Source organism: Pseudorasbora parva, chromosome 15, assembly GCF_024679245.1.
Source record: "Pseudorasbora parva isolate DD20220531a chromosome 15, ASM2467924v1, whole genome shotgun sequence".
In the NCBI taxonomy this organism is placed as follows: domain Eukaryota; kingdom Metazoa; phylum Chordata; class Actinopteri; order Cypriniformes; family Gobionidae; genus Pseudorasbora; species Pseudorasbora parva.
The window spans coordinates 41,897,715-41,958,662 of record NC_090186.1 but is presented as its reverse complement, the minus strand read 5'-3'; the positions used below and the strand labels follow the sequence as shown (position 1 = coordinate 41,958,662).

The following is a 60,948-nucleotide window of genomic DNA, read 5'->3' as shown; positions in this document are numbered from 1 at the left end:
TAAAACAGAATTATAACCGACCCTTCTCACATTTCCAGGTTTCTCAGAAGTGGAAGTCGTCATAGTTGGGTAAACTTCTTTGGCGGTGACTACTTTAAATATATTTTTCATGTTCCCATTTGCCCAAATAACAAAAGAAAACTCCACAATCATTTTTCATGACTTTCAAAAGAGGAAAAACATTTGATAGATTGATAACGGCAGTGAAAAGAGAGAAATGTCAATTGTATCACTCACGGCTGCTGTATTAGAAACACTCACAGCAGTGTTAACTGTTTTTTGTCATTTTCAAAGGTAATACAATACAAAGTATAGTGTTATAAATGTACATACAGTATGCCTACATTTTTATAAAAATAAAAAAAAGGGAAAATATTAAAAACTTGCTGGATGTTTTAATTTTTTATTGCAGAACTTGTACATACAAGATCAGAAAAATGAAGTGAGGCTGTAACTCTTACAATGAACAAAAATAAGAAACAAACAACAACAAAAAAATAATAATAATGTTCTGGATTTGCAAACATCAATAGACAGAGAAAGAAAAGCATAATATAAAGTTAAGACATATATTTGAAAAACGGTAAATCTTCATGCATCAAATAAAATGTCACTTTTTTTGTTATTTATGAGTTTAAGGGTTGAAATAATAGAGTTAAATTCAGCAAGAAAGAGAGGAAAGCGTAAAGGAGATTTAAGCCATCTTTGCTTGTGGATGAAGAATTTAGCATACAAAATAGCAGAAATTAAGGATATATTCAAGGGACAGCAATTATGGGGTTTCCTAATAAAAGATAATCTCTTTGTGGATTAAGTTGAGTCATATTTTTGGGGCTAAAATGAAAGTACTTAATTCAGTCCAAACATGATTGGTTATAATACAATCACAAAATAAATGGGCTGTAGTTTCTTCAACAAAACCACAAAAAGAGCATGTTTCATCAATATCAGAGTGGGTCTATTTAGAAATAAAAGAGTAAACAGGATAGATCTTATGAAGGATTTTATAATGAATTTCCTTGACTTTGTTAGATATACAAAATTGACTTGGTGAAAGCCAGGCTTTTCTACATATGTTACTATATGTTTGTTATTGCACCTCCGATCTAAAGCATTAGCCGGATAAATGCTGTTACATTTTCTGAACTTAAGGTGATTTTTAATTAATTGGATTAAACCCGCTGGGATTTCTTTTATCAGGTGTCGCATTCCTTTAATGGAACTGGGAAGTTATTGAGGTTTAAAAATGGCTTATAATTCAGAATATTACCAAAATCCTCAAAAATAGATACAATGCAATAAAAGTTATTATTAAACAGTCTAGGGAAATGGGGACTTATTTCTAACAGTTATAATAGCGTTGTTCCAAAAAAAAAACTTACCATTTACTATGTTGATGACGGTTAAAACGCGTCATCTAAGACAGGCCCCGCCCATTTCTTCACCCGTTTGACTGACGGTGCCGCTCTACCTGCTCGTTCGGTTTACGGTCCGCCGTCAGTCCCGTATGTGCGTGATTCACCTGCTCAAACGCTCCCGAAGATCCGCTGAAGTTTTACACGGTAAGATGGCCGAGATTTCAGGAAATGAAACAGTTGGATTTATCGCTGCTTCACTTGAATAAACTCAAGGATTGATGTTTGTCCCGTAGGTGTGTCTGGAAGTGTTGTATTATTCCTGTCTGGTTGAGTAACGTTAAGTGTGTTTGTTCTGGTCCTTTAACGTTAATCTTTAACGATTCCACATGATCTCTGCTGGAATGACACACACGGCTACATAACATAACGAGCACTCACACTCTCCGTGAACAGGTACAACTATGTTTTACTGTAATGTAACGACTTTTAAATATGTGACAACTTCTTGGAGTGCATTCATAAATTTGTTATTTCGGACTTTTAATTGTAAAAATAAAAAAACTCAAACAATTAAAAGACTGTTACAAAGTTCAATTTGTAATGTTCAGAGCTGTATGACAAATAAATGAAGGTTATAATTTGTAATATTGAGTTTGAATAATTGGTTGACACTTAAAGCTGCATGTTTGTTCCATAGAGTTACTGCTCATAATTGAATGAAATATTAACACAGGAACTCTTGTGACAGGTGCAGAAGATCTTCATGATGGAGGACGGTGTTGTGAATGAGTCTAATGTGAAAGTGGCTGTCCGGGTGCGTCCCATGAACAGGAGAGGTGAGTGTGAACCGTCACACCATGTGTGTGTTTAATGTTTAGAGAATTTGTTTATTTCTGATCATCATCTGCAACCCTTATTTTGTTTATGATCCTCATTTATGTAAGCAAACCTTCTTATGTGGGTGAGTGACGAATGAGTTTGTGCAGATGATGAACATTTACATTGTATTGAATTTACACTTCGAGCAGAGAGAACCATTATGCTCACTGAAGACCTGTGGGCGGTTGCATAAACTGCTTAGACTAGTCTTAAAAGTTAGTCATCAATTTTTTTATTCTTCAAGAATGGTATAACTCAGGCGCATTAAATCGGCATAAATTGAATTGGAAAGTTGGTCAAACTAGTTTTTAAGACAGCCTTAAAGGAACTGTATGTATTAGAATTTCAATTAAATCATAAAATGGCCCTGATTTGTCACTATACATACATTAGGAAATCATGTTCATTTCGAATACTTCTATCACTGACAACAGTAGTCCGGCCAGGATATTGTCATTTAAAAGTTGTTGTTCAGCCCTAAACTGATGTTGATGTTGACATGTTGTGTTTTGGCCTGAAGCTCCGCCCTCCACCAATCGACCAATCACAAAGTCAGTAGTGTTTCGGAATCCGGGTTGCCAGATCTGCTCTAGTTACCACAGCTGCTGCTCAAGCCTGCAGCACTATGGAGAGAAAACAGTATCAAAACCTTCCACAAATGTACGTGAGAGATCCACATTCGCGTGTTCCAATCCACAAATGCACGCGAGAGATCCACATGCGCACGCTCCAATTCACAAATGCACGCGAGAGATCCACACACACAAAGCAATCCACAAATGCACGCGAGAGATCCACACACACAAAGCAATCCACAAATGCACGCGAGAGATCCACACACACAAAGCAATCCACAAATGCACGCGAGAGATCCACACACACATTTAATTATGTGTAAATTACACACCTGTAATTTAATGCACAGTAAATCACAAGTCTTTTGCATTGGTGTTCTTCTTAGAATGCCCCTGAATATGCGCTTTTGTACCTGTGGAATGTTTTGAGACTGTCGTTCCGTGGCCTTGATTCACAAATGCACAGAAGCCTATCCGTATCTGTCCCAAAGATGCGATACAGTGTTCTTCCTCCAGAGGGCGCTTACCGGCCTTCGAACTGAATTTTCCAAAGGGCTAAATTCATTTTGTTTTCTGACTTGGTGAGACAACTGAAGTCTAAACATTTTTCACTAAATATCTTATACATAAATACAAATATAGAAAACAAACCTTTTTTTATTCTTCAACATGAGATCAGAAAATATATAGCCTATTAAAAAAAAAACATTCGGATAACAGGAAAAGCTAAAACGCTTAACGTGAAAAACGCTTAACGTGAAAAACGCTTAGCGTGGCTTAATGCACTAAGACTGTTAAAAACACACCAAACTCAGGAAATATCATAGCCCAGAATATGAACGCAACGCGTTTTATTACACGTTAAACGTTTTTCTCCCATAGAAAACCATTATAAGAAAATGCTTAACGTGGCTTAATGCACTAAGACAGTGTTAAAAACACACCAAACACCAAAAGGAAATATCATATTAATACTGTCTTAGTGCATTAAGCCACGTAAGCGTTTCCATGGTTTTCTATGGGAGAAAAACGCTTAACGTGGCTTAATGCACTAAGACAGTGTTAAAAACACACCAAACACCAAAAGGAAATATCATATTAATACTGTCTTAGTGCATTAAGCCACGTAAGCGTTTCCATGGTTTTCTATGGGAGAAAAACGCTTAACGTGTAATAAATCGCGTTGCGTTCATATTCTGGGCTCACCTGATTTTTTGTGCATAGTATACTTCATTAATATGATATTTCCTGAGTTTGGTGTGTTTTTAACAATGCACGTAGTGCATTAAGCCACGTTAAGCATTTTCTTATAATGGTTTTCTATGGGAGAAAAACGTTTAACGTGTAATAAAACGCGTTGCGTTCATATTCTGGGCTATGATATTTCCTGAGTTTGGTGTGTTTTTAACAGTCTTAGTGCATTAAGCCACGTTAAGCGTTTTTCACGATAAGCGTTTTAGCTGTGGAAAATCAGCCGGTAAATCGCATGCAACCCATAGCAACGCGCTATGGCAACACTTACACCGACTGATAAGAAAAAATAAACAGACATTTTTCGACTTTTGAGCCATTCATTAATATTGTACACATTGTCATGTTATTATAAGTCAAATTTATTTTGTTTTATTGACCAAAAATATTATCATTGATATTTGTCTGAGAGGGGCACTTTTGATTTATTTTGAAAAAGGGCTAGGGCTCGAACACCCAAAGCTCCCCCCTCTGCACGTGCCTGCCCTGTTCAGTCTCACACTTGGCACAGCACTTGCGATAGTACTTAGCCTAGTAATGACCAACAGTTACAGAAATCATTTTAAAGACTTAAAAGCTTTCCTGTTATCCGAATGTTTTTTTTTTAATAGGCTATATATTTTCTGATCTCATGTTGAAGTATAAAAAAAGGTTTGTTTTCTATATTTGTATTTATGTATAAGATATTTAGTGAAAAATGTTTAGACTTCAGTTGTCTCACCAAGTCAGAAAACAAAATGAATTTAGCCCTTTGGAAGATTCAGTTCGAAGGCCGGTAAGCGCCCTCTGGAGGAAGAACACTGTATCGCATCTTTGGGACAGATACGGATAGGCTTCTGTGCATTTGTGAATCAAGGCCACGGAACGACAGTCTCAAAACATTCCACAGGTACAAAAGCGCATATTCAGGGGCATTCTAAGAAGAACACCAATGCAATAGACTTGTGATTTACTGTGCATTAAATTACAGGTGTGTAATTTACACATAATTAAATGTGTGTGTGGATCTCTCGCGTGCATTTGTGGATTGCTTTGTGTGTGTGGATCTCTCGCGTGCATTTGTGGATCGGTGCGCGCGCATGTGGATCTCTCGCGTGCATTTGTGGATTGCTTTGTGTGTGAGGATCTCTCGCATGCATTTGTGGATTGCTTTGTGTGTGTGGATCTCTCGCGTGCATTTGTGGATTGGTACACGCGAAGGTGGATCTCTCACGTACATTTGTGGAAGGTTTAGATACTGTTTTCTCTCCATACAGCACCCCTCTCAGAATCTGAAGCTTTCGCGGCTCGATTCGCGCCTCGATCGATAAAATTACACTTCAAATACCCCCCCCCCCCAAAAAAAAAGTTAGTTTATGTCACTGAAGGCAGTTATCATCACAATGATTTAATTTCAAGTGTTTGTTTTTAAAATAAGTTTAGTTTTACTTAGTTATGTGATGTTATAAAAACGGGGGGTGTGACGTCATGATTGACAGCTGAGATCGACGTCTTCTCTAAGTGAAGTTGTCACTGAGTCACTAACTGACTTTTTTCAGGATTTTTGGGAGCAGATTGGAGCTTTAGCTTTAATTTCTACATTTCCATAACTGTTTATTTCACACCAACATAATTAATTGTTCTGCATCTGTGAGAGTGTGGGCGGGCTTTTGATATCGCAGCTGTACTTCCTGCTCTACTTTCTGCTCTCAACTGCACAACTCCGGTCCCGAAATCACCACTGCGCAGACTCGGTCCCAAGATGTCAGCGCCGTGCAGGCCGTCTGAAAGCTTCAACTCTGGCAAGCGGAAACGGATGATGTGGAGTCGTCCATATTTTTTTACGGTCTATGCTGCAGCTACAAACGTTCCTGCTGATCCTGTAGCCAATCTGGCAACCTCGAGTTAGGGGGCAGGGGGAGAGGGGGTACGCCGCTCTACAGTAATTTGAAAGTGATTGCAGTACCAGTTTTAGTGACAATCTTACATACACTGCCTTTAAATGGATATTTCACCGCACCCCCCTCCAAGAAAAAACGTGTCATGAAAATTGTCATCACTCACCGGTCATTCGGTCAAAATGAAGATCACAAATGAAGATTATTGATGAAATCTGAGATCTTTCTGTCCATCCATCGACTGCATTACTCAACTACTACTTCATAAAGTTCATAAAGAGATTGTAAATCAAATGAGGTTCATGCTCGTGTTATGCAGCACGTTTGAGCTTCAGCGAGAACCAATGGGGTTCATTCTCGTGTTACGCAAAATGCTGGAGCTTCAGCGAGAACCAATGAGGTTTGTTCTTTCTTTTTTGCCTACTTGCATAGTAGGAAAGAATGTGATTTCGGATGCATCTAGGGTTGTGACGGTGGCAGTTTTTTACCACGGCGTTGGTAATGGACCAACTTTCAGCGGTGGTTGGGGGAGGGCGGGTACGCACATACGTTAATTTTATGTTTTCATGGCTGTGAGGTAACATTTAATTGCGAACCTATTATTTGTTTTGTAAATAAAGCATTGTGCTTCACTCCTGTCATAATATTCACGTAAAACAGCATTCACGTACAAAAAAAAAAATTGTTTGGCTGACCACCATCACAGCCATAGATGCAGCCATTTGACACACTTTTTTGGATATTCATAAGAGAGTCTGTTTAGGGTCACAGTTGAGTCATAAATTCTGTGCCGCTGTTGAATTCTCCTGGGAACTATTCCTTTGGCATGATCACATGCATCTCGTAATAATAAACGACCCCATGCAAACACAATTGGATAAAACACAGGCAACATCTCTTTAAAGGCTGAGTTTTTGTCAGGACTTCACTGAAAAACAACATGAAACCACATCCACACATAATTCTCACAATTATTTTTACCAGTTTCTGATTGATTGTTTTTAATGTGCATTTTACAGAACGAGACTTAAAGACAAAATGTGTTGTGGACATGGAAGGAAACCAGACCGTCCTTCACCCATCCAGTGGAAACCTGGGAAAGGGCGACAGCAGGTAAACGTGTGTGTGTTTGTGTGTGTGTGTGTGTGTGTGTGTGTGTTTGGTGAACACACAGTATGATAACATTTGTAGATTTTTTCACTTTTGCTGCTCTTGTTAGATGACTAAATCTAAATCTAGTCTTGACAAGCATCAAACTATTTGACAGTATTAACTAGATCTGAACATGTGAGTGCTGTTTGCCTGTGTAAAACTGTCCGTCACAGTGCTGGGGTGTTCTGGGTCATTTTTAGGTCATGCTGGGTGGTTGCTTTTTTTGCTCACCAGGTGAAATCATGAGTCACAGAATCTTTATAGCAGATCAGACTTTCTGTTTCAGCCGGATTCTGCCTCTCTCTCATTGACATTTTCTTTCTTTCTCTACATTCCTCCTCTCCTCTGACCTTCAGTGTCCATAGAAACTAGTGAAGGTTCATTGCCAGGTCAAGGGTAACCCTGGATACTCACCAAAAACCCAAGAAGCTGAATTACTCATGTCTCATTGGGTCTTTCAGGCAACTTAAAACAATGCTACACAATGTGTGATGCCCGCTTCATGTGTGTTGCATTTGGCCAGCACCACACAGCTAGATAAATAATATTTTAGTAACTTCCTATGAACACAACTAGGCGTTTTAGAAAAGGAAACTTTTAATCTTAGCTTGTCTAAGTCTTAACTCAGGGTTTACAACAAAAAAGTCTTAAGTTGTGTGTTCCTCCTTCCTTCCTCAGGATGAGTTGCTAAAGTTTTCTGAGTGCTTGCTGATACACTGTAAAAATTTATTTAGAAAAAAAGTTACCTGGTTGCCTTAATTTTGAGTTCATTGAAATTAAAATTTTTAGTTAATACAATTAAAAAAAATTGAGATTCGACAACCTTTATTAAAATATTATAAAAATATTTTGTAAGCATATTGGGTAATTGTGTGTGTTTTATTTCTGATGACGCAGTGAAACATGCCAAATCATGCTATTTTCATGATTTATCAAATTTTTTATGTGGTTCAGATAAAATAATATTTTGAGTTTCTATTTATTAAACAAATTTCCTTCATTGTATCAACTAAAAAAATTTATTTCAATAAACTCAACATTTTAAGGCAACCAGGTTACTTACTTTTTTAAGATAAACCAACAAAAACACAGTTTTTTACAGTGTATGGTTTCTACTGTGTTGCTTTGTTTTTAAGCTGTTCTGGGGTTTGCCAGGCGGTTACTAGTGTGTTATGGTATTGGTAAATGTTAAGATGTCATGGGTGGATTTTAGGGCATAATGTGGTTGTCAAGTCGTTCTGGGTGGTTGCTATGGTGTTGCTAAGATTTCCTGAGTGGTTTCTATGGTGTTGTGGTTCTTAAGGTGTGTGTCCAAAATCACATACTGTTTAGTAGGTACTACATTTACTTTAAAATTTACTTTGCGATCACAAAAAAACTGTCATGTGACCTAAGGCATCAGTTGTGTCTCTTGACTGTCATTTACAAATACTTTCCTGTGGCCTCATGGGGTAGTAAAGTGTCCATCGGATGCGCACTAGGTCATCCAGGTACTTTTCACTTACTGTTTTATGAATACTATGAATTTGTACACTCTACTCAACTCTATATAGTATGTAAGTTCTACCAAAGTAGGTATATTGGACTCGGACTAGGTGTTCTGGGCAGTTGTTAAGGTGTTGATATGTATAGTTGTATGGTTTGTACAGAAGGTGTTCTAGTTGTTTTTTCTTACAAAGGTGTACTCAGTGGTTTCTAGGTCTTTTAAGTGATTGTTCTTATGTTCTGGGTGGTTGCTAGGGTGTTTCTAAGCAGTTGCTAAGGTATTCTGGGTAGTTTGTTGGGAATTACATGATTATTAGGGTGTTCTAGTTGGTTGTTGCAAAGATGCTCTCTGATTTCTAGGTCATTAGTGGTTGTCATTGTGTTCTGGTGGTTGGTAGGGTGTTTCCAAGCAGTTGTTAAGGTATTCAAGGTGTTTTTTAAGGGGATTACATGATTATTAGGGTGTTCTAGATCAGTGGTTCCCAAACCTGTCCTGGAGGACCACCAGCCCTGCACATTTTGCATGTTTCCCTCATCACACACACCTGATCCAACTCTTCAGCTCATTAGTAGAGATGGCAAGACCTAAGGTGGGTGTGTCTGATGAGGGAGACATACAAAATGTGCAAGGCTGGTGGTTTGGGAACCGCTGTTCTAGATGGTTGTTTGGCAGTTTTTAAGGTGTTCTAGGTGGTTTGTAGCTCATTAAGTGGTTATAAATGTGTTCTGGGTGTTTGCTAGGGTATTGCTAAGGTAATCTGTGTTTTCTCTTGGGAATTATGCTATCGAATTTTGCCTATTGTTATTCTCAGAGGTTGTTAGGTAGCCGCTAAGGTTTTTTTTTTGGGGGGGGGGGGGGGTACTAGAGTGTTTCTCTAAAGTTTTCTTTTCTTTTTTTTTTTTTATACTGACGTTTTGGTCCATGCATATGTTGCATGCATCAGTTTTTGACAGTGTCAGGTATCTTTGCTCCATTATCACAAAGAGGAGTTTGTTGGTTTTGGAGCAGAACATTCATCAGTCACCAGTGTTTCATTTCACAGTCACTGATCCAGCGGTTTATCTGTCCTTCAACTGAAATCAGCTCTCGGTTTTGTGTTTGTCATCTGTCAGCATGCATCAAGCTATTATATTAAAGACCAGACAGTTGTCAGCTTTTCTCTTTCCTTCTGTCCTTCTCCATGTCTCCTCTCTCCCACTCCTTCTCCTGGTCTCTTGACACAAAGGGTGTGTTTGTAATCCACGAGCCTTTCCCAGAGATCTGGCCGTCTTCCAGGTTACCTGAGTCTCCTCAGTCCTGTCCTGCCTTTCTCAGTTTCTGAGCGGGGATCTAGTCTTGTTTGAGACTGCTGAACCGTCTCTGCCGTGACTTGCAGTGTTGGCGTGCAAACAGGTTTTACAGGCTTGTGCAAGAAAGTTTGCTCTAATTCCATAATGATCCCTGACAGCAAATTTGTATTTTCATGAAGTACAAGTAGAGACAGCACACTTATGCAGATACTGTTTGTCATGTAAATTATATCAGGGTGGTTTTAATTAAAGTAAAACTTGAGATGAAGGAGATTCAAAGAGTTAAATATTCATTGTGTAATTCTCACACACTGTTCAGCTTGTCCTCGCATATTGCACATAATCAGAGTGTGAATTACACAATGGCCTTCAGGGGGTTCAGAGAGTCGGGATGGGGGTATGTACGTACACACACAAACACACACACACACACACACACACACACACACACACACACACACACACACACACACACACACACACACACACACACTTAGACACATGCGCACATACTCGCTCACACAAATACTCAGATGCACCACGCACGCACACCCTCACTCATTCTCACACACACACACACACACACACAATCTTACATAAACACACAAATGCACACTCAGACATACATTTGCTCACACTCACACGCACACTCTCACACAAACACACAGATATGTGCGCACACAAACACACACACATCTGACACACACAATCTTACATAAACACACACACAGATTCACACACAAATAAATTCTCACATGAATGCACTCTGTCATACAAATACACACACACACATACACACACTCACTTTTTATCACACTCACTCACGTTTTATATTGTAAAGATGTGTAAAATGTTTTTGAAAGAAGTCTCTTTTGCTCTTAAGGCTGCATTTATTTGATGCAAATACTGATTATAAAAAATATTTCACAATATTAGTTTTTGCATCAAATAAATTAGTAAAATATAATGTATTCCTGTGATCAAAGCTGAATTTTCAGCACCATTACTTCATTCTTCAGTGTCACATGATCCTTCACTAATCATTCTAATATGATGATTTAATGCTTAAGAAACATTTCTTATTATTATCAATGTTGAAGCTTTTTGCAACACTAGAAACAATTTGGTGTAGGATTTACTTTGAAATGATTTAGACTGAAATTGCTAGTCAATTTTGCAAATAATTATTAAGAAACGGTGAGTAACACATTGATTTAAATGTGAAATATTGATGTAGAAAGGCTGCATTTTTTTGTATTTTCTTCTAAAATGGGACTCCAGTAATGTTTGTTTTATTTACAACTTAAAATATTTTATTATTACTATTTAGATTTTACTCATCAATTCTTTATTTGTATTTTCTGTGTGTTGGGTGAGTGTGTGCATATCTAATATTAATGTTTTGTTTGTTTTTCTTCTGTCTTTTTGTGAATACAGAAACAAACCAAAGGTGAGTCATTTCTGCATTAATGCTTTTGGTCATTTTATCATGAGAAAAGTGTTTAACTTAACAACGTTCGACTGGATTTGGAAAGTCATTACTCGTGATGAACATTTAGACGGCTCATTTCAAGATTGTGATTTTTAGACATTCGTGACGTCTCGTTTCAGGTTTTCGCATACGATTATTGCTTCTGGTCTATGGATGAGGCTGAAGCGACCAAGTTTGCAGGTCTGTTGACATTAAAAATAATTCATTTCACTATGATGACCATTCCCACTATGGAAACTTCACTATATGTTTATAGTGCAGTGATATGAGCCATCAGCCATCATTTATGATGACAATAGAAACAAGACATCAATATTCCCTGCATGTGTTTCCTTGTGAACTGTTCTGAAGAAAAGACAAACCTGTAAAACTACTTTATCAAATCTGCTGTTCAGCTGCGGTTTATCAGCGCTAAAATTTGTTCAGGGTTCAAGACAAGTTAAGCACTAAAAGAAGTTGCTGCATTTAGCTTTGTAACAGGCGCAATAAACCTTTGAAGGTCTATTGAAGGTTTCTGCAGTATCTTCAGTTGATTAAGTGATGTATGATGCCAATTTTTCTCAATATTTTGTAATTTCTAAAGGTCAGGATGTGGTGTTTCAGTGTCTTGGAGAGAGTCTTCTGGACAGCGCTTTTCTTGGATACAACGCCTGTATATTTGCATATGGGCAAACAGGTACAGTTAGGAAAGCTATCTATGCAAAAAAGTATTTTCAGTCTCCATGAAAGGTTTAAGCTGGCCTGTGCATCAAACAAAACAATACAACTAATTTAACCCTGTAAAGCCTGACATATAATTAATAGTTTTATAATTTATTGTACTTTTAGACTGTTTAAAAACATCTAAATGTTTTACATGTATGTTTTATGTTGTGTATCAAATTTGATACATTGGGCTTTTAAAGCTCTTATAATATGTATAATATGGAGCTCATACTGGAGAAGCCCAAATTGAGCAAAAACATGCAATTTAATGCAGATTTTGATATAGTCAAAAAGATGATTCTGATAGCTTGTCTTTATAACAGTATAACAGACTACTTGCATAAAGTCTTATAAACATCAGCTCTCTATCTGCCAATAATATGTCTTACCAAGATGATATTTAAATGCTTACTTTTATGATTAAAGCGATTAAAACATAATGCAATGCCATGCAATGATGATTGAGAGATGACCAAATAAACCTTCCTCGAAAGCCTGATAGATCATAATTTATCCATTTTAACATAAATGGAAAATGATATATGGATAATTAAGTAAACATAAACAAGTAAACAGACGTTGCTTCAGTCCAGTAAGTGTTCATCTAGAAATATTTCTGACAATATAAAAATAATTCTTAATTTTACCTTATGAAAATCAGTGAAGATTTCATAGCAAAACGACATATGAACCACAACCTGAAGGGGGACATTTTTACAGTTATAGCCTACTAAAAGCTTTTTACTTAAGAAAAAACAGATAACCTGTAGTAAAGTGTACAACAAGTTTGTCTGCAAAGTTTTCATCATGTTGATCATTTAGAGGTCTTAGGAATGTATTTATCAAATGTGATGCAGTTTGCTTTTTAGGGTTCAACAAAAACCTGGCGTGCTTCTCAATATCCCTCCACGTTTCCTCGCTCCTCCGTCCTCCATCCTATGACCAGGAAACCGATGAAGCTCAGCCATCTTGTAGGAGATCTCTATTCTCTAATCGCACCACGAGGATGGAGGAGTGAGGAGGCTTCCTGAGGAGTCGTGAGTAAGGACACACAGGTCTATCCTTTGCGGAAGTGTTTTATCAACTAAACGTGACATGCATTAATTCTCCTCCCCCTTCACATATTGCCACAGTTTATTCATTATTATTGTTAACATGTTCGAGACATAAATATTTCTCAAATAAAAACACCTGACAGTTGCAGAATTATATCAAAGCACAAGAAAACGAAAAAAAAAAAAATCGAAACCAATACTGTACAATGAATAAAAAGCAGTTAATAACTGGAATCCGTTGTTAGTAATAACTGGTAATATTAATTAAAATCTGGACAAATGTGGTATTTTGTGGAAGTTGAAGCTTACAATATAAATAATTATCTCTAATGTTCAAGAATCCCGACTAAATCCAGCAGTGTAGGGTCATCATTAATTGACGACGCTTTGAAGCGACGTTAAAGGGAGCGAGGATATATCATTTCACTCCATCCTCGCATCCTTCCCTCGCATCCTAAAGGGGTGGAGCTAAAGCGTGAGGAAAGGAAGCTAGGAAAGGAAACAAGGATTCACAAATAAGAATTGGGAAGCACCTCAATCTCTGATTGGTTCACGCTCTTTCCTCTTTGTCTTGATTGGCTGCAGGCTCAGGAAAGTCCTACACTATGATGGGAACGTCCGAGCAGCCGGGTCTGACCCCGCGTCTGTGCAGTTCTCTGTTTGAGCGCACCGTACAGGAGCAGAGGGAGGGCGAGAGCTTCACTGTGGAGGTCTCATACATGGAGATCTACAACGAGAAGGTCCGAGACCTTCTAGATCCCAAAGGGTGAGGATGATAAAAAACACGCACATCATTTTTCAATTAAACTGCAACTTTGCAGATTTTCAACTCACTTTGTATTGTGCGTGCTGCCAATCCTCTTCAACGAATCCGAGACCTAGACTCTTGCAAGAAACCAAAATACAAAAGTTGTTCCTCCAGTGTCAAATCCTGCGTATTCGCTGGCTCACCTTGTGTTCCAGCCTGCCAACAGCCACTGAAATAATCACTCGTTATTGCACAGTTCTGTTCAGACGTGGCTCGGCTGGGAAATCAAGTCAACTTTATTTATATGCAGATTGTTTAAAAGCAGCTTCACAGTGTTAAACAGGACAATATTGAAACAAAATTTGATTCGGCTGTACAGTCGTTCTGGAGAAAACAGTGATGTTATCAGCTCATTTCAATTTATTATATAGCGGCAATGTGTGCAGATCATTAATATAGTTGATAGTTAATTTAGTAATTCGTTTTATTTGGATATTTAGTTGAAAACTTAGATCGAAATTTGAGTGTCCCTAACTGAGCAAGCCAATCCAAAGGCGACTGTGCTGTGCTATCCAATTCATAGTTTTTGTGGAGCTTTGGAGGGCAAAACTGCTATAGAACTGCAGCATAAGCCTGTCAAATTTCCATCTTAAAACAAAAATATATGAACACGATGCACGTTTTGGGCACTTGATGATCCATATACAGCACCTGCTGCAGTATTTTTATCACTAAAAACAGCGGGACGGCTTTAAAACACTTAACGTGAAAAACACTAGGGTGAGTCGCACCAATAATGGTTCAATTAAGCAAAGTTTAAAGGGGGGTTGAAATGCTGTTTCATGCATGCTGAGCTTTTTACACTTTTAAAGACTTGGATTCCCATCCTAAACATAGACAAAGTTTCAAAAACTAATGTTGGACGTTTGATGGAGTATTTCTGTGTTAAAAATACTCCTTCCGGTTTCTCACAAGTTTCGGAGAGTTTTTTTCGAGTATGGCTCGGCTTGACGTTAATAGACTGGAAGGTCCTTGTATGGGCCGTACGGGCTCTTCTCCCGGTAGGGTGGGTGCGCGCGTGACTAGAGCGAGAGAGCAAATGCACGCCCATAAACACTGCTCTCAGCTGCAGATCCAGTCGTCCGTGAACACTTACGTCAGTTATAGTCCGCGCCGCGCTCCACTTCATTTCTCCACTTTGACATTATGCGACTTCAACGCTTCAGCACAGCATTCCGGGAAGGCAGCGCTGCATTTGAACCGATTTGAACGCAGAAATGCTTCAGTCGCATCGCAAAGTGGATCTCCACACTCCAAGAAGTGTGTTTTTGACGGAGCGGTCCCAGCGATAAAGGTTCGGTCCTGCTTTGGAAGCAGCCGGTGAGTAAAACTGCTTCAAATGTCTGTGCTGTTGGCTATCGGCGTGTGAGTAAACATCAGTAAACGACGCGATCGCGTGCTTCGTCATTCAAATGCGCTAACAGACTTCATTGCCGTTCTATGTATAACGTTAATCTAGTCTGACGTGCAAAACCATTTTGCTTGCTACTGCTAAGGTTAAGTCGCATACAATAGTCCATAAACCGAATCATGTCCTCATAAACTGCGAGTAAACACACACAAATGTTGACAGACCACTAAATACAGTCCATACCACAGAGACGGACGTCCTGCTATTGCTGTTTCTATTTCAGCCTCCGAATTAGATTCTGGATCATATCTATTAGCTGAGATCGATAGCAAGGGTCTCTCCAAGCTTGAGGACGTCACCGCTTTGTTCGCGATCGTAATTCTTTAGCTCCGCCCACACGATACGCCTCAAGGTGCTCTGTTTTTTCGGAAAGACTCTGTACAGCCCATATTTCTTTTACAAATATAATTAAACTAAAGACTTTTCGGAGATATGAAGGATGCAATACTACTCTATAGGTACTCAAGATTGACATGAGATTGACTGAAACTGAGTGTTTCACCCCCCCTTTAACGCTAATTTGGGGTTTGTTGATATGGGTTTTATTTTAAATCGAGTTGTTGCACCACTTAATTTTAAACACAGATTAATTACACAGTAAAACCGTAATTATTGAGCTGATCAATAAGCAGAAGGAGGGTGAACCGACGACAGGCTAAAGAATCCTTATTAGTGCAACCCACCCTTATAGTGCTGTAATGTACTAAAGCAGTGAAATTAAAAGATTTAAATCAGTTTACACCTTTTTTATGATGCATACTGTATACAGTATACAGGTGAGCAGGGTTTTGATGGGAAATGATTGCTTAATGAGAAACCTTGTGTTGCATCAATATTGTGTTCACCTGGTATGCAACATCAGTAAGGTGTATATTGAATTTGGTATTATAATATCACGGTCTTACTGCGTTAATACTGACTACAAACCTGGTAAAAATGACTTGCGAGCAATGAAGGAAAGCCTTGTTTTGCCCTCCAGGTGGGCATTCTTTTAAGTGTGTGACGTCACGTGAAAACTATGAATAGGAGCAGACTGGCTGTGGCCTTGGAAAGCAACATTCCCAGTGCATTATGGGTGTTGACGTCTTTCTACCTATTTGACAAAAGCCATTTTCATCTGTTTTCTTTAGGTAGCACAGATTTTTTCAAATGGGCCTTTTTACTTCATGGGCAGCCAATTGTTAAAGGGGGGGTGAAATGCTGTTTCAAGCATACTGAGCTTTTTACACTGTTAAAGACTTGTTTCAAGTTTCAAACACTAAGTTGGACGTTTGATGTGTCAAAAATACTCCTTCCGGTTTCTCACAAGTTTCGGAGAGTTTTTTTCGAGTATGGGTCGGCTTGACGTCGACAGGGCGGAAGGTCCTTGTATGGGCCGTATGGGCTCTTCTCCCGGTAGGGTGCGCGCGCGTGACTAGAGCAAGAGAGGAAATGCACGCCCCAAAAACACTCTCTCAGGTGCAGATCCACTCATCTGCGCAGCGCTCCACTTTATTCCTATGGGTGACGTCAAACGGCTTTAATGCGCCCGCACAGCATTCCAGGAAGGCAGCGCTGCATTTGAACCGATTTGAAATGACAAGAAGCGTCACAACAGTGGATCTCCACGGTCACTGCTGTCACAGGACTTCACGAAATCAACAAGAAGTGTGTTTTTGACGGAGCGGTCCCAGCGATAAAGGTTCACGGTCGTGCTTTGGAAGCAGGCGGTGAGTAAAACTGCTTCAAATGTCTGTGTTGTTGGCTATCGTCGCGTAAGTAAAGTAAGTAAACATCAGTAAACAACACGATCGTGTATAACGTTAGTTAATTTATCAATGGAGCATGCGATGTATGGTGTGTGCTTAAATACATGTGTTTAGCTGACTAATTTGTCAGTTTGTTTATTGTAAAAACACCCCAAACATAAAGCTAGGCTAGGGGAGGTTCTCACAAAGCGTGCTTCTTCATTCAAATGCACTAACGTTACTCCATTGTTTTTTTTATACACTATCTGACGTGCAAAACCACTTTGCTTGCTACTGCTAATGTTTAGTCGCATACAATAGTCCATAAACCAAATCATGTTATCATATACCACGAGTAAACAAACGCAAGTGTTGACAGGCCACTAAATACAGTCCATACCACAGAGACGGACGTCCTGCTGCTGCTGTTTCTCCTGTTCGATTTATTTCATCTTCTGGATCTGATTCTGGATCATATATGTATTAGTTGAATCTGATTGATAGCCATGGTTTATTTAGGGTAACGTTTTCTTTTCCACGCATGACGATGTCAGCTTTCAAAAGCTCTCGTGCTGTAGCTCCGTGCTTGTCATTCTTTAGCTCCGCCCACACGATACGCCTCTAGCCGCTCGTTTTTTTCCGGAAAGACTCGGTACAGCCTATATTTCTTTTATTAATATAATAAAACTAAAGACTTTTCGGAGATATGAAGGATGCAATACTACTCTATAGGTACTCAAGATTGACATGAGATTGACTGAAACTGAGTGTTTCACCCTCCCCTTTAATATGCTCCACTCTAATTTTGTATTGTGTACTGCAAATATTGTTGGCTCTTGAGAAGTTGCTGTAATGTTCCTCTCGTTTCTCTCAGGAGCCGGCAAGCGCTGAGGGTGCGGGAGCATAATGTGTTGGGTCCATATGTAGATGGTCTGTCCCGTCTTGCTGTGGCCAGTTACAAGGTTCTTCCAACAGCTTTGTGTATTTCCAGTCTAATGCTCTCAGTGCTAAAGCAGTATGTTTGTGAATGTCCTCCTTTTGTTTTACAGGACATCGAGTCTCTGATGTCGGAGGGGAATAAATCCCGCACTGTGGCGGCCACAAACATGAATGAAGAGAGCAGCCGGTCACACGCCGTCTTCAAAATCATTCTAACGCACACGCTCAGAGACCTAAAGACAGGGGTGAGATGAAGATCTCTGTCTTCATATTAAAGGGGCAGTAAGAGATTTCTGAGAAACACTGTTGAAAGTACATAATGTCACAACAAACGTGTGTTTGTTTGGGTTTTTTAAATATCTACAGTGTTTCTCAGAAATCGCTCACTGCACCTTTAAACCCTTTTAATGAAAGGGGAAGTGTCATTTTAGCATCACTAGGGGCACTAAATGAAATTGAGCAAATAGATATTTATATTTTCTAAAGAAATGTTTACGCATCTCACAATAAATAAATAAAAACTATTTTTTGTAATTCAGTTTGGTTTAACTAGTAATGCAGAAATCACACACTGTAGCTTTAAAGCAGGGTTATTATCATTAGCTAAAATCATTTAAAAAAAACTTTGTTACTTGAAAGAAAATAAACTGAAATAAAATAAAGTATAAAACTTTAAAAAGTTTAAAGCTTTTGTTAAAAAAGCTTTTTGTCAAAACTTGAGCTTATTTCAGCTAGTTGCCAAAGGACCATTTATCCTTTAATTTAGTTCATTTCATTAACTATAACTCAAATAAAAAAAATTGTAAACAATATATAGACATGGGGGGAAATCTTGTAAAATGACAAAACCACAATAAAATTACTAAACCTTTTAGTTCATTAAAATAATAAAAACTGTTTCAAAATATGAATAAAACGATAGTATTTCAAAGATACTAAAACATTGCTTTAAAGTCAGCATGAAATCAAATTTGACCCTATTTATTTTCTTAATGCATGTTACTAGTCTTGTTGTATTTATTTATTTTTAATAGTCGTTTCATTTGGAGATGCATCACGACATGTTAGTAGATTTGTTGCAACTTCCATTTCATGTTGACTTAAAAGAAAAGACAGATTGGCTGTATGATCGTCATAGATGTGAATGTGTATTTCAGACGAGTGGAGAGAAGGTGAGTAAACTCAGTCTGGTGGATCTGGCCGGCAGTGAAAGAGCAGATAAAACCGGAGCTGGAGGAGAACGACTCAAAGAAGGCAGCAACATTAACAGGTCAAACTCACACACACCTTGGGTTTTCATGTTTTATGGGGACTTTCCATAGACATAATGGTTTTTATACTGTACAAACTATATTCTATTCCCTAACCCTACCTATCACAGAAAACACATTTTTACATTTTCAAAAAACTTCACTCTGTATGATTTACAAGCTGTTTTCCTCACGAGGGGCCAAAAATGTCCCCACAAGGTCAAGGATTTCGGATATTGTCATCTTTGTGGGCACATTTTGTCCCAATCGCGTAGGAAACCACACGCACATGGTTGTTTTGTATCATGTTGGGGTATTTTGCCATTCATAAATAAATAATTTGGCCATTTAGACACTGACCATGTTAGATAAATATTTAAAGCAAGCATATATTTCAATTACTTTTAATTAATTGAATTATTTATTTTAAAATGCATTTATTTTATCCCTTCATCTTTTCAGGTTTCAAACTAACACAGTCATTCACACATATTCTTTTTTTGTTTTTTGTTATAATGTGTGTGTTCAGGTCTCTCACGACTCTCGGACTAGTGATTTCGGCGCTGGCGGAGCAGGGCGCAGGGAAAAACAAGAGTAAATTTGTTCCTTACAGAGACTCGGTGCTCACGTGGTTACTGAAGGTGACGATAAGCGTTGTTTTAACACTACACACCTTGTAAGGAACTAATTATTACCGGTACTCTTCTAGGGGTAGTTTGGAATGAAGATTTTGTCATTATTTTCTCACTCATATCAAGTCATTTAGTTCCTGTATGCTGTTATTTTTTCTGTGAAACACAAAAGACGACGCTTAGTCATGCAGCTCTTTTTAAATACAATGTTAATATTTGCTGTCAAGATCCAAAAAGTACAGAAAAAAAAACAATGCCACTATTTGAGTTGCTGTTATGGAAAATAAGCCATTGATTTGTCTTGGTTTCATCACAACTCTCTGATGTAATTTCCTTTTTTTTGCATGCCAGGACAGTTTAGGCGGCAACAGTCGTACAGCTATGGTTGCCACGATTAGTCCAGCGGCCGATAACTACGACGAGACTCTGTCCACGCTACGGTACGCCGACCGGGCCAAAAGAATCGTTAATCACGCTGTGGTTAACGAAGATCCGAACGCCAGAATCATCCGAGAGCTGAGAGAAGAGGTGGAGAAACTGCGCAGTCAGCTGACCGAGGCTGAGGTACTACACACCAACACCTGTCTGCTGTGTATACGAGATTCAACATGATAGCATGTTCAACCGTGTGTTTTTCTGTGTGTGTAAAGTCAATGAAAGCTCCTGAGCTCAAGGAGAGACTAGAAGAGTCAGAGAAGCTGATCCAGGAGATGATGGTGAGCTGGGAGGAGAAACTCAGGAAGACGGAGGACATCGCACAGGTATTAAACACACTGAGATCACGTTAACTATGTTTGCATCCAAAGTTGCGAATTTAAAGGGGTACTTCAGCGCTGGGAAGATGAATCTGTATTTAAACTGGGTCATCAATGCAGTAGAAATGTGAAATTATTTTTGAATTTGGTGTCTTCTAGACTGAGAAAAGATAGAAAATGTATTTTTGTCCCATGGGGATGAAAGACTACAATTCCCAGAATGCTTCGCTGCCCTGTGAGGCCATTCCCAACGCCACCAACGTCATTACTGTGACTGAGTTAGAGAAGACACTACAATTAAATACTAAACGTGTCTGTTCAATATAATGAGTGAGTCACCGCGCGAGTATCACAGCACTGCAGGAGTGATGAGAGCTGAGGTAATCGCGACTACACTCGCGGCATACATTCAAATTGAGCGAGTTCAGTTTGGCGTGTTTCAGTTCATGCCTTTGCAAGCTTAACTTTCATAGAAATGAATTTGAGAAGTTAAAAGACTTACATTGCACACCATAGCTCCGTTTAAATGAGTGCCTGCCAGCTGAGCTCTCCCTGCAAGCTGAGTGTAATCTCCATCCCCCATGCGCGGATTCAAAACATGCGTGAATAGCTCCCTCTGCTGGCTGTAGTCTTTAGCCTCTGGGCAAACATTCCTCCTATGATGCAAAAATCGTCAATTTGCATCATAGGAGGAATTTTTCCAGAAATAAAATGCATAAATCTCTTGTCTCAGGGAGATATGAGGGGGGAAAGCACAATAATTTGAATATACTCCAGGGTTTCTACTGATACAAAGCCATATGCTAATCGCTGAAGTAACCCTTTAACGTGTGCAAAATTGGAATATCACGTAAAACATTTGTGAATTAAGTGCCATTTCCATCCAATGAGAGAACACGAAGAGGAGAAAATTGTCACTTTCTGATCAACTGGCGCTAAATATCAAAAAGAAGAAAAATGGAAGTTGATGAAGTAGGAGAAGCCACTGTATACAATCATTTTGTATATAATTAATGACTTGCTATATTAATGATTTGCATAGTTAGAGTGTTATATTGGTTTTGGAGATTGATGTGTAAGACATTTCTGGGAGGTCATTATACTGGACTACTTTGACGATAGACTTTGCTTAGGCATTTCAGATGCTGAGCGACGAGATAGATCCGGTGGTTTGTCCACTTATGCCGTCCCATCACAGTCACATGACTTTTTTTTTGATGTTTCCATTGTAGTTTATCTAAGACTCAATTTTAGAAAAGTTTATCTGACTCAATTAAGCATATATGGTTTTTTTAATACGATATCCCAAAATGCGCATACAAATAATTTGATTGAAACATAGCTATTGAAAATGGGGATTTAGTGCATCGTATATCGAGATATCACGATATAAAAATGCAACAATATGAATCATTGATGTAAACTATATGATTTGCGATATAGTTAGTTTTATCCAAGGCTCAGCTTACTGTATTTATAAGGTATAATTCATTCAGATAAAACCTCTCTTCTGTCCTCTGAATTGATTATTTTTGGTTCTTTAGGAGCGGCAGAAGCAGCTGGAAAGTTTGGGAATTTCTCTGCAGTCATCTGGGATCCGAGTCATTGATGATAAATGTTTCCTGGTCAATCTGAACGCAGACCCCGCCCTCAACGAGCTGCTTGTGTATTACTTAAAGGTACAGACACGAGTTAAATTAATGTTACCTTCTCATTTCATAACAATTCACACATACAGTATATACTAATACATGCATGTATAAATGGTTGATTCACTATCAGCTGTTTTGGTGAAGCTTGTTTGAGTCGTATTTCCATTTGTGTGTGTGTGTTTGTGTCTGTCTGTCTATGTACAGGAACACACTCGTGTGGGTTCTGCGGACTCTCAGGACATTCAGTTGTGTGGTTTGGCGATTCAGCCGGAGCATTGTGTCATAGATATCACACTAGAGTCGGGAGTCACGCTCACCCCGAAGAGAAACGCCCGGTAAACACACACACACACACACACACACACACACACACACACACACACACACACACACACACACACACACACACACACACACACACAGGTTTAGGCATGTGGAGAATTATGAGCAATGCAGTGTGTTTTCTAAAATTATAATTTATGTATAAAATTACAAATAGAACTAAACTAAAGCCATGAAATGAAAATATATGTTGACTGAAAAAAAAAAGTATTCTATTTCAGCTGGTTGCCAAAGCAACATTTATTTTGTTCATTTATTTTAAATGTAATGTATTTAATAGTAAAATGACAAACTATAGAATATAACTACATAGATAGAATTTATAAAGTTAAAGTATATATAATAAATGTCTATACAGTGTCTAAACTATTGCATAAGCTCTAAATGAGACACATGCCCATATGAGGTGATTGTAACATTTTTTTTTAATATTCATATGGATCAGTCTGTCTCTGCTCTATAGTTAGTTATGGCAAGTAAGAATGTGTACATGTGATAATGCATGTACTGTGTGTCTCTGTGCAGCACGTGTGTGAATGGAGCTGTCATCTCGTCTCCTGTCCTGCTGCATCATGGGGATCGAATCCTCTGGGGAAACAACCACTTCTTCAGGTCAGTGAGACACATTTACACTCAGGTCACTTATGGTCAAGTACGGGTTCAGGGTTTAATTGTGTTTCTGATCAGATGATATATACTGTTGTAATAAAAACTTTGATTACAATCTCAAAGACGGCATTTTATATGAGTCCTCTTCTTAAATGATCTTTGGAAGAAAAAATAATAATAATAATTTTCCCAAAACCTGTGTAAAAGTGTGTCCTGACTCCTGTGTGTCTTCTCTTTGTATCTCTCAGGATCAGCGTGTCTAACATGTACCGTGTTGGTGTGGAGGATGAGGAGGGGTGTATGACGAAGGCTGGTCTTCAGCCTGAGTGTCTAGATGTGGATGTAGACCGTCTCAGTCATGGCTCCAGTGACACCAGCTTCAGTTTTGAGTCTGCACAGACAGAAGTCATGATGAAAGCGCTGGGAAACAACGGTGAGGGACTCCTCACATTACAGACAAACTGTAACAATCAATATTAGCTGTTTTAAAGGGAGATTCTGTGCTGCTTTAAAGCTCCACTGTGTGATATTTTCCCCCATCTAGCGGTGAAAAGGTATATGACCATCCAGTGAATATTAGTTTCTGTTCCTCTCAATTCTGATTTCGTTTTAACTCCTACGGTGGCCGATTTAGTCCAAGATTAACATGGGAATCCCCCTCTTCACATTCGACACGGTGCCATTGTGTGTTAAAACGCGAAAGGCGAAGCTTGAATTTACGGGTATGTCCCTCTTTGGCTAATGTACTTTCAAGATGGAGGAGCAACATGTCATCCGGCATTCGAACCCCTCGCCCGTATGTATTTTCAATGGCATATTATAAACTTACGAGAATACTTTATTACTTGAAAGAAGTAAATATACATTAATGAGCACATATATTTTTGAAAGAACTAAGTGTTTTTAGCTAAAAATAAACTAAAAAAGTTACACAGTGTAGCTTTAACTATTACAAACCATTAAAAAACGCTTTGACACGCAAGTTAAAGTCAGCATGAAACATAAGGTGGGGGAAACAAATGTGCAAAGATAAACTATTTATAATAAATACTAGAGAAATCTCTATTTTGATTTCATGGTAACTTTAACTGTAATGGTACTACATTTAAATGTAATGACAGCATTGTACTAGTATTCTTCCATTAATGTTATAGTTTACTTTTTTTTCTCCTTTTTTTATTACCATGCCAAAGACGTTTTAGGGAGCATCACATCTACCTTAAAATCAAATCAGATTGAATAAACACTCAATTTCATGCCTAGATGAAATTGTGTAGAAATCATAAAGATATTTAATATATTTAAATTATAATTCAAATTAAATGTATTATTGTATTCATTCTAAATAACCCAATGGTTATAAGTAAATGCAGCTAATCAAAATAACATTATATATCAATATATTTATTATATCATTTTTTTTTTATTTTATTAATTTTTAAATATTAAATTATTTTAATATTACATTTTCTGATAATTTACTCGCCCCCATGCCATCCAAGATGTTCATGTCTTTCTTCATTCAGAAATAAACAATTTTTTTGGAGGAACCCATTCCAGGATTTTTCTACATATAATGGACTTCAATAGCAACCAAAATGTTGAAGGTCCAAATCAAAGCAGTTTCAGAAGAAGGGCATCAGAGGCTCTGCACCATCCCAGATAAGGAATAGGGTCTGATCTAGCCAAACCATCCGCCATTTTCTTAAAACATATATTGCTAATCTTTGCACTGCTCACTTCGGAAAGGTCACACTAGATGTAGGCAGAAGTACCGCCCCCGTGTTTACGAAGCACTCGTGCGACGACTTATACACACATCCTTTAGCAAAAAAAAGGTTACACTGATATTACTTTAGTTACTCGTGTAATATTGCTTAACTATATCATGAGATAAATGTGAGAACTCATACAGGGCATTTTTGCCCTCATATCTTGAATTTTACGGTCATTGTAACTGTACTCTATAGGGTTCATCACACAGTGAGTTGTTGTCCTGCTTCATGTTTGTCATCAATGAACTGTATGAAATATAAGATATATGTAGGTCTGGGGCGGGTCAAGTGCGCTAATAATTTGAATGCTTTATTTTTCCCCATAGCTAATTAATTAAATGAACATGTTAAATCAACAGCCCTAATATATGAAATGTCTGTATCTCTCAGACCCGATGCAGTCAGTGCTTCATTCTCTGGAGCGCAGACATGAGGAGGAGAAGCGTTCGGCTCTGGAGCGTCAGCGGCTGATGTATGAGCAGGAGCTGCAGCAGCTGCGCAGTCGTCTGTCGTCAGAGCTGCAGGCGCCGGGCTCTCATCCGCAGCTCCACCGCAGCAGCGAGAATCTGGACGTGTGCTCGGCCTCCTCACAGAACCGACTGCGCCAGTGGAGCGAGGAGAGGTGAGGGCCGCGAGCAAAGACTTTACCTCAATGCGTTTAGACCTGTATTCAATTCAATTCAGTTTATTAGAGGATAACCCCTTGAGATGGAACATCTCGTTTTCGAGAGGGTCCTCAAAATAACATCAAACAATTACACACTCACACATAAAGCTCTTCGACACAATCAACCACCCCAATGGTCCACACCATATTCATATAAATATTATAAATAGTATAAAATAATATCAAAATCTAAATATTACAGGAGAGAACCATATTTGAGAACACCGTATTTGATGAAGTCACCACAACAAACAAACAAATATATATATATATAACCGAAGTATACGTTCATGTACAAGAAGAAATAAAAAAATTAAAAAAATGTCATATCATATACTAGGGAACATTTACATTGGTCACAGGATTGTAAAAAAGTTAACTGAGCTGACTTAACCTAAAGCACGGAAAGCATTTGTTATGTGTTTGTGTACTACATCTTATGCATCATGTGGTCTCAGGGAGGCTTTGATGAGCCGAAGTCTGCGGAAGCTCAGAGAACAGATCGTGAAGGCCAATCTGCTGGTGCAGGAAGCTGGATTCATCTCTGAAGAGCTCAACAAGAAGACCGAATATAAAGTCACACTGCAGATTCCTGCTGCCAACCTCAATGCCAACCGCAAGGTCAGGACAGGCACTCGATGGACCCTATTTTAACGATCTGAGCTCATGGTCTTAAGCTCACGGCGCAGGTGTACTCAGGGCATGTCCGCATCCACTTTTGCTAGTTAAATAAGGAGAAAAATGGTCGGCACGCTAAGTGCATGATCTAAATGGGTTGTCCCTTGTCTCTTAATGAGTCTTGGGCGTAACGTGCAATAAACCAATCAGTCTCTCATCTCTCATTCCCTTTAAATGCCAGTTGCACTCACACCATTAAGGATTCGCTTTTTACATGGAGGTTTTTTTGTGAGTGGAAAGACTGAATGCTGCTTCTTCCTATATTTTTCATATTTTAAAGCTACACTGTGTAACTTTTTTTAGTTTATTCTTAGCTAAAAACACTTAGTTCTCTCAAAAATGTGCTCATTAATGTATATTTCTTTCTTTCTAGTAATAAAGTATTCTAGTAAGTTTATAATATGCCATTGAAAATACATACGGGTGAGGGGTTCGAATGCTGGTCGCCATGTTGCTCCTTCATCATGAAGGTACATTAGCCAAAGAGGGACATACCCGTAAATTCAATCGTCGCCTTTCGCGCTTTAACACTGTCACTTTTTGCGTTTTAAATCGGCCACCGTAGGAGTTAAAACAAAATCAGAATTGAGAGGAACAGAAACTATTATTCCCTAGACGGTCATATACCTTTACGCCGCTAGATGGGGGAAAATATCACACAGTGTAGCTTTAAAAATGTGTGTGTGCTGCTTCTCGTCCCTGTGTGTGTAATAAGCAGAGTGTGCGCACATTGTGCACTGCCCTATTGGCTCATATTACTAACGCACTCTTTTAATAACACAAAAAATACTGCACTTTTGACTTTAGAGCAGGTTTGTTTTGGTCAGTGGCCGTTTTTTACTTCAGTTCCTTGCTAATGCTCCTGCACACACCTAATTTTCAGCACGCCCATAGATGAACGGATGGAGCGAGTACATTTGCTACTTAATGTGGAGCTGGAAATGATAACTGCATTGGGCTGAAACTAGCAAACAACACATGCATCACATTGCGTTGGTTGTATAATATGGCCCTGTGTGTGCATGGGATTTATTGTTGAAGCATTTATCCAGAGTTACATTTTTCTTTAGTTTAATAATTATTAATGTTTCAGTGGTGTCATATTAGTGAACCATTTAAATGAAATTTTTATGATTTAGTCATAACGCATTCATAAATCACTCAACTCTTAGGAAATTATGACATATTTGTATGGAAGCTTGTATATTGTGTGATATAAAGTCAAAATTTTAATACATTTTTACATTTTGAAACATTTGATCAGCTCGCTATGGTTCTTGTAGAGTTTATTCTTTGTAAACAGGTTAGGTTAGGTTTGTGGAAATTCACTGAAAAGCCATAGAAAGTGGTTCAGGGAATGATTTGGATTCACATTGCTATTGTACTAACAGAGGAGCGTGTTGAATTCTGGGTTAGGGGGAAAGTGCTGCATTAATACAGATTGATGTTCTCGTTCCTGCAGCGGGACACGGTTCAGAGTGAGCCGGCGGTGGAGGTGAGGAGGAAGGGCAAAGGGAAGCAGATCTGGGCCATGGAGAAGATGGAGAACCGGCTGGTGGACATGAGAGAGCTCTACCAGGAGTGGAAAGACTATGACGAGGACAATTCTGTATGTCAAATCACATCAGAGCTTTATTCCAGCTACTAGGACACAACTTGGTGTGCATCATTGACAAGAAATTGCACATAAATTAGTTAATTTTTTACTTTATCTTCTGAACACAATGTCCAAACTTGGACATTCTGAGGACACACACCAAGTTTTGTCAGGTTCTGCCCATAGGGGTCTTTAAAACTGGGTGCGTGGGGGGGAAGACTAACCATATAATCTATGTAGCTGAAAATTGGTATGCATCAATATTAGTATGCATGCTTTTTAAAAATATCACTCAGACAAATATTACTGTCATATTAATACAGTTTATTTATTATTATTATTAATATTATATATATATATATATATTTTAAAACATTCAGTCTGAAATTAAAAGTGTTTAATCTCCATAATTTTGAGGCTATTAAATCTGAAAGTATAATTATAAAATATCTAGTAAAATCAACTGCCCATTCTAACTCATAACAATGCTAAAATAACTATCATTTTTGTTCATCCATGTTGGTGAATGGATGTTGCGTTTTAATGGAGATATTAAATCTTCATGAATGAAGTATGCTTAAACGTGTTCATCTCATCCTTATTGTCTGTGCTCAGGTCATGCGTTCCTACTTCAAGCGTGCCGATCCGTTCTTCGACGAGCAGGAGAATCACAGTCTGATCGGTGTGGCGAACATCTTCCTGTCCTGTCTGCTGTACGACGCCAAGCTGCAGTACGCAGTACCCATCATCAACCAGAAGGGGGAGGCATGTACACAACTGATTCTTTGACATTTTGTTTAGAAAAAACCTGTAAAGCTGCTGAAGGAGAGATTTCTGACTCAGACTCACTGCCTTTAAAGATATGGATTATAATCGAAATCTACAGAAGCAAATAGATAGTGAATTAAATTAAAAAAGGCTTTCTTTCTACTAGTCTAAAAGAAGGCATGTAATCTTTCAGTGATCAAAATTAGTGCATGAAAAAACATGTTTGCATGGTGTGTCTTGCCTGAAGTTCATGCTTCGTCACAGTCTTGACAAACTGAAGGGATTCTGATTTATTACCACTGGCTTTGTGTGTTTTTAGGTGTCAGGTCGTCTTCACGTAGAAGTCGAGCGTCTGAGTGGAGGACTAGAGGAGCGTGAGACGGGCGGCGGAGACTCTGAGATCAGTCCGGACGCCGAGATGCAAGAACGCAAACTTACCTGCATGGTCAGTTAGTTAGAACAGGAACTCTCCAATCATTGTGCACAGAATTAAAACACTAAGTATGAAGGTCTAAATTGCAGTTGAGTGTAGAACGTTTTGTGTTTGCAGATCAAGGTGTTGCAGGCGACAGGACTACCTCAGCACCTCTCGAACTTTGTGTTCTGTCAGTATCATTTCTGGGAGCAGCAGGAGCCCGTGTTCATCGCTCCGGAGGTCGGCCTGTCCGCGCCCAGCAGCAGAGAGCCGCAGAGTCTGGTGCTGTTTGACAGCTGCAAGGTTAAAACACTCATTTCAGTCCAGGAATCATAAACTCTTTTTGGTCACAGAGCTTATTTTCTGCAAAAATCCAGCAGGGTGATGTGAACATACAACAATACACCATCACTTCAGAGCTCTATCGCATTACAGTAAAACATGTTGTTCTCTCTCTCTGTCTTGTTTCTCTCGTTTTCTTTTTTTTTTCTTTTATGTACAAACTGTGTTAGTCATCATGCATCTCTTTCCTCATGTGTAGAATCTGGAAGTGGCTGTAACCGAAGACTTCCTGGAGTTTCTGATGGAGGGAGCTGTGGCTGTTGAGGTCTATGGTCACAAACAAGCAAACCCGCGCAGGAATCTGGCTCTCTGGGACCTCGGAGTGATCCAGGCGAAGACTCGCTCTCTCAGAGAGAGGTGCACTAGCTTTTATAATACTTCTGACACACAATATGTATCACAGATTATTTCTGTGACCGCAGAATTGTTCAGATGATTGTGGGTGTCCCAAACTAGGGTTGAAAAGCATTGTAAAAATAATAATAATAATAATTATTATTATTATTTTTAAACTTCTTCAAAGTAAAACACTTTCTAAAATAATCTGGTAATATATTAATAAATATAAATAAAATATTTTCTTGGTTTACCTGCATGTCGTGTGACTATGAACCGACATTAATGTAAAAAAATAATAATAATAAAAAATAATAATATTTTAAAACAGTGAAAATAAAATACTTCTTAAAATTATTTTATTTACATGTATTAATATTTTACTATAATATTTGTTTTCCTGCATATCATGTGATCATCAACTGACATTTAATGTAAAAAAAAAAAAGTTTTGTTTAAAACAGTCAAAACGTTTGCAGTAATATATGAAATAAATATAATTAAGATATGACAATGCATGTCATCATGTGACCCTTAATCAGCATCAGAGAATTGTGAATGTTTTGTTAAATTATTTAAAGCTCCAGTCGGTAACAGAAGAACATTGCAGCCGGATCTGCTTCTCTCTGTTTAATGTCTATGGCAAGTCACTCAGGGACTGTGCTCCTCCGCAGCCGCGCCTACCAGACCGCTCTGAAATAGTCCCAATATACCGTATTTTCCGGACTATAAGTTGCTCCGGAGTATAAGTCGCATCAGTCAAAAAATGCGTCATGAAGAGGAAAAATACATATATAAGTCGCACTGGACTATAAGTCGCATTAGGACAGAAGCAGAGCGAGAGCCGCGCACACATGCATGCACCCGCTCGCATGCACTCGCTCGCGCCCGCTCACTGTGCATAACCAAGCAGAAGAAAGAGAGTTTGAAGTGAGTGAGAAACTTATGAGGGACTGGCGAAAAGCAGACGTTACTTTAACTGTAATGAAGAAAACAAAGAAAGCTAATCGCGGACTGAAAGCAAGATGGCCAGAGCTGAAGGAACGAGTCCACAGACGCTTGAACTCTCTGCCGGGAGAGGCTCAGCCGCACGAGTCAAACGCTGTGTGAATCATTCTCCGCTGCATATTTTACTACATGCAGTTTGTAATTTGCAGAATAAGATTTTCTTTATGGGGGCATTTTGTTTGTGTTCAGTCTTTCTAAGTTGTTGTATTTAAGTTAATATTTCAGTTAAGAGTTTTTTTCTGTTTTCAGTAATGTTTTTCTGGGGTAGGCTACAGGAGCAGCATTGAGCGCCCTCTCGCGGCTATATGTTTATTCTTGTCAGTCAGTATGAATTAAATTTGATATATAAATCGCACCTGACTATAAGTCGCAGGACCAGCCAAACTATGAAAAAAAGTGCGACTTATAGTCCGGAAAATATGGTAAACACTTATTATAAGTGTATCATAATGATTCAGGGTAAGACAAAAACACAGTTTGGAAAATTGATTCATGTTGTATATAATTTTTATAAATCTTGAACACAAAAAAGTAACGGACAGCAGTTTTAAATATTGACTTAATCTCCGATTGGAAAATTTGAAAAAGCCCATACATTTACCCACCCATAGACCCTCCCCTCAAAGAAGTCAGGACAGAAGTGAATGAAAGTGGACAAGCGAGACATGTGAAAATGGGATAAAACACCAGGTGTAAATGGGAATGTGTCTCTCTTATTTACTTTTGATCTGATCGACCAAAACACATCTTCACACCAGCTGTAAACGGGGCCTTTGATGCTGATATGACGTTACATGATAAATGGGGGTTAAAAATGTGATCATATCAGTCAATAATTATTGTACCAAAAACAGGTAGTTTCTCATGACAGTTTTTTATACTCTCTGACTGGCTTTGGAAATGAAATGGACTTTTCTGCGTTGTCCTGTGTGCAGGTGGAGTGAAGTGACCCGCAGGCTGGAGCTCTGGGTGCAGATCCTGGAGCTGAACGATGCTGGAGAGTTTGTGCCGGTGGAGGTTCAGCCAGCTAAGGACGTCAGCACAGGAGGAATCTTTCAGCTTAAACAGGTCTGTGTGGATGTTAATGATAGTAACGCAACGAAAACTTCATCTTGTTGACGCATCCTTACATAGATGATCTGACCTGGATCCATTCATGAATGTGTGGCAGGGTCAGTCCAGACGTGTTCATGTGCAGGTTCGGTCAGTCCAGGACTCCGGCACGATGCCTCTGATCACGGAGTCTGTGCTCAACATCTCCATCGGCAATGTGGAGGTCCATCACACTCAATCTGGCAAAAGCACAGAGACCCAGAGGGTGAACAAACTCTTCTTTACTCTTTTACATCATTGGATCTCATTTACTAAATCTAAATGATAAATGTTTTAAAAAAAATATTCTTTATTTACGAGCAAGTCTTAAATTGATTCAAAACATTGAGCCAACTCAAACCAGACGTACACTAAAATCACATAAATGAAAAACATTCTAGCTTAAAGCATTAAATGTTTTTGAGATGCTTTTTTTTTATTAACATGAAGTGACACTACAATAAATCAATTTAATTGAATAGTTTAATATTTAATATGTAACCAAAATGATAAAATCTATTTTGCAGTTTTACTCTAGTATTAAGTTTTGCTTTTGTAATTTTTATTAGGTAGTTTTTTTTCTGTGTGTGTGTGTGTGTGTGTGTGTGTGTGTGTGTGTGTGTATGACTGAGATTTTGGTATGTATGTAAATGTATTTTAATATTTTTTTCTGTCATTTAATTACAATTTTTCATTTTTTATATGTATTTTATTTCAGCTTTAAGAATATTTCTGTTCATTTAAATATTTTTATTTAAATATAACAGCCCTGATGCCATGTGGCCAATCACTGACATAATATAATAAATACAATTTACAACTTTAATAGTTTAAATCTTAATAATATGTAACCAAAGTAATCAGTTCTGCATAAGGAAAGCAAAAGGAAACTTTGCTAATGCCCTTACATGGAGATGGTTGGGCGTGTCTTATGCTAATTACAAACTGCAGGCTCATGCCTCCTTATTTAGAACAGAATCTGGATTGATCAACATCAGAATCGTGACTCAATATTTTTCACTTATTTTTGAAGGTGGGAGATAAAGATGTGGACAGTTATCAGGTAAATGATTTTAACATTCCCAATATTACAGTTTAACTGTATTTTGATCATATAAATGCAGCTTTATGTGATTAATACTATAGCCAAGGGTTTTCTGCATCCTGTAGGAGTTTGATCTGGAGAGACTCAGGGCCCAGTGGCTCATGACTCTAACTGAAAGACAGGAATATCTGGACCAGCATCTGCAGAAACTTGTTGGCAAGCAAGGTAGGAATCCAGCAAATGTCTTTCAGTTTAGAGAGATTCAGGGAACGTCTTTGATGGAGACAGGAGAAAGTGATTGACTGCTCTTCTGACCCATGTAGATAAGTCAGAAGAGGATGTGGAGAGCGAGTCCCAGCTGCTGGAGTGCCGTCTGACACTGACGGAGGAGAGAAACGCTGTACTGGTGCCCTCTGCTGGCAGCGGTATCCCAGGAGCCCCTGCGGAGTGGTAGGCACACATCATTCTGCCATGCTCATATTTTATGCTTTGGTCCTAGACCAATATTACTATCAAACAATCAGAGGAATAACTGCAGCTAACCATAATCACCTTCTAAGGGCCGTGACTCTCCAAGCCGGCCAATATCATCCAACTGCGTCCACAAATAGGTGATATCATGCTGGTAGGGGTTACCGTTGTCGCAGACTTTCGCCCCCTTCTTCGTCTTCGCATCTTCTGCATCCGGATTAATGTTCAACATTCGCTAGTTAGTTTTTCTCAAACAGAAGCTACAAAATAAGATCTAGAATCTTTCAGCATGACATTATGACTTGGCGTAAACATACACGCCACTTTCTAAAGCCAAGTGGCCTGTGTTATCTGTACGCATTTTGAGCTATCCGCATGAATGTCTATGCCGAAACAAACCTGTGTGTGTGTGTGTGTGTGTGTGTGTGTGTGTGTGTGTGTGTGTGTGTGTGTGTGTGTGTGTGTGTGTGTGTGTGTGTGTGTGTGTGTGTGTGTGTGTGTGTCCACAATGTATATGGATTTTTAAACAACCAAAATAGTTTTTTGTTTTTTTTAAATGTAAAAATGCAGAATGTTTCTTGTGTTGGGTAGGTTTAAGGATCAGGGTTGGGTGCAATCGTTATTGTGATTGACATGGCCAATGAAATGTTTAGAATTGGTTGCAGGGCATTTCCACTGAACTGGTTTGGGGGGGAAAAAATCACTCATATGGAAGGGGAAATGACATCATAACCAGTGTACCTCGAAAAACTCATAGCGATTAGTCAATAAGCCGCTACCAGGAACGCACAATAGGTGTTCTTGTTTCATGACGGGAATGCCCAAGCCGCAACTGGACCTTCCTCAAGCCGGCGGTCGGTCAGTCGTCTGCTGTAGTCAGACAGGAGTTTGCCCGATCCAGCATGTCGAAAGTCGACAACACACTTGGTGTGTGACGGCCTAGTTCTAGAACAAAATTATGATTGTTTGATATGTTGTTTTACTGAAAATCAGTGAATTCTTGACATTTATTTTCACTGTCTGGTTCCTGTTCCTGCAGGGCTCCTGTGCCAGGAATGGAGACCCACATCCCAGTCATCTTCCTGGACCTCAGCGGTAAATATTTAGGCTGCTTCCAAAATCGCATACTCTCTTGAGTAGGTTCTTGTTTTGAATAAGTAATTACTTTACTGCTAATAAGCATGTTCTATATTGTATGAGTGTGTGTAGTGTGAATGTAACCTGGACCAGAGTCAGTTGTCACACTTCAGAATCTTGCTGGAAGTAGCAGGTCATCCGGGTACTTTTAGCCTACACTGTGAATTCGACATACTACTTTTGTCACATACTGTTTTTCGCCTAGTATATATTAGGGAAGTACTATGTCCAAATCCTTGTGTGCTGCTTAGATGTTGACTGCCTACATAGGCAGCTGCCTTCTAAGGGAGCTTGATTCGGAATGCCCTACACTGGCAGAATCTCTACACACTGTTAATGAAATTGAACTCTTTATTGGCAACTGAAAAGATACAAATTAAATCATAAAAAATGTAAAATTAAAATAAAACAGGCACTATAAAATGTATTACTAATAGATAAAATTTAATTTGTTAATGTATGTTATGAAGTATTATTTATGCATTATTATATTTTATTAATATTTTTAATTTGTTTTTATTTTTAGCTTTATTTTGGCTTAAGTTTTAGTATTTTTGTTATGTACTCTTGTAACTTTTATTAGGTATTTTTTATATATTGTGTGTGTGTGTGTGTGTGTGTGTGTGTGTGTGTGTGTGTGTGTGTGTGTGTGTGTTTGAGAGAGAGAGAGAGAGAGAGCGAGAGATTTTTTTCTTTCATATTTTTATATTAGTTCATTTTTAGTTTTTATTTATTTCCAGTTAGTAATTTTAGTGCTTCAGTTTATACTTATTTTAGTTGGTTGCTTGGGGAACATTTCTAACATTAATATTATTTGTGTTTAATTTAATTTCAGCTTTAAGAAAAAACATTTTTAATTTCGTTTTTTTTTTTTTATAAACGATAATAGCTCTGATGTCATGTGACTATTAAGTGACTTCAGAGAGCTGTGAAAGTGTAAATGTTTGTTAAATTACTGAAATATTAACTTAAATCTCTCAGGGATTTTAAGTCAAATGTTTCACTGCAGGTTCAGCTGACAAAATGTGTGTTGTATGAAGTTTAAGAAATAATCAGCGTTTCTCTGATATGTTATCTTGGATGTTTTTCACTGAGTGGGTCTCTTCTGTTTTCTACAGCTGATGACTTCTATGATCATCTGTCGGCTCCTCTGGCTGGAGGTCTGGATGCTGTGCTGAACAGAGAAGATAAAGATGATTTTATAGATTTACAGATAGTCAAACACCATGAGAATGAGGTGAGGAGTATTCTGCATTAGGATATATCCCACATTGTGGATATATCCTGATGGAGTCAAGTCATTTTTCCTGTACTCACTAAAACAGACATGCCACAATATTACAGCCAATCATAATATAGCTGATATGTAAAGCCATTTCTTACATAATTTGAGGCATTTCCAAATAAAAAAGAAAATTAACAATAAAAATGCACTCTCTAAAAAATGAACTCTAGCAACCATCCAGAACACCACAGCAACATAACACTGAGAACGCCTTAGCAACTCCCTAGTGACCACTCAGAACCCTATAGCAACATAAAAACAATGAGAGCACCTTAGCAACTCCCTATGAACCATCCATATCACCACAGCAACATAACACTAAGAGCACCTTAGCAACTCCCTAGTGACCACTCAGAACACAATAGCAACATGTTAAAACACTCAGAACACCCTGGCAACCACTCATAATATCATATCAAAAAACAGAATCTGTTTGCAATGTATTTCCTTGAATTGAAAATTTGTTTGATTTGTGATGTGCGAGTCCTCCCTCTCCTCACAGGTGAAGGCAGAGGCATCATGGGACTGCACCGTTCACAATAGTCCTGAACTAACTCGAGCAACAGGGCAGGATCAGAGGGTTTATCTCACCATCCGCGTCGTCGTTCAGCTCAGTCATCCCGCACAAATGCAGCTGGTCCTGCGCAAACGCATCTGTGTGAACCTCACCGGACGACAGGTGTGACAGTTAATGTGATATTGTCTAACTGATGATGATGTTTATTTTGTGCTTTGGTTCTTACCCATCTGATTTCCGGCCTGCAGGGTTTTGCTCAAAGTCTGCTCAGGAGGATGTCTCACCGCAGCTCAATTCACGGCTGTGGAGTCACGTTTGAGATCGTCTCAAATATCCCAGGGGTACGTTAAGCACAGTCTTTTGTTAAGGCATGCGATTCTAGACCAGAATGAGCTGCATTGGGGATTTTCCATCAGGAGACTTATGCTACTGTTCACAAGTGTGGGGTCAGTGATTTTGTATGTTTTTGAAAGGAGTCTCTTCTGATCATCAAGGCTACATTTATTTGATTAAAAAAATACAGTAAAAAGAGTAAAATGGTGAAATGATATTACAATGTATAATAACGGTTTTCTATTTGAATAAATTGTAAAATGCAATTTATCTTGATCAAAGCTGAATTTTCAGCATCATTACTCCAATCTTCAGTGTCACATGATCCTTCACAAATTATTATAATATATGATTTTCTGCTCAAGAAACATTTCTGATTATTATCAGTGCTTAAAAACAGCTTTATATTTTTGTGGACAGCATGTTGATATTGTACATATATGAGACTGGTAACAGAAAGGGGTGTGTGTGCATTTGTTCACAGGACATGCAGGGCTCTGAGGACAGGGAGATGCTCGCCCGACTGGCCACCAGCACTGACAACCTGGGAACTGACAGTGAAGCCGCCATTGAGAAGTACCTGCGGAGTGTGTTAGCCGTGGAGAACATCCTCACACTGGACCGTCTCAGACAGGTGTGGTCTCCTGTACATATGCTGTATTGTATCGGTGTGTATATATATATATATATATATATATATATATATATATATATATATATATATATATATATATATATATATATATATATATATATATATATATATATATACAGTCTTGTTCAAAATAATAGCAGTACAATGTGACTAACCAGAATAATCAAGGTTTTTCGTATATTTTTTTATTGCTACGTGGCAAACAAGTTACCAGTAGGTTCAGTAGATTCTCAGAAAACAAACAAGACCCAGCATTCATGATATGCACGCTCTTAAGGCTGTGCAATTGGGCAATTAGTTGAAAGGGGTGTGTTCAAAAAAATAGCAGTGTGGCATTCAATCACTGAGGTCATCAATTTTGTGAAGAAACAGGTGTGAATCAGGTGGCCCCTATTTAAGGATGAAGCCAACACTTGTTGAACATGCATTTGAAAGCTGAGGAAAATGGGTCGTTCAAGACATTGTTCAGAAGAACAGCGTACTTTGATAAAAAGTTGATTAGAGAGGGAAAAACCTATAAAGAGGTGCAAAAAATGATAGGCTGTTCAGCTAAAATGATCTCCAATGCCTTAAAATGGAGAGCAAAACCAGAGAGACGTGGAAGAAAACGGAAGACAACCATCAAAATGGATAGAAGAATAACCAGAATGGCAAAGGCTCAGCCAATGATCACCTCCAGGATGATCAAAGACAGTCTGGAGTTACCTGTAAGTACTGTGACAGTTAGAAGACGTCTGTGTGAAGCTAATCTATTTTCAAGAATCCCCCGCAAAGTCCCTCTGTTAAAAAAAAGGCATGTGCAGAAGAGGTTACAATTTGCCAAAGAACACATCAACTGGCCTAAAGAGAAATGGAGGAACATTTTGTGGACTGATGAGAGTAAAATTGTTCTTTTTGGGTCCAAGGGCCACAGGCAGTTTGTGAGACGACCCCCAAACTCTGAATTCAAGCCACAGTACACAGTGAAGACAGTGAAGCATGGAGGTGCAAGCATCATGATATGGGCATGTTTCTCCTACTATGGTGTTGGGCCTATTTATCGCATACCAGGGATCATGGATCAGTTTGCATATGTTAAAATACTTGAAGAGGTCATGTTGCCCTATGCTGAAGAGGACATGCCCTTGAAACGGTTGTTTCAACAAGACAATGACCCAAAACACACTAGTAAACGGGCAAAGTCTTGGTTCCAAACCAACAAAATTAATGTTATGGAGTGGCCAGCCCAATCTCCAGACCTTAATCCAATTGAGAACTTGTGGGGTGATATCAAAAATGCGGAATGTTGTTAAAGAATCATGGAGTGGAATAACAGCTGAGAGGTGCCACAAGTTGGTTGACTCCATGCCACACAGATGTCAAGCAGTTTTAAAGAACTGTGGTCATACAACTAAATATTAGTTTAGTGATTCACAGGATTGCTAAATCCCAGAAAAAAAAATGTTTGTACAAAATAGTTTTGAGTTTGTACAGTCAAAGGTAGACACTGCTATTTTTTTGAACACACCCCTTTCAACTAATTGCCCAATTGCACAGCCTTAAGAGCGTGCATATCATGAATGCTGGGTCTTGTTTGTTTTCTGAGAATCTACTGAACCTACTGGTAACTTGTTTGCCACGTAGCAATAAAAAATATATTATATATATCTGGAAAAAATTAGGAAACGACTTAACATTGATGTTAAGTGGTCTCTTAATTTTTTCCAGATCTGTATGCTTAAATAAAAAGGTCCTGACTCTCTGTGGTCATTAAAAATCCCATGGCACTTCTCGTATAAGAGTAGGGGTGTAACCCCGGTGTCCTGGCCAAATTCCTTTGATTGGCCCTTACCAATCATGGCCTCCTAATAATCCCCATCCACTGAATTGGCTCTATCACCCTCTCTCCTCTCCACCTATCGCTGGTGTGTGGTGAGCGCACTGGCACTGTTGTACTGTGGCTGCCGTCACATCATCCAAGTGGATGCTGCACACTGGTGGAGGTTGAGGAGAGACCCCTGACATGAGTGTAAAGCGCTTTGGGTGTACAGTAGTACATATGAAAGCGCTATATAAATGCCTCATTAAAAATAAAAATTAATGAAATTAAAAATATAAAAATGCAAATTTTTGCTATATACTGTAAAGTACAATTAAATGTAATTTTTGTATTTTGGTGAATTCAGGAGGTTTCAGTAAGGGAACATCTGACAGATAAAGGAAAGATTCCCAAACGCTGCCTCAGTTCACCCAATGTACACCGGGTAAGACCTCAACAATGTCTGAGCAAAGATTCATCATGAAAATCAGCCCAAACTTCAACCAGAAATGTAACCCAGTCTGTGTACGTTTCAGCTCTCCGGCAGCAGGAAAGATCTGTCCACCAGCCAAGACTATAAGGTGAGAAAAAATGGCTTAAATAGTGGCTTTGTGTGACCATTCAGTAAATACTTAGTGAAAAATAGTGGCATACTAAATTACATCTACTACACTGTCCATGCAGATGTTCAGATTGTTTACCGGTGGTGTTGCCTGTGCTTTCTTTCTTTAGGGGGTTTGGGGCAGTCAGCAGGAGATTTCTGTGCCTACATCATCCCCAAAGTGTACATCTCACTCATCATCAATACAAAGTCTAAACTCAGAGCCAGGTAACCGTCCTCTTCCTCTTCTGCTGTCTGCCAACAGAGGTTACATTACCTGATGAAGTTACCATACAACATTATAAAAAGAGAACACATTAGCAACGCTCTACAACTCTCTAGCAAGCACCACTTTTCTTCAGATAACTAAAGATCTCTGGCTGCTGAAGACTGTTACTGATCATGAGTGTCTTTGACCTGCTGGTCTGTGCATGAACTCTGCACTGCATAGCGCTTTAAAAATGTCTGTGTTTGGTGCATCAAAGATTAATTATGTAAAACGGTAGCAGAATTAAGTGTAGTGTGCTTTATGGATGTGCGTGTGGCGCTGTGGTCTGCATGGAGGTGCTGATCTACTTCTGTATTTTTGTTAATGCTTTATTTATGCTTTGCACTCTTTTTGTGCTCAAATGGGTTTCCTGCTCTTTTCTCCTCTGCTCTTCTGCCGCTCCTTAAACCCGTGTCCCTGCAGGTCTCTCAGGGTTTGCTGCGTCTTATTTCTCCCCAGTGAAAGCTCTAGTGTCTCCAGTACCCAGGATGTTCAAGTCTTTGTTATCCAAGAAAGATGAGAAGAAAGAGCCACCTATTCCTGCTGCTGCTGCCTTTGAGCAGGTACACACAGTAAACACCTGCTGTGACTCAGAACATACTTTACTAATTATGTCTAGAATCAGAAATGCATAAAATGGTATTACCAACAGCACCGTCTCAGGTCTGTAAAGCTATTTTGTTTTGATAGTTTATTGGTCATTATTGTAGGCCTCATCTGTATTTAAATGTAGTTTTTTTTTATTTTTTTTATAATAAAACATTGAAATGCGAAATTTTTGAAGCTAGAAAAATAATTGCAATCAGTTATTTGACTAAATCTGTGGTATTCCTTGTAAAACATTGAATAATATTTGTATTGCCCTTTGATTTCACCCAGAATGTGCCACGTATTATTGTGCAGTCTGTCAGTCTTGAAGATATCAACAGCTGTGAAATGGTTAGTCTGTTCAGTTGGAACTTAAAAAGTATATTTATATAAAATATAATATTGGTACATTTTTAATATGAATACACTATATTGCCAAAAGTATTGGGACACCCCTCCAAATCACTGAATTCAGGTTTTCCAATAACTTCCAAGCCACAGGTGTATAAATCAAGCACTAGACATGCAGACGCTTCTACACACATTTGTGAACGTGGTCAAGCGTGGTGCCGTGATAGGTTGCCACATGTGCAATAAGTCCATTCCTGAAATTTCCTCACTACTAAATATTCCATGTTCAACTGTTAGTGGTAGTATAACAAAGAGGAAGAAATTGGGAACAACAGCAACTCAGCCACGAAGTGGTATGTCACATAAAACCACTGACATTAGAGCAGTGAAGAGACGTGTTCTCTGGAGTCAATCACGCATCTCTGTCTGGCAATCCAATGGACGAGTCTGGGTTTGGCGGTTGCCAGGAGAACAGTACTTGCCTGACTGCATTGTGCCAAGTGTAACGTTTAGTGGAGTGAGGATTATGGTGCGGGGTTGTTTTTCAGGGGTTGGGCTTGGCCCCTTAGTTCCAGTGAAAGGAACTCTTAATGCTTTAGCATACCAAGACATTTTGGACAATTTCATGCTCCCAACTTTGTGGGAATATTTTGGGGACAGCCCCAAAAATTCCCATAAACACACTCCAACTCTTCTTGGAAGGCTTTTCACAAGGTTTAGTATAACTCTGTTAGAGCTGTAAAGGGTGGGCCGACTCCATATTAAACCCTATGGCTTAAGAATGGGATATCGTTAAAGTTCATGTGCCTGTAAAGCAGGTATCCCAAAATGTTTGGCAATATAATGTATAAATAATAAAATATTTTATATTTGTATATTTGTGTTGTCAAATAGATTGTGATTAATCACAACTAACTTAAGTTTGTGTGTCTCTGGTGCTCAGGTAAACCCTAAGTTATGGAGACACAATGTCCCCGCAAGCTCTTATGGGGACTTTTTTTGGGTCCCCATGGGGGAAGCAGCTTATAAATATTACAGAATGATGTTTTTTTTATATATATATATAAAAATTGTCTATGGAGAGTCCCCATAAAACATGAAAAACCAATATGTGTGTATACCAAAAAATGCCCCAAAAAAGTCGCTGTTTGGATTTAAACAGGCAAATATATAAGTCTTAAACATTGATGCACCTCTTGATGGAAATAAATGTTGTAATGTTATTTCCATCAAGAGGTGGATCAATTTTTGTTCCATATCTTATATTGACATAGCCTGACAAGCCAGACTCGCATCCAGATGTTTGGTCTGGAAACTCACCGTAGACAGGGCTCAATCCGAGGGGCGGATAAACGATTGTCTTTCAAACTCCCTCTGCACGCGATAGGATAGCGCTACACCAACCAGAGCAACGAAGGTGAAACAGAACTAGCTGACAGATTAAACATTCACCGTATCCGGTCGGCAAAACTCCGAACACATCTTCCCTTTTTAAGAATGACTTCAGTGCCGTTCTTTGTTCTTTTCTCAGAGAAAAGCTTAACTCCAAGTCTTCCAGAGTCGCGGTCAAAGCTGATTCGAAAGACCGCCGTTCGCCAGTTTCTGTGTTTACTAGAAGCACGCAAGCGCAACTCGGCAGTCATCATTATGGCCCCGCCCACCGACTCTATACACGATGTGATTGGTCCGGCAAGAGTTAGGGGAATACAGCTCAGAAGGAAATTGAGAGTTGCTAGACGACACTTACGGGCAGATTAAATTTGCTGCCGCTAGGGTGCGTCTAGATTTCAAGGCTAATATTGACATTGCAAGAGTCCAGACTCTGTAAAGTCTCCTCCAGCACATCCCAAAGACTTTCAATGAGTTTAAGGACTGGACTCAGAGGAGCCGATTCATGAGTGGAAATGATTCTTCATTCTGCCTCAACCATTCTCTCACAATCTGAGCTGATGAAGCTTGACTTTTCCATCCTGGAATCTGGCCATGGTGTGTCTTCCTACATGTATGTTTAAGAAATGAAAAGCTACACATGCCATCAATCAGGGTTAGAAGAACTGTTGCCCAACATACAACATGCTAGAAACACAATAACCATAGCCATAATGACCCAATCATAGACTCTTAAGCATTTGCCTGCAACTTTTCTTTTGGCCTATGTGTGTGTTTGTGTGTACAAAACTTTTATGTAAGATGCGGTTTGACCGCAGTATTATTCATAAAATGTATTTGTTTGATTTTGTGCAGTTGAAAACATTTAGATGCGTTTCATTTTAAATTTTCCATAGGCTTCCTCAGAACATGGTGCTCAAGACAGCCTATCAGAATCTGCATCCTGTGTGTCCATATTTCCGGTCATTCCTGATGAAGTAGAGATCGCTGAAGCATCAAGCATTTCCTCAGGAACCACATCTGACATCCAAAGAGTAAGTCTAAATGTTTTATAGCTTTCTCCTTATGAGTATGGTGAATAGTATCTAGTGATGTGGGGTAGTGGGTAAATTAAAAGTTGCTTTTAATACTGTATATATTACTTATAGTTTGATCTTTATGATCTCCTCAGAGCCATGCTATGGAAAATCCAATTTCAGAGAAACCAGAAAAAGTTGAGGAGATTCTTCCGCCTCTTCCTCAAGAAGTTCCACTTTTTCCTGTTCCTCCAGTGTCTGAGGAAGTTCTACCTACTAATCTTTCTTTTGAAGTTGAGGAGGTTCTTCCTCTAGCTGTTTCTCCTGAGGTTGAGAATGCTTTACCTTCTAATCTAACTCCAGAGGTTGAGGAAGTTCTGCCTCCATCTGTTTCTACAGAGGTCACAGAGGTTCCTTCAGAAGCTGAAGAGGCTCAACCTCCTACTGTTCCTTCACAAATTGAGGAAGTTTCACCTTCTTCTGCTTATCCAGTAGACCCCAAGCAAAGTCCAGTTGGTGATTCCACCTACAGCTCCATCAGCGATATCTCAAGTGGATACATCTCCACAAGTGTCTCCACAGCCACTCTATCTGAGTGTGCGGTTTCAAATTTGGATTTTCCTCTTCCCAACAGCACTGAGGCCAAGTCTCCTTCCAAAAAGATTGAACCAAAAACAGACAGTGTGGTTGTGCCAACAAGCACCACATCTCCAGAACATCAGTCAAAACTTGAACCAGCTAACCAAGAACATGGAGAACAGATATCTACTGAATCCCAGAAATCAGAAGAACATGGAGGACAGATATCTACAGAATCCCAGAAATCAGAAGTACATGGAGAGCAAATGCATACAGAATCCCAGAAATCAGAAGTACATGGAGAGCAGATGTCTACAGAATCCCAGAAATCAGAAGAACACAGCCAAGTGTCTCCTCTAGATGCTACATCTCAGAAACTCATTGTTTCTCATTCTTTGCCTCAAAAAACCAATGACCCCAATGACATTGTCACTTCAGCTGGCCAAACATCTTGTTCAGGAGCCACAGCCCCATCAGTACCTTCTACGCCATTAGCACCACCAGCTGCCTCAAAACCATCTGACCCATCTCTACCAGTGAAGATTGCCAAGCAGTCAGCACCTTCCCAGCAATCAAGACCTGAACAAACCAACAAGTCCACTCCCGCTTCCATCGCCAACCCTTTCCAAATCCACAGAGTCAAGACTTCTGGCCTGAAGTCTTTCAAAGGGGTCGTGCATGAGGAAGATGAAGAGGGTAAACATGTTGACTCTTTATCTGAGTCTCAAGAGAGACTGGAGATCCTTTCAGATTCAGAAGAAAGCCTTGAGCCTCCCGATTGGCTAAAAGAAGGGGAATATGTGACTGTGGGCACCAATAAAGCTGGAACAGTCCGTTACGTTGGACCAACTGACTTTGCAAAGGGCGTTTGGGTTGGAGTGGAACTTGATGTTCCAGCAGGTTCGTAATGCTTTTGAACTTCCATATATCAGTAGAGTCTGCAATATTTCCGTCATGCATATCATATTCCAGAGACTGCAAAGAGTTCACAGCGGTTGAAGTATATTATTCGGAATGAAGTATAACCCCATAATCAATGGACCATCTATTGTAATCATTGGCTTTCTTCTTATTCTTCTGATCTTGAAGTCTATGGCAGCCCATAGAAGCACTTGTGGGAAAGTTATGAAATTTGGCACACACAGAGGACAGTCTGAACTGTCACCATAGCAAATTTGGAGTCTCTTATGTAAACCCTCTAACACCACCAAAAGTTGCACTCCTGTTTATGCTTTTGAACTGTAAGGGCCAAAATTGGTCGAAAGTGATTAAATCGTTACTAGTGACTGTATTTATGATTTTCAGGCATTTTGCCTAAAATCATCTTAATATGTCTTTAATTGCTCATTGTTGCAGTTGAGTTGGTCTAATGCTCCCAGTCATAGTGGCATGACTTATCGTGCCTTCATTGTTCTTGGCCCCTTGCTTGCAGCTATATTTTGCAAATGTTCTCCAATTGTATGCACCACACAATATTTATGCTCTTCATTTCTAGGTAAAAACGATGGTTCGGTCGGTGGGCGCCAATACTTCCACTGCAACCCTGGTTACGGCGTTCTCGTGAGAGCAGATCGGGTCACAAAAGCAACAGGTACCGCTAAAAGGTCGAGGCAGAAACGCAAACAGAACCTCTCGGGATCCAGTCCCAATCTGGCAGCCCTTACAGCGATGGCCAAAGGAGAGGCTGGAGTACGCAAGGGGGAGAACAGGAAGTCTTGGGTTAGCTGAGGAAAATGCGTCCGTGTACTGAGGACTTACTGGTGCAGCAGCAGTATTGGTACGAAACTGAAACACTACACTGATACTTGCACAGAAGTAACTGCCATTTGATTTACTAATGCAATACTGTACACTACTTAGTGCCTAGTGTTCAAAACCCCTATGGATTGAGGTGTATTTCCAGCCTCGGTAAGCAGTATTTTTGGTATTGTTTTTTAAAATGTTTTTAATACAACAAAGTGCCCTGTTTATATGGACCCGGTGTTGGATACGTGGAAAAATAAGAATACTGATGGATTCACAGAGCGTTTCAACTGCTGATTTTACAGTATATATGGAGGTTAGAGGGTTTTACCTGTGGAGATTATAAAGTGCCAGACAGTTTTATTCATAAATGATTGTGTTTTAGTGTTATTATGGTGAATTAGTTCTGTATTTTCTCTTGGAATGGTACGTTTGTATTGTTATTATTATTTTTCTTTTTGAATAAGTAATTTATCATCAAATTGTTATTGTTAATTTATTTTGCAGATCAAAGTAATGACAAAAATATTTGTATTTTATATTGCAATGGTGAGTAATAAACAGGTTATTTTATCATCATGCCGGCTGAAATGGTGAAATATTTTATAGTAGAGATTTTAAAAAAAAATCTTGCCTACTTCTAAACTTGAAATGGTGAAAGATTTTACATATACACTTTAAACTCGTAAAACTCAGTCATGAAAGAATAAAAATCACATGCTTGATCATCAATATACCTTTATTTCCCAGAAGATAAAGTACTAAAATAAACACAAGTTTTAAAAAAAGTCATTTTAAACAAAGAAACTGTACAAAAAGTTCATATATATACTATAGTATACTTACAGAACAGTCTACTGTCCAAAAAAGGCACTAAATTCTTAAATGGAGATACTGATGATTCAGAACAGAATGCTTTTGAAATCATAAAATTATTTGATTCAAACAATCTTTAAATTCATAGTTACTGTATTCTGTTTATTAAACAGTTGCTTTTATAAGCCTATAGATTTTTCGTTTATAGACGTATGAAAATGCACTCTGAGGAACTAAATGGAAAGCACCCCCTCTAAACCAGCGGGGTTACGTTATGGGTTCACAGAATAAAACCGTCCGTCGCTCTGGAGTCAAACACTTGAGACAACAGACCGAGTCATTCGTAGCATGTCACTGTGAGATCATGTAAATGTCAATACTCCACGTCATACTGCAGTTTGGCACATTCTATCATGTGTATTAAGTTTCAAGAGGCTCTAATGACACACAACCATGAACAAGGAAGTTTCCTTCCTTTTAAGTGTTCGATTAAATACAACTGTAAAAGGGCATTTAAACATTACAGCAATTGAAAGACTCATTTTTTTCGAATTCAACCAAGTTGATATGTGGCAACTAAAATAGTGAGTTTCTTAAGTGAAGGGGGTGCTTCATCTGAATCAGACACACTTCAGGAGACTGCTCTGAACGTAAAACAATCAAATAAAAAGAATCCTTGAAATTAATATTCATCAAAAATTGTCATTTCGTAAATATCAATTGAACAATTGTACACAGGAAGATAGAGGAAGGATACATAACATCAGGGCCTCATTCATGACACGGGCAGAACAAATTTCTGTCAAAATCATTCTTATGTATTTGTCGTTTTTGAGTCCATTTAGTAGGAGTGTAATGGAAAAAACCGAACCGTACCATTCTCCACCCACGGTTCGGCACACACTTGCACCGCAGTTCATCTCAAATATGATGACGCACACACAATAAAAATACCTTTTTTGTTGTTGTTTTTTTAACTATGCGTAAAACAGACAGACAGGGTTAGGCTAATGTTTTGACTGATGGATATGCCTTCTGGCTTCCCCTAAACTTTGTCCAAAGCGAGTGCTAGGTATTGAACATGACCAGTCACTTTCACCGTCATCACCAGGGTGTTGTTAGGCGGGACCAGAACAGCACACGCTGCTATCTGTGCTCATCCTTCCCTCGGGTCATTTTGACCCAAAACTCATTTAAAATTCAAATTTAAAATTGAATGTTTCTTGGAGTGGTCCAAGACCTTAGGAATTATGTCGAACTACAAATACGCACAAAATATTTACTAGATGCAAAGTGTTTGTTGTAAGAAAGTAACAAATCCTTCCCCCCAATCGTCAACCTGACCCCCTTAGGAATAATTGGAAAGCTTCAGTACACACAGAAAACCTAATAAATGCTCAGTCCAAACTAAACATGCTAAAACTTTACCAAAACATGATGTTAAAATGAGAACGTGAAGAAATTTTCCCAAAATTATATTTTTGATAAAAAATCTAGCAATTTAAAATCTAGCAAATAAAATAATTATAAAAACCTCCCAAAAATTGCCTAAAATTTGCTAAAATGTCATATAAAAATTAAATAAGCTTTCTGTACCAAAAAAAGAAGTCTAATTTTTAGGGCTTAGGGTCATTTTTGATCCGCGAGGAAAGGATTTGTTACAGGTTGCGAGCAGTAATGGCCGATATGAACAATATGCAATATAAAAGATACAAAATTGGCCTACGATAGAGATTTTGATTCTATTGCGCTATATACGTGTTGATGACGCAATCTACCCTTGAAATTTAGAGCCACGAGCTGCAACACATCATCGTATTCGTCATCTTGAGTAAACACGGCTGAAAGCGAAACGGAGGAGCTGGTGAAACATCCATTATTTGGATTTAAGCCGTCCAACGAGCAGCAGCAAACTATACAGTAGAGTGTGTGTGTGTGTGTTCATGTTCACGCTTATCCTGGTTAATATTAATGCTGCCTTCACGTGCTCTCGGAATTATCGTAAATGCACATAAATGAACGCCCTTACATTTTGAAACTTGAATGCAAGGATCTCTTAATCCAAGCTCCTGAACACCTTCCATATATGGAGCGCGCCTCACTGTATCATTGCGTGATACTTTTGTATCCTTTTCGTAAAGTTTTAGCCTGCTCGGCATTCACTGCCATTATAGAAAGGATTGTGTGCATGACGGGTTTTTTTCTCTGCTTTTGAGGTCTAAAAAAGGTAGAAAGACATGCATTGGGTGAGTAGAAGATGGCTTTATTTTTTATTTCAGGGAGAACTCTCCGTCTAAGCTTTTTCTTTGTTAAAGTCTCTGCAGCTAGTGTACTTGAATTGTATTTATGCAACATTATGTTGTATAATTACAGTTTTGCACAATAAATGTTCTCAAAACGACATGCGTTTCTTTCTTTCTTTAATTTTTATGTTTTTTACCAGTTTGGCTTTTCTTAGGGTCTATATAACCTGTTCTGAAATGGTTCTATTATAGTTTAAATATCACAATATATATATCGTTATCGTAAGAAGCTTCAATGTATATCGCAATATGGATTCTAGGCCATATCGCCCATCCCAAGTGGCGAGGGAGGGATCATTTAACAAATTCACACAGAAATGAATTTTCCTGGCAAGTATCCTAGCAAACATAATAAGTTATGTCTAAAGTGAATGTAAACAGTCGAGAAAGACGATGAGTGTGTGTATCCGTATCAGTGCACTGGATCTGTGTGGATTATATGCAATGTTGTTTTACATTCGATTACCTGAAAACTACTGTTAAATGCCTAAGGGCCCGGTCACACAGAACGCGTTTTTTCAGCGAGAGAGGCGCCTTTTCTGAATGGATTTCGGTTGTCAGAGAGTGTTATGCGCGCTGCTTATGCGCCCTGGGCGCCTCGCGTTTTTGAAGGAGCGCTCCGAGCGCATGAAGTTGAAAAAAAGTCAAGTCTGAGCGGAAAAGCGCCCGACGTCATCGCGTTTATTTTCTGTTGTCCAATCGAATGAATGGAGAGGCGGGCCTTCCGTTGTGTTGACCGTTGCAGTGATTTGACTGACAGGACAGGTGATTCGGGGGTTGGCTAGAAACATTTTTTTTTTTAAAAACTGCGCACTGCTCTTTTCTGAATGAAGAAACGGCAACCAAAAAAGGCAGTGCGCCTCGCATTTTCGAACCTGAAAAACGCGTTCTGTGTGATCGGGGCCAAAATAAGCTTTATTTTATTTGTATCTTTGCTCTATTGTATTTATTTGTGCTGCTGCTTGTAGTTAGATTATTTGTTCTTATTTTCTTTATTTTTATTTTATATCATACCGAACAGTACCAAATCCGTGACCGTAAAACTGAGATTCAAACTGAACCTAGAGTAATATGAACCGCTACACCCCTATCGCTAAAGCAAGAAAAGTTCTACGAATAATTTGTTCTGCTCGTTTTTTTTATCAAATGAATGAAGCCCAGCGAGTGAATAAAGTTCTTTTAGAACCTTTTCAGAATACATTAAGGTACATTTTGGAACCAAGCTTATGATGAGAGTTCCGAATCTCTGTGGCAGCAGAGGAAACACTTAGTCAGTCTCTCTAGATCACCGTGAAATTCTGAGGTCATTTCACAATAATAATAATAATAATAATAATGCCTCGTGGAGACACTGGGAAGGAGTTCTGACTGCGCTTACCTTCAGCCAAAATTTTAGAGGATTGATATTTCACGTTGACCTCTTTAGATCTAAATATCTAAACACAATGAGAACAGATGCTTCGGTCTTGACTCTTTGCGTGAATTGCACGTAAATAAAAACATTAAAGTTAAATAAATACAAACAATGCTAATTTACTGTGGGCAATGAAGGACATTGAGTGGTCTAAAATAAAGGGAGCTAGGGTTCTGCCGACTGAAGTCTCTCTTCGCAGGTTCATTTAGAGTCTAGGAGACTTAAGCTTTTGCACAGAATAACTTGCGCTTTGGCGGTTATGAAACAATATCTTTCAAGTTTCACTATGATTATAATTCAGTTTTCCCCCTTTCCACATGAAAGTACAGTTTAATGCAATTGGGTGAATCTCACAAAAGAAAGAAAACTATGGCAAATATGCATATTTCCCTCCAAATTTAGTTGTTTTAAATATGCATACAGCAAGCACGACAAATACCATGAATTAGTTCAATTTATATATAGTTTTCCCCGCATTACAGTAATAAAAATTTGCTTTAAAATATGCACACACACACAAAAAATGATTTTAGCAGTCCTCAAACCATTGTGATCTGGACAGTTTTCATGAGATTCCCCCAATTGCTGTTTGATGAGAAACCATACAAAAGAAAAGTAGAAACATTAACTGAGAACATCTGTACTGGGAATGGAAGAGTTCATCATGGATCCAGAGCAGAAATAAAGTACAGCTTTGCCGTCTGAAAACGTCTCTGCACGATCAGACTCACCTCTCACCTAAACGATCTGCCTTGAGCTTATTCTTGAGAACGATGGGATGAGAGTTACTGGAGCACAGAGACAGGAAGCACACGAACATTATACGAGTTACTGGAATGAGGTATGAGGTTTGGGTCAGCTTCTCTGCAAGGGTTCGGGAGGCTTATACAAGAGCCGTAGGTAATGGGCCAACCTTCCACTTGTCATTTACTCTGGGTTTGTTTAGTGGTTCAGCAGGAGTGGCAGGCGATATTAGAATCTAAAAGCTTGAGACAGAGCGCTGATTTGGTCATTGCCCCATGAGCATCCACACATTGATTCCCATCGTCCTGCAGTCTTCTTCAGTCATCATCCAGTGCCTCTGTTTTGATTTCGCTGGCCACGCCTCCTGGGCGGGACAGGGCGAGGATGCTGTGATTGACAGCTGCCATCTCCACGGCGAGAGAGATGGGGTCCTGGTGGTCTGCGGGATTGCCGGCGTCATCCTTAAAGACACAAGTATGTGAATTAAAAAATATACTATTACAAAAATACTAAATGTAAATCTTTTATTAAAGGGATACTCCACCGCTTTTTCATATTAAACTATGTTATTCCCTTAACTAAGATGGCTGGTATGAGTTGATGCATACTAGGGGTTGCATCGACTAATCGACTAGTCGACCTTAATGCTTTGCCATGATGCTTTAAGCTTGACGTCGAGTAGTCGCTGGCCTATAGAGGACGCAACAGGATAAACAATTCTTGACACGCAGGGTCTATTTTGAACAGTTAAAAATGGCAAATAAATGCATACTCCGTGAGCTCTCCACAAGACATGTTTGATTACCATCTGGATGCTCAAAATTGATCGGGAGAATGCACGCTTATTGTACACGTAAGTTAATCATCGCACTAAACTGCTTGCTGCATTGCAATGCACACACATAGCCTGATCACGTGGAGACCGCGCGCCTCACACAAAACCATTCAGTAGCGCAGAATGTATTGTCAACACAGTTCTGTGATTTATCAATAAAATAGCTTAGAAACTGAAACATTCTAGCGTATATTTCTTGATAACTAAAACTCACAGCTTCACTATTATTAGAGAGACGCTGCCAGGTAGAATTAATTCACACACAATCATTTACTAATGCAGTGGAGGTGTTTGGTCGCTTTTAACTTGATCTCTGTTTGGTATCATATGTGAATGAACCGGGCTTAGTGGGCTAAGCTAAATGCTATCAGATCGTCAGAGTGATTAAGTGCACGCACTAAGATGAGAGAGGTATGTATCAACTCGTCTTACATAAGGGAATAACAGTTTAATGTGAAAACGCGGTGGAGTATCCCTTTAAAGCAAAATTGTAGACTTGTAATTTTGTAATATCATAAATGAATACATGTGAGCCAAAACATTATGACCAGTCAAGGTGATTCGAATATCGTTGATCATCTAACAAGGCCATATATTAAGGTCTGTGGAAATTAGATGGTAAACAAACAATCAGTTCTTAATCCATGTGTTAGATGCAGGAGAAATGGGCAGGATTGAAGATCTGAATGACTTTGCTACCTTGCCATACCAATGTGTCCCTTGTTAGAGTATCTCTGAAATGGAAAAGGTTGTATGTTGCACCTGGTCAGCAGTGCTGAGAATTTACAAACAGTGTCTGAGGAAGGACAAACCAGCAACCAAGACTCATTGATGCACGAGAGAAACGAAGGCTATCCTGTCTGGCCCAAGCCAACAGAAGATCTACTGTGGCACAAGTCACTCAAATTTTAATGATGGTTATGGGAGGAATACATCACAACAAGATGCATCTGCTGTGTTACGGGCTGTGTAGCCTCAGACCAATCAGAGTACACCTGTCCACCGTCGGAAGCTCCTACAAAAGGGACACAAGTATCAGAACTGGACCTTGGAGAAGTGGAAGAAGGTCATCTGGCCTGATGAGTCCAGTTTTCCTTTACAAGTGGACAGCACCATTTACCTGGGGAAGTGATGGCACCAGGATGCACTGTGGGACAACAACAGTCCAGTCTGATGGAGTGAGGGAGTATAATGCTCTGGCCAAAGTTCTGCTGGGAAACCCTGGTTCTGGCCATTCACGTGGATGTAAATTTGACATGTGCCAACTACCTAAACATTGTTGCAGACCAGGTATGATCCTTCATGACAATGGTGTTCTCTGGCAGGATAATGCACACTGCACACATTGTTCAGGAATGGTTTGACGAACATGATGAATTGCCCTGGCCTCCAAATTCACCAAATCTCAATCCCGCTGAGCCAAATCTCAATCCCGCTGAGCATCTGTGGGATGTGCTGGACCAACAGGTTCAATCCACGGCGGCTCCACCTCGCAACCTAAAGGACTTAAGGGATCTGCTTGTAACGTCTTGGTGCCAGATACCACAGCACACCTTTAAGGGGCTTGTAGAGGGCATGCCTTGGCAAGTTGATGCTGTTTTGGCAACATGTGGAGGACCAGCAGCATATGAGCATATTATTGGTCATAATCTTTTAGCTCATTGATGTATGGATTTATTTTTATCCCCAGAAATGTACTTTTCTGGCCATTTTTTTACTCACGCTCTGACTCTTAGAATTCAACAGGCTGGTTTTAAGACTTTTCTTTTTGAGTGTCTTCATGTAACTCAATCTTAAGCTTTGATTATTTGCATGAATAAAGTGTGTGTGATGTTATTTGTTTCATGCGATACCTGTGTTGGTGAGGTGGGCTCCAGACGGTAGTAACCAAAAGGTCTGTTCACACTTCTCTTTTCAAAATAGGTAACATCACAACCCTGTAATGAAATCAGAAATAAAGATCAGCTCAAGCAATTGTGTTAATCTCATAATCAACTAAATCTGATCTTAAAGGTCCCATGGCATGACATTTTTATTTTATTAGATTTTTCAACATTAATATGAGTTCCCCTAGCCTGAATATTGTCCTCAAGTGGCTAGAAATGTTGGTGTAAACTGAGTCCAGGCTGTCTTTCTCTGCCTTTGAGAAACTGAGAGCTCAGACGAGCTGATCTTGAATTCTCCTGTTATGACGTCCTCAGGAAAGGTTTCCTCCTCTTCCTCTGCTTTTCCCGCCCAGAGAATTAGTAGAGAATGATTCAGTTTATCAGTCGCGATGTCAGCACAGGCTTTACCATATGGATTCGACAGCACCGCCACAAACCGTGAGTAACAGTGTTCATTAATGCCTGATCTGGGATCAGTGATTTCTGATGTGTAGCTAATCATTCAAGTTCACACAGACTTTCTTTCTAAATCGTTTAATACTGTCAGTCCCGCCGCTGGCCGTCTTGATGCATCAGTGAATCAAGCCAGTGACTAAAACGATCAACTACACATTGTTTCTGTTAGTAGCATGAAACATGTTATTTAAATTATTAAACTACAGAGAGAAATCAAAGAACACTCTTTATAATGTCCGGATCTGTCAATCCCACGTATATCTGCAGTGTACACTTCCGTTTGAATGACGCTGTTAAGCTGCTCAACAGAAGCGCTTACTGTATTCATGTCAGGTCGTGTTTTCTGTTACCTGTAGTGAAAGCATTTTGTGAGAGAAATAACGTTGCAAAGTTCACTCGTGTTTATTCAGAGCTCTCAGATACAAATAAAATAAACTTGTGCACTCAACAACTCGGTACAATAACGCTTTCTCAGGCCATGTCCACACCAATACGTTTTCATTTGAAAACGTATATTTTTCTCTCCGTTTTGGCCTTCCGTCCACACTGAGACAGCGTTTTAAGTCAATGAAAACGTATCGTTTTGAAAACGCTCTCCAAAGCGGATAAATTTGAAAACACCGTCTTCGCGTTGTAGTGTGGACTGTGAAAACGGAGGCTTTTTAATACGATGACGCATTTTTAGCCATGTGATGCAGTCATATGACCAATTCAGCCAAGATGGTGAACGACATTGTACAGCAGTTGTTTTGTATGCTTACTGTTTTGACAGCCTTGTTAAATATTAATGTCAGTTTGTACATACTGTTAAAAAACTCAGTGCCTTTTCTCGACATTGCCGCAAAATTTCAAAGAGTAAATAAACGAGTAGCGGAAATGACGCAAGTCGAAGCGTCTTGGATTTGCTCATGCGCAGTACGGGGATGTAAGCGTTTTCAGACTTTTCAGTGTAGATGAACACTTTTTGGAAAACGATTGAAAATGATAGTGTGGACGCGGAGCGTTTTTAGACGAAAACTCTGTTTTATCCGGATTAGTGTAGACGAGCCTCAGCAATCTTTCCCCAGCTCCTCCTCTCCCTCTCGACTGGCAGAGCTCCAGCCTCACTAAACCACGCCCCCTCCGAACGTAATCTCATTTCAAATGCAAAGATGTCAGCCAATCACAACAGTGGGTGTTTTCACTGAAGTCTCACAACAGACACACCTCTTGAAACAGAGCATTCAAGACAGAGGACTATTGTCAGTATAGAAAAAATGCCTTTAATTTCTAAATTATGACATTGTTTGATGTAAAAGCCATACCAACAATATAAGTACACCTCAGCAAACATTATAAAATAATGAAAAAATCCATGCCATGGGACCTTTAAAAAAATAAAAAAGATGATGAGTCTGAGTCGTGTGATTCTCTCACCTGTTCGTTGTAGTCGTTAGCGTCGATGTCGTCGCTGTTGGAGTGTCCTCCAGGGCTCTGCACATCTATCCCGTGGCTTTCCAGGATTGTGGCTTCTTGGAAAAAAGACCCTGTCATGAAACATCTGAAACTCTTTAAAAACCACTACCACACAAAAAAACGAGCATTAGCAAACCATTCACTGCCAATAAACAAACCAGTAAACTCCTGACTCATTTGACCAAATTTATTTGAAGTTAGTCATTTCAAATATATTTTACGACATATAAATCAGGGATATTGTAGTTAACTAAAACCCTAAAAAACTAAATTCATTTTGTGTGTATATAATTAATAATTTATTTTTACACATTTCTTCAGCCACTTGGCAAGGAAACAGCTTTCATTTTCATTAATGATGTACTATAATAACTTAAACTGAATTTTTTTAAAATAATTATAATAATATCAACATAAAAAAAACAAGACAAAAATTACAATTATATATTTCTTTTTTCCATTTTTTATTATTATTAAAACAAAATGGAAAAATATTGATAACTAGAGCTGCACGAATCTGGATAAATTGAGAATCATAATATAATATGGAGATTGTGATTCTCCCACGAAGGGGAAAAAACAGACAACTAAAGAAAATTACATGCAAACTAGAGGTCCTGACAAAATGGCCATTGCTTTAGTCTATTTAAAAGATATAATAATTTGAACAAATTAATAAAAGATTATTTGATTTGGAGTCGAGGTCTCATCAGGACTTGTTTTGTTATTGGATAAATCAGCGTTTGTGAATAAAAAATGTATGATTCAATGACAAACATTTTAAACACTTGCTTGTCACACCCTCTCTCCGAATCAGCGCTAGCACGACACAGATTTAAATGTTGCACTTGCAGTGTGTGATGAGCGTACTTTCAAAGGTTAGCCAAAGCCCTTTAAGTCTTTGGTTTGAACAGTTTCACATCGCCAGCAGAGCGGTTCGATGCCCATATCAATTAATAAGAGCGTGGCCGACGCTCTCATTCATTAACACAGGCAGCGGCAAAACACACTGTTCACACTACACTGATGCTTACGATGTAAAACGTGGATAAAAGACACAGCAGAATCGTGCTCATTTAGAAATACGATCCGGTGGCTGTTTGAATCGAGATTGGGATCTTTTCCCGATTAATCGTGCAGCTCTACTGATAACAATTATAGCATCTCTATTACACTAAAATAACAGTAATATAAATCAACTAAAACACATTACCAATATTGGCCCTCCTCTTGATCTCTTTGCGTCGATTGGCAAACCAGTTGTAGACTTTTAAGGACGTGACTCTTTCCAAGTCAGACAACTTCTTTCCTAGGCAGGAAGTCAAGACTGAAAGGTCAGATATGATTGTGAGAATAAAAAATGGAATAGTTAATTTGTAGTGCAACAGATGACGGTCACAAACACACAGCCGTGCAGATTCAGACACACCAGCGTTTCTACCTGGTTTCTGAATAACAGCATTGCAGGCGTTGGCGATCTCCTCTCGTTTGGCTTCATCTGGATATTGATTATCACTGAAATAACTGAGGAGAGAACAAAATGATTATTTCAAACTGATAGCTCTGGTTTTCTAAACTATAAGCAGCTTACAGTTTTTGCTAGACCAGCCTGTTTGTTGGCATGATTTGAGGTAAAAAAAAAAAGTGCCTTTTACCCTAATTTGAATGTTATTAAAACCTAACACTGACAGAGTTTGTTTTTTCCCCCTCACTCGCTCTTACCTCTCCATCACAGCGAGACATTCCTTCCTCCAGGTGAATCGACTGCCTCTGCGCAGACGGAAACTTCCAGGGGCGGAGCTTATGGGGGGCGGAGTCTGACGCCACTCCATCTCATCCAGAGATACATGAGTGGGTCGCATATTTAGTGTGGCACCTGAAAATATATACATTACCATTCAAAAGTTTATGTGGCGGTAAGGTTTTTGAAACAAGTTTCTTCTGCTCCTCAGGGCTGCATTTATTTGATGAAAATACAGTAAAACGGCTATATTGTCTATTTTAATATATTTTAAAATGTAATTTATTTTGATGGCAAAGCTTTTTTTCAGCATTATAACTCCAGTCTAACAGAGTAACAATGATCCTTCAGAAATCATTCTAATACGATGGTTTAAAGCAGGGGTCTCAAACTCCCGGCCCGCGGGCCACTTTCGGCCCGCAGGATGATATATTGATGCGGACCAGCCTGACCCAGAGTCTACTTCCAGTGGCCCCCAGGTAATTTGAGTTTGAGACCCCTGGTTTAAAGGCACAATAAGTAATATTTTTGGATATAAATATCTCAACAAATACATATTGTGCCTTTAATATGTTCATTTCATGATTCTGTGATGAATAAAAAGTTCAAAAGAACAGTATTTATTAAAAATCTAAATCCTTTGTAAGATTATAAATGTCTTTGCTGTCACTTTTTTATCAATTTAATTCATCCTTGCTGAATAAATATATTGATTTCTAGCAACAACAAAAAAAATTCTCAAACTTTTGAACGGTACATAAACAGTACTTGGATTCAACCTTATCTTTATAGATCTACTGACCTATGGTAAACTGAAAACAAGTGAAGTTTATTAACCTGGCGTGGTCTTCTCAAGCTGGTACCAGCGGTAGAAAGCTCGTTTCTTCTGTTCGCTGAGATCTGAGCCCTGCTGGAGGAGCCAATGAGAGATTCTGCTCTGACTGATGCCTGACACAGAGAAAAAGAACAGAAATCAATAACAAATGAATGCAGTGATCGATGAAAGAATGGTCAGAATGACAAAACAACAGCCCAGCATTCATAATTCTCTTTAGTTGTTATGATTAAATCTATTGCACTGTCTTCGCTGAAAGCAAAATGCTGTCAAGACACAGCCAGGTTAGGACAAAAATAATTTTGACTCAGCTTGTACAAACGCTTCAAGCCGCAAGCTCTGCGTCGTGCCTAAAAACTAGGGTTGGGTATCGAGTTTGATACTTTTTAGGTACCAACCAAATTGCCAAATTGCTATAGAGTATCGTAAAAGGTCTTCTCATTCGATACCAAATTTCGATACCTAAGGGGTTAATCTCGTCAACATCAGTGAGCCAATAAGCATTGCAGCATGATTGGCTGTGGTGGAAAAACACTAGTTTATGTACAGGGTCGCAGCTTGCACGTGAGGCTTTAGTGTGTAACCCCCGTCTGCGGTACAGCTTGTGCCGCAGTTGTGTGAGGTGTAAATAGGGTGTAAGCTTCCCACCCCTCATAGATGTAAAAGATGTGTAAAAGGTCAAAAGTGTGGCTACATTTAAAGGGGCGGTTGAGTGCGATTTCCTTTCTTTAACTTTAGTTAGTGTGTAATGTTGTTGCTTGAGCATAAACAGTATCTGCAAAGTTACAGTGCTGAAAGTTCAATGCAAACGGAGATATTGTCTCGTCTCCGTTCATGGCAGTTTATTGCCTACAAAAACGGCCGGTTTGGACTACAACAAGCTTCCTCCCGGGTTGGTGACATCATAAACCCTCGCTAGTCTCCGCAGATGTGACTTCTGCCCATAATGGGAAGGGGCGCGGCGTTTCCGGACAACCTGTGCTTGGCGCTTCAGCCAATAAAAATACAGGAAACTACATTTGGCCATCAAACCAATCTAAGACCATTGCGTTTTTCAGAGGGATGGGCTTCATAGAAGCAGGAAGCAAACGAGCCGATCAAAGGATAGTGGAGACAGCGGTGTGGAATAAAGGGAGAATAGAAGAAAAATACGGCATTAAAAAAAAAAAAAGTATTAAGATATGTTATACTGCGCCCCATAAACACAACCAAGCCTAGAAAAAAACCACAGAACCACCCCTTTAACCAGGCTCAATGCCAACAGCAGCAATGCAATATGTGGGAAAAGATCATTGCTGCCAAAACCAGCAACACGACAAATCTGAAGCAACTGACAGAGCATGAAAGAAACTAAAGCACAGAAAATTTCTCCGTATTTAACTGCAAGAAGAACTGCAGCGCATCACATAAATGAAAAGAAACTCAGCATATGGGCTACTTTCCTCACAGACATGAGAAATAGGCCTATTGAAAGCTTGAAATATCTACGTTTAAACAAACCAATTAAAACCAAAAACAAATACTTTATGTAATCCAAATGAAAAGGTGCATTTCCCTCTATAGGCCCTCGAGTGCATTCACTGCCGAGGAAATGAGTCAGCATCGTCAAATTCATCTTTGCAGCCAATCACAGACTCAGAAAACACTAGTTTATTAAAGGGTTACTTCAGCAATTACCTGAAGTGGCCTCGTAGGGCAGCAAAGCATTCTGGGAATTGTTGTCTTTCATCCCCATGAGACAAAAATACATTTTCTGTCTTTTCTCAATCTAGAAAGCACCAAATAAAAAAATAATTTCACATTTCTACTACATTCATGCCCCAGTTTAAATACAGATTCATCTTCCCAGCGCTGAAGTACCCCTTTAATAAACAATTAAAATTTGTCTCCTTACTATTTTTGCATTTATAAACATATAACAATATAAAGGCATATATTCTGCCCCCCAGTAGTCTGTAAAAAAAAAGTAAACAAACTAAAAAAATAAAACGTAATTTTGAAGTTATGTAATCTTGTTAATAAATTTGGTATCGAAAAAAGTATCGTTCAGGAACCAGTATCGGAGTCAAGGTATCGGTATCGAACATTTTTGAACGATACTTTGCCCTATTAACAACGGCCCTTAAAGGTGCACTATGTAGTATTTTTGCAGTAAAATATCCAAAAACCACTAGGCCAGTGTTATATATTTTGTTCAGTTGAGTACTTACAATATCCCAAATGTTTCCAACTATTTGTAAATTGTGAGAAAAATGCTATTTTAACAAAGGACCGGGACGTGTCAGCATGGCGTTTGAGGAAGTCGCCTGTCAATCGCGTCATATCTGCGTTACCCTCGGTTTTATTCTGCAGAAGCGCTTTTCTCTTAGCAGTGTGAACATGTCAGCAGCGCCGAGCGAACGCACAGAGGAACGTCATAACATGACATAACAACATTTTAAACACACTTAAATGTATCTAATATGATAAACAGAGCTGCTTTAGCTCATAATCATGATCGGAAAAAGCGAAAGGGTGCGCGCCCAGCGACTGTGTCTCGTCCCGTCATAAAAAAAAGTCCCGGTACTCGCGAACCGTGTGTTTGTATATCAATCGCTCCAGCGGCCGAGCTCAGCTCCACAACACTCGGTCCTGCTCTGCTTCACTACAGTAACGTTAATAACCGCATCCGTGAACATGATTTCTGCCTGAGTCCTATTTTCCACCGGCTGTGAGGTGAAGACCACATCTCCCAAGATACTGCGCTCACACTTGGCGTCATCAAA

The 60,948-nt window shown here is 39.0% G+C and overlaps 2 protein-coding genes across 9 annotated transcripts in view; one reads left to right on the top strand and one right to left on the bottom strand.

Moving 5' to 3' along the window:
• Window positions 1-1,447: 1,447 nt before the first annotated feature.
• Window positions 1,448-46,277, top strand: kif13bb (kinesin family member 13Bb). 3 transcript variants are annotated; one of them, XM_067418203.1, is made up of 43 exons: window positions 1,448-1,562; window positions 1,652-1,811; window positions 2,107-2,194; window positions 6,960-7,053; window positions 11,305-11,317; window positions 11,479-11,539; window positions 11,943-12,035; window positions 13,705-13,885; window positions 17,940-18,027; window positions 18,115-18,249; window positions 19,162-19,274; window positions 19,784-19,895; window positions 20,238-20,450; window positions 20,537-20,647; window positions 22,186-22,320; window positions 22,498-22,628; window positions 23,161-23,247; window positions 23,493-23,677; window positions 25,410-25,641; window positions 26,145-26,307; window positions 27,827-27,973; window positions 28,577-28,726; window positions 29,049-29,174; window positions 29,280-29,447; window positions 29,686-29,843; window positions 31,766-31,898; window positions 32,002-32,148; window positions 32,956-32,985; window positions 33,093-33,192; window positions 33,291-33,417; window positions 34,478-34,533; window positions 35,694-35,812; window positions 36,363-36,539; window positions 36,626-36,718; window positions 37,195-37,344; window positions 39,531-39,608; window positions 39,700-39,744; window positions 39,896-39,992; window positions 40,492-40,595; window positions 40,912-40,971; window positions 43,257-43,394; window positions 43,532-44,855; window positions 45,451-46,277. In XM_067418203.1, the coding sequence occupies exons 3-43, from the start codon at window positions 2,122-2,124 to the stop codon at window positions 45,681-45,683; spliced, it is 6,180 nt and encodes a 2,059-aa protein (XP_067274304.1). In that variant the 5' UTR covers window positions 1,448-1,562; window positions 1,652-1,811; window positions 2,107-2,121; the 3' UTR covers window positions 45,684-46,277. The 3 variants fall into 3 exon arrangements, with proteins under 3 accessions (XP_067274304.1, XP_067274302.1, XP_067274303.1); XM_067418201.1 differs by having other exon boundaries at window positions 40,456-40,595; XM_067418202.1 differs by lacking the exon at window positions 1,652-1,811 and having other exon boundaries at window positions 1,493-1,562; window positions 40,456-40,595.
• Window positions 46,278-49,251: 2,974 nt separating this feature from the next.
• The window catches only part of hmbox1b (homeobox containing 1 b), a 19,747-nt gene continuing 8,050 nt past the window's right edge, over window positions 49,252-60,948 (bottom strand). The window contains exons 4-10 of one of the 6 annotated variants that reach the window (XM_067418194.1): window positions 58,186-58,296; window positions 57,330-57,483; window positions 57,049-57,131; window positions 56,821-56,934; window positions 55,569-55,678; window positions 53,664-53,747; window positions 49,252-51,436 (exon numbers count right to left, since the gene is read on the bottom strand). In XM_067418194.1, the coding sequence (XP_067274295.1) occupies window positions 51,293-51,436; window positions 53,664-53,747; window positions 55,569-55,678; window positions 56,821-56,934; window positions 57,049-57,131; window positions 57,330-57,483; window positions 58,186-58,296 (800 nt within the window). In that variant the 3' untranslated portion in view covers window positions 49,252-51,292. The remainder of the gene's footprint in view (window positions 51,437-53,663; window positions 53,748-55,568; window positions 55,679-56,820; window positions 56,935-57,048; window positions 57,132-57,329; window positions 57,484-58,185; window positions 58,297-60,948) is intronic. The other 5 variants (XM_067418195.1, XM_067418197.1, XM_067418196.1 and 2 more) reach the window with 5 other exon arrangements.

Coding starts and splice junctions, on each gene's coding strand:
- kif13bb (XM_067418201.1), top strand. CDS start 2,122: ATGATGGAGGACGGTGTTGTGAATGAGTCTAATGTGAAAGTGGCTGTC. Junction 29,844..31,765: donor ACTCGCTCTCTCAGAGAGAG/GTGCACTAGCTT, acceptor TCCTGTGTGCAG/GTGGAGTGAAGTGACCCGCA. Junction 32,986..33,092: donor AAGATGTGGACAGTTATCAG/GTAAATGATTTT, acceptor TGCATCCTGTAG/GAGTTTGATCTGGAGAGACT.